Source organism: Thunnus albacares, chromosome 5 (genome assembly GCF_914725855.1).
Source record: "Thunnus albacares chromosome 5, fThuAlb1.1, whole genome shotgun sequence".
Taxonomy (NCBI): Eukaryota; Metazoa; Chordata; class Actinopteri; order Scombriformes; family Scombridae; genus Thunnus; species Thunnus albacares.
Window position 1 is genome coordinate 3,974,212 of NC_058110.1, and position 72,089 is coordinate 4,046,300.

Consider the following 72,089-nt stretch of genomic DNA (forward strand, 5'->3'; position numbering starts at 1 on the left):
ACATTGTTGGCTGCATGTTGTTTCAGGTGCCATCCAAGAGGATGAAATCTGATCCAGAAAGTTTTTACTTCTCTGATAACAATAGAATTACACTGTTGTTGAAGAATGGTTATTTAAGTAGCGATACTACAATATAAAAATGCTCCTCTACAAGTAGAAGCCCAAAGTGTTACTATTATTAGCTAAATGTACTCATATCAAAAGTAAAATAACTTGTTATGAAGGCAGAATGGCCTCTGTGTTTGAGCTTTTAAGGGAGCGCAGGTTGTGGGTGGGCAGGTGCTTTGAACTTTGCACCTTATTGTTCCACCTGCCTGCTCTTTACCATATACACAGTGTTGGGCAGAGTAAAGCAACTCTGAAAGTTGATTGAAATAAGTGATATTGATGTGTGCTAAATCCACCAGTACAAAAATGGATTCACAAAAAGATTTGTGTGTAAGAAGGACACATTTTTAATGGATCTGGTTTAATGTTCTTTCAATCTTAACAAGGAATAAGGAAAAGTGATACTGTACTACTGATACTACTTATCAACTGAGTCTGTCTCTCTCCTCTCATATATCTTTCCAGCACTGTACATGCTCGTTTTCTCAATATAATAACACAGGATAAAGGATAACAATTCACAGGTCAGAGGTTTTGTTTTCTTTTTACATATAGTGAACAAAATCCTTGTCACACTTGAACATATTTCCGTTCAATCCATGGAAACTAAACAACACTCGCAGTTATAATGTGATGGTGCTGTGACCGCCTCACACGCAGCTCTTGGCTGCTCTTTGATGTGTGGTAACTTTACTCATTTCATCACTCTCACTCTTATCGACACTTATCCAGACGTTTAGGCTCTCCTCTTTGACTCAAAGGAGGATGTGCGGAGGGTTTTCTGAGAAGAAAACAATTATTGTCCTCCTGGGAACAGTGCATTAAGTGTTGCATCCTCCTCTGCACACACGTGGAGAAAGAGAGAAAAACACTCCCCTCTTCTTAGAGCTGAGGTCATCCTGAATTAGTTAATTAAAGCAGGTTGTTGCCAAAACATTAGATCATCCCCCAGCTTGTTTTGTCATTAGCTGAATCCAAGCCCCTCCACTGGCCCCCTCTTTTAGAGAAGGAGAACATGAAGGAGACAGATCATGCCTTCACTTAGGAATAACTGCAGGAGATCTGTAACCTTTCCTGCCCATCATTCAGCTCTAGATTTTTTGTTTTGATTTGTTCTATTATAGGTTGAAACATGTTTTATTCCTGCATACCCTAATGAGTTTTCACTCATCAAGGCTTACAGTAATATTATAATAAGTCAGTGTGCTTCCCTATTGGTATATTATGGGTATTAAACATATTATCCCTACAGGTATAACAATATTATGGTAGAAATTATGTAAGAGTATACTAGTAGCATTGAAGATTACAAAGGACTAATAGGATGAACAGACTTCACACTTACCAGATTCAGTTGATTGACTATTTCAGACTACATCCATGTATTCACCATGTCTATATTGTGGTAAGATGTGTGTGTGGTGTGATAAGACTCACTTCATTTTCAACATTCAGATTACAAAAGCAGTTTTGTTGTCGTACAAAATTTCTAACAAGCAATTTCTAACAAAGTGATTCTAAGCATCAAATCTCAGCATGAAATATCATGTTCATAAAAAACAGATAAAGTAACAACTGTAAATAAAAACTACATTTCATTTACCACAATGTTGTATAAATTAAGTATAATGTAAATGTAAATAATAAATACATAAATACAAATAAAATAAATGAATAATTAAATAAATAAACAATATAAAGGGCTGTTTTGGGTTGTATTTAGTCAGTAAAGCACCCAGGTTTGAACTTGCGTTTAATGTTATTGGTCATATATTGATTATTTAGATGTGAAATACTTAACCAATATAATTATATTAGTATTAACGCATTAATCATTTCTTAGTCCTTCACAATAATCCCAATTGAATATTTTGAAATGTAAAATATTCCACAATTATAAATATATATTGCCACAGTTATTTACATATGTTAAATCTGTGTCTTAATATATTCCAATGAGGGATAGAATATATTTCATACACATTTTTTGTAGGAAGTATATTTCTTTGCATTTAGTCATAATGGGAAATTATAAATATTTGGTCTTTATATGATCTGTTATTGTATAAAGCCCATTGAATTAAAGACTCTTCTTCTTGGGCCTGGAATACAATCATTTCTTACCAATTATGGTCCACAAAATGAATTCCCCCAGTGTGCATGTGCTGTAATGTGGGTGACTGAGTTTTACTAATCCAATGACCTCTTAATAATCCAATGACCTCTTAATAAATTATTTAGTGCTTTTGAATGTTTTTATTACAATATTAGATTTTGTAAATTATCAATTCAGATTTATCTATCAATAAAATCCTTATACCTTAATATATTTCCATCATTGCCTAATAAATTAACTAATGAAATACCCTTTTTAGCAATTAATATGGATGTTATTTTCTTCCAAACTACTTTGAGTCCAGATTTTATTGAACAATCTGCACATATGATGCAATATTACAGATTTGTATTTTTCTTTTAATATTCCTCCATCATTTCCCCTTAGTCTCCCAACATTCCCCTCCCTGCTCATAAAAACAAAATACTAATAAGTAAATAAAATAGATAATAATAAAAATCATCATCATCATCATCATCATCATGATAGTTAAGTGAGTTATATGATATAAAAAAAGGAAATGTAAGGAATACACAACTGATGGTACATAAAGGCACATAACTGTATGCATATGCACACACACACAGACCCCCAAACAACACACAGTCATCTATGTCCAATCATATGATATGATTGGGGCTTTTTCATCTTAACATTTATTATTTTCTTTATGTTGTGTGTTCTATGTTATTAATACTGTAGCACTATGAATGAAAAGTGTGGTACAAGTGAAATGTATCACTATTATTATTATTATTATTATTATCATCATCATTATTATTATTATTATTATTATTATTATTATTATTATTATTGTTCAATAAAGAAACATTAGGGGGACTGAGATTGTATTGGTACAACTCCACACTTCCTTTTAGAACATTACAAGCCCTGCTACAGAGGTAAAGGTCAGGGCTTCAATCTGCAGCATAAGTGAAGGTCTGACAAAAGAAAGTCCTGAGACTATTCACGTTCAACTTTATGTATTGTCATTTTGTTCAACGTACCCTGCCTTTATTCTCGCGAGAAGTAATGGTTGCCAAGGAGCCGGGCACGCAGCGTCCTCCAAAACTGTAAATGGGCCACACTGACCAATGAGGCCAACCGCGACCGTACCAAAGTAGGGGATAATTTTAGGGGTGCGCCAAATTTCTTTCTTAAAGAAACTACGTAACGTAAACGAATTTTATCATTCCACAACCACTGAATCGACATTTACTCGAGAGTATTAATCTATTAACCATGCACGAGATTGTAACGCTTTTCATAAGTGTATGTTATAAAACCCTAATTGTTGCAGTGTTCTTGTAGTTCTTTTATGGTATCAACCGCGCCAACATTGAACGTTTATGTGAAAGTGAATCCTGCTCATGTCTTAACGTTTGCTTGTATTCAGAAATACTGGCTTCAACACATCTTATACGACATTTAAACACACCTTCTTCGATTGGCCGTGATAAAGAGCTGTGGTTACAGGTAAGTAATTTTTTAAAACGAAATTGGTATCCTAAAACAATAAATGAACTAAACTTTTATCACGACGTTAGCATAATAAAAATGTAACGTTAGCTGAACAAAAAAATGAAAAGAAACGGGTCTGAACTCGCCAAGTGATCGTTTGCAGTTGGTTAGCTAACTGTTAAATGTTTCTTTGAAAGTAACAGTTCAGAGAAACTAGCAAGAATATTTTGTTTCTTTTGACACATGGCACATGACAAACATGGCTTCTTAATATTCTTCCCATTCAGCAGCAAATAATTTGGTGTTTGCTTTATTGTTCCAAGGTGTGCAACATGGCTACTGTTTTGTAGGTTAGTGACTCAAAATTTAGGTGCTCTGTTCATTCATGTCCCATTCAGCCTGCAGTGAATCCATAATCTCTCTGAGATCATCTCAGTTCCTCTGTAATTCGCTGCAGATGATCCTACTGGGGAGGTGATGTTGGGAAATCAGGCCTGGCTTAGCTGGACTCACAGAGGAGTGTATAAAGGTGTGAGGTAACATTGTTATGCGTGTTGCACAAAATGAGGCAGACCACTTGAGTATCAGAGGATGTAAATCTAGTCTGGCTTAAAGGTCACATAAGGCTTCACCCTCTGTGGTTGTTGATATATTTACACTCAAGTTCTCGCCAGGGGGGGAGGAGAGCAGTTCCTTTCTCTCCATCGGAGGAGGAAGTTCAGGCCTGAAATGTACTGCTGTTGAACTGGAAGCCCCTTCCTGTATTGTTCAGGCTGCCTTGTCTTTGAATCAGCAGGTTGAGTCCATAGTCTGCTTAAAAATCAAGATCTTTGAGCATTTGACTGCACAGGTTGATGTATTTTTTTAAATAACAGAATTCTGTAGTAAAGGTCTATAGTTTTTTTTTTTTTGTTTGTTTTTTTTTACTACAGTTTTTTTTTTTACTACTTAGGCATTGATGCATCAGTATTATAAAATCTAATAATTGCAATCAATCACGAGTATTTCTTTTAGTGATTGTTCTGGGTATCTCAGCAGAATGAGTATTTTTACTTAAATACTTTAAGTACATTTTGGAAATAACACTTCCTTACTCTTACTTTAGTTGGATTTAAAATGTCTGGCTTTTACTTGTTATGTACTTGTGTTCTTACTTCTCTCACCGCTGAGTAAAGCATGAGAAAAAAGCAAACCAGCCACAATATATGGGTTTGATAATTGGCTCATACTCACTAAAGAGTGAACTTGATGTGTAAAAGCTGTTCACCTTGGGCAACAGCAACAAAAACACCACCTTGTAATTTCCATTCTTAATCATTCCCAGTCCAGGAATGTGCATCCTCCAGCTTAGAAATGTTCAGTTTGCTTGTATGTGCAGAGTTTTTTTTTTTTTTTAATGGGCCCCTCAGTGAGCAAGCGTTCATCTTGGGAAAAACAAGAACAACAGTAGGCTCACACTGACAGGAACTCTGACTCTATTTCTTATATCTTAATGGAAAAAGCATAGCACTTTTCAAACGTTAATAACAGCCTGTGTCAGATTGCATATAGCAGTGTTGCAGAACTGCCTACTGCTATTCACATCTGTCTTTTGAAGAATCTGCAGAGACTTAGTTTCCTTCATTTAGACAAGGGGATCCATCAAATGGGAGGAAGAGCATGGGTTGGTGATGTCTGGAAAGAAGCTTATGGGGGTTTTAACTAAAGACAGAGGCCCACCACAACCCACTAGTGTCCTGTCCAGGGGGTGTACTTTTACATCAGTGCTATCGATGCTGAACTAGGCTTCTGCTTATGTAATGTCGGCTGATTATACTCCAGTGGTAACACAGCCAGTGGAGCTTAAATTGGCTTGATCAGCAGCTTTGCAGTGCCAGTGGGCAAAATATTAAAGTTACGTTAACTACTTCTGATTAATCTTACAGTGATTTGCCTGAGGGAGAACTATAGTCGGTTGAAACGTCGCTAACAAATAAAGAAAAAGGGAGAGCGCTGATTCAGTGTGTGGGTACTTTTTGTATCTAGTTGAACTGTTCTTTGTATCCAGCACTTACCCCACTTAGGTCTTGTGGATGTGCACATGACTACTTTGTTTTAATCTCACAGTGAAACAGGAATTGTAAGAGACTGATTGCTCATAAAATGTAATCTCTTCATTTTGAATTGATTTAATTTCTTTGCAGTTGATTGAGTAGTCATTCGCTGATTGGCACATGGAAACATAGCAGTTTTTTTGCCTCCACATCTTGAGACATGTTGACTTGTCATTTACAGCACAGCAAACTAGCCAACACAGCTGAAACATAATGGATTATAATCTATCTGCAACTGTTTTGATCGATCAGTTGTTTAATCAATTTTTTCATGCAAATGCAAAATATTTTAATGTTGCATCTTCACTGGTGTGAGTGTTGCTGCTTTTCTCAGTTTTTATATCATTGTTGATTGAATATTTTTGGGTTTTGCACTGTTGATCTAACAAAACAATTTTAAAGGGGCCATATTATACCCATTTTCCACAAGTTAACACAGTTCCCTGTGGTCTTAATAAAATGTATCTGACATGCTTTGGTCAAAATACCACAAGGATCACAGCACATTTTTCACCCGCAGCTTTGGTTAGCCTAGCTTTGCCCCATGTGATGTAAGAAGGGGCATCAAATGTGAATGGCTTGTTGAATCACAAGAGTACAGAGCAAGCCAGCCCTCACCAAACTGACTGTGTGGTCTTATTTCACAGTTTGTGTGTTAGTAGGCACATCAGATATCCAAATACATACGCACAAGTTTTTCATAATATGGCCCATTTAAGATGGACTCTGTGAAATGGTGATAGGCGTTCTTTGACATTTTATAGAAAAAACTATTAATCAATGAAGTAAGAAGATAACTGGCAGATTAATTGATAATGAAAATAATAATTAGTTGCAGCCCTACATTGAACACATGTTTCTGACTTTACCTTGTGGAATTTCTCTGATAGTTGACTTCTTGGCAACAACCAGGGTGGTGAGAGGTGACATTTATTACATGTTTGCGCTCAAAAATAAAAGTCAGAGATGAACAATTTTGTTGCAAACACACACTTAGCATTATGATATGTGTGTGCTTGTGCAGTGTATTGTATCGTAGACTATTTTCCAGTGTGTCCCCATGTCTGAGGTTTGGTTCATGAGGTCTGCTGTCTCGGAGGCTCTCAGAGTGTTTTTTTTTTCCTATCCTGTTGTTTACTTTCTCAGTATTTTGGTCCTAGCGGTGGTGATGCCTCATTGTGAATTTAGCTGGCCTGGGAAAAAATGAGGGAATCCTTTCTAATTAAGGACTATGATAGATGTCAGCGGGGGTAATATTACAGTTGGTGCCTAACATAGCTGCCACACAGACAGACACACTGGAACATTTAATCTCGACTGTTACATCAGCCTGCTGAGATGGCGTGATGGCATGCTTAATAGAGTAACTAACCGCTGTGGCTAATGGTGGTGATGTTCTCCGTCTTCTCTGGGCTCATCCAAAATGGCTACATGACAGCAAGGCTGTGATTAGCTGGAAAATATCATATTTTTCCTACCAAACCTACATACCATCCATCACAATGAATAGCCAGCAAATGATAGTGTAGCCCATGCTAGATTATGCTCCACTGGCTGTGGCCTATAATATTGTAGTCATTGTCGCAGAACAACATAGGAAAATGTGTTTGTGTTTGTAAATGTATCCCTTTTAGTATAGAATACAATGAGTGCTATTTCAGTGTTTCCAGTAGAGTGGCTGGTGTGTTGTGTTTGTAGGTGCCACACTGCCCTTGTTGCAGAAATAAGTAGAGTATTATTCATCATGTTGCAGGGACTGAGTCAGAAGCTGCATTGCTTCAGTTCTCACACTTGCTGTCTGGCTGCTGTCCAAGTGTTGCATTGTTTTGCTGACCGTGCCAAGTCTCGCTGTTGTCTGTCTCTGTGTTTGTCTTCCTGTCTCCCTTTCTCTGTTTCCCTGTCTATCTGTCTCCGTGGCTGTCGTCAGTTCTCCAGTGCCACCTGTATTCGGCCTTTATTTCAGCTCTGAAGGAGCTTTTTCTGTGGGTTTATCGGCGCTGCCATGTGATGATGAAGTCATCTTATGTTGCCAATCCTTTTTCAGACCAGGCAAAGTAATCTGCTCCACTTGGCCAGAGTATGCAACACAACCACGCACACACACATACAGTCTGGCATTATGCAACCCTGTTCTAAGCACCCATTTCAGTGTAACAGATTCCTCATGTATTGATTAAAATATCACAAGCATTAAAAAGATACACATTTGAATGCACATGTACATACATGAACAGTGGTGAAAAAAGTATTGAGATCTTCTTGTTCCTTTTAGTTGGATGTTTTTTCAGTCTGCAGGATGATTTATGTGCAGAGATTGACACTAGAAGGCTGTTTTCACATTCATTTGCTGAAAGTGGAAAGTTTCTCTGTACTCATTGAAAATCCAGTTTTAAGGGGTGGGCCTATCAGCATGATTTGTGACATCACAACTGGTTTGGAGCCAATTGTGGTCCAGCATGCAACTTAAACAAGATGCGATTTTTAAGGATTTTAATGAGATAATTAAATACGTAGAGTATTTTAGTACTAATCCCACAATAAAAATATAGTTAAAAAAGGTTTACTTGTAATCACGTAAAAGCAGCAAAATGTACTTAAGTATCAAAAGTAAAAGTTGTAAAGTAAAAAGTAAAAAACTTGTTAAGTGGAGGAAGGGCCCCTGTTATTATTGGATCATTATTAATTATTACAGATGCATTAATGTGCAAGGATTATTTTAATATTGAAGCTGGTGGAGGTGGAGCTAACGTTTACTACAGTACATAGCTACTGGTGGATAGCCTCATATAAGTTTAAGGGGGACAAAATTAGCACCAGCCACCAAATTTGCTTCACTCACCAGCCAAAAAAACAATGTTAGTCTATTGAGTGGCCGGTAAAATTTGAACATTTAATAGCCATTTAGGCGGTGGACAAAAAAGTTAATGTTGCATCCTGGTTCTATATGTAAGAATTATGAAGCAAGTATCATTTTTGCACACTCCCAAGTGCCTTGTCTCTCTCCCGCTAACGTCAAGAAACGACCAGCATCTATCACGACGAAAACAGTGCTATCCAACTAGAAACACCCCTGCAAATATTAGCTCTCCAGCTAATGCGTCAGCTAGCTGCCTCCATCAACCACCACACATTTCACAACAAAACACCCCTGCAATGACAAGTCAGCCACTCCCGCAGCTAACATCATTTCCTCAGCAAAGGAGCAGAAAACAAGCCACAGCGTGTTTCTCCCCAGCCACAGGGGGCTGACTGACTGAGAGTAAGAGATGCTTTGCAGAAACACGGTGCAAAACACAATGTTAGAGATCTTTTATGTTATTATGAGAAGTGTAAGCAAGGAAAAAGACATCACCTGCTTCTGCTCGCTCCGCACACAAGCAACAGGACGCTGACTGCAGTTCATTTAATGGCCACCAGTGTCACTAATGAGAAGGAATTTCTAATTTCCTACATATAGCACCTTTAAATGATCATGTTTTCTATGTCAAATCTTGATATTCAAAGTTACTTGTAACTACAGCTGTTAAATAAAAGTAGTAAAAAGCACCATACTTGTACTCTGTAGTAGAGTATAGTAGAAATATAAAGTAGCATAAAAGTGAAATGTTCAACTATGGGACACCTGCTGTCCCATAGTCTTAGGAAATGGAACAACAGAGATTACTTTCATGGATAATTTCACTCGAGTGTTTTATTTTGGCTTCTGCATAACAGTTTCTCCAAGATGTGACGTCTCACTTTTAAAGAGAGCACTTTGTAGTGTTGCCAGCACAGTCAGGTTAAGCCCTCTGTGGCCCGAATATCCTAGACAGTAGGAGTCATGTGGCTGGAGTTCACAGCAGTCATTGGGTCTTCCCAGTTTGTGCTAGTCTCCCCCCTGAGGAATGAGGTCAGTATGCCTCCTTGTCCTGGCAAGCTGCGTCTCTCTCTTTCTGCTGAACTCTGGAGGTCAGCGGCTCAGGGCTCACATGCAGATTCCTCACATGCAAACAGCTCGTCTTGTGTGACTGAGCGAAGGTGTGAGCCGGAGAAAAAACTGACAGCGCTTTGCTCGATGAGAAGTGACACAGAGACGTAGAGAGGAGGACCTTGTGTGATGTTGCTCATTTTTTTTCAGTGCAGTTGACAGCTGAGCTGACCTCCTTGTGATGAAAACTGAAGTAGATAAGTCTTGCACTGATCTACTTAAACGGGGTGTTTTTTCCGCCAGGTGACGGCGCACAAGTGTTGTTTCTGTCTGCTGCTATTTTTATGCAAACAGCCCACACATAGAGTCATTAATCATAATTGGGACTGTGACTGGGAACCAGACACTTAAGGCTGAATCAACAATGACAACGCAAATAGAATTTCTGGTTTGATGAGCTTTTGTGTGTCTTTCATACATTGCTAGTGTGCTTATCAGTTTGTCTGTATGAATCCCTACACACCCTGTATGTTAGGAAGAGCATTAGTATGTTTATGTGAATACATGCGGGTGTGTTTGCTCATGTATTTTCAGAGGATCTCTCTTGTCGTTCTCTGCCTCACCCTTCCAAGACAAACGACGCTCTAGATGCCAGCCATCCTTTCATCATTCCCTCCTTTTTTTTCCCATTCCCAGAAGGCCATGTTTCCTCACAGCACGTGAGACAGACTCTGCCCTTTTGCCTGTTGTCAGCGCCTCTGGCTGTTTTGAGGTTGCTGTTTAGCAACATGCTTCTGGTTTAACCATTATTTGCCCTGCCCCCTCACTGACCTACTAACCAGAGAGCTCAAACAAACTGATTCTAACATGTCTGTGTGTTTATAGATCCCTGCTGCTGGGATCACGTCTACCATACTGTCTTTATGTAGCCACAGACCTTCTACAGAACGACACGTGAGGGTATCGCAGTTCAAATGAACCGAGAGGAAAAGGTCAAAGGTTTGGTTGGCAATTGTGTTGTCGCAAAATCAGTTTCCTTTTCTTTGATTTATAACTGAAGGATCCTTAGAAAGTGAAAACTAAAGAAAGCAGCATTTGTTTTAGTTAAAATGTAAAACATAACTGATGATGATGATTGGGTGGTAATGCAGGTTTCCAGTAACCTATTGTAGCAGAGAGAATAATGTCCACTGGCCAAGCCGGCTGACTTCCTGTTGGCTCCCTGCACGCAAGAATGAGATAAAATAATTTAAACACACACTTCCTCTAGACTTTCCAAATGTTATTGGACTGAAGAGATCAAATTCTGTCGATGAAAAAGAAAATTTTAGGGTGTTTGTGACACTCACAAAAAAGGCTTCCCAGCCCAGCGCTGTTCCTGGAGGCTTGGCTTAATGAGAGCAACATGTTGCAGAAAACCTGAGCTTTTACAAGCTGGGAAAAGTTGAAACAGTTAAATCAGTCAGGTGGGGATGTGTGACCCTGTGTGTTTGTGAATCCACATCACACATGAGAAATCTACAGTGTGTAATCTACAGTGTGTAAGCTCTACTGAATGGTAAATGGACTATACTTTTGTAGCGCCTTTCTAGTCTTCCGACCACTCAAAGCGCTTTTACACTACGAATCACATTCATCTATTCACACACATTCACAGCCATCAGGAGCAATTAGGGGTTAAGTATCTTGCCCAAGGACATATCGACATGTGGACTGGAGGAGCCGGGAATCGAACCACCCCACTCTACCTCCTGAAGTCTCCATCCAATCATTTTACAGCAACTCCAACCTCCATTACAGCTTCAGTGTTCTCAGGACCAGCTGTCCCGTCACAGGCAACAAGCGTACAAACCGTGTTCACCAGGCTGAAGAAGATCAGAAATTTGCTGTGGAGATTAGAGCTGCAAGGATGAATCAATTAGTTGCCAACTATTAAATTAATCGCCAACTATTTTGAGAATTGTTTATTTGTTTTAAACGTCCAAATTCTCTTATTTCAGCCTGTCAGATGTGAATATTAACTGCTTTCCCTTCGTGTTCTATGACAGTAAACTAAATATTATTGAGTTAAAGATGTCACCTTGTGCTCTGGGAAACAGTGACTGACATTTTTCACCATTTTATGACATCCTATGGACCAAACAACTAATCCATATATAATCATTTATCAATAATCATTTGTTGCAGCACTACTGGAAATTACTCTTCACCAAGAACGCCTGAGCATAAAACGATGTATGTTCAAGAGCATCTCTGAGTTGTTGTGGACTGTTACATTTGATGAAATAGAGACATATGGGTGATAGACACCAGAAAAAGCTGCTTGTGCGGATTGTTCTTGAGGAAAACCTAAAAGCTTGCTCACTAATGATTAGAACATGCTAGATATGATCATAATCAGCTGATCCTACAGGATGTGTTGCGGTTAAAGCAGTTGAAGGTACGATGTCCCTCGGAGCACTCAACAGTTCATCGAGAGGGTCAGCAGGGACATTAATATGCCTTATTTTCATTCAAAACAGAGTTTTCTGTGCTGCAGGGCTGTACGGTTTGTTTATCTACCATATTTGTTTGAAAAAGGGGTCACAGGCTTCGAAACAAGTCACATGTTGCCCTGAAGAACTCTTAATGTTTAAACAAGCCGAAAATATTTGCTGCCTGTTTGCAGCACGTTGGAGTATGTGACTGTCAACATGCATTGAATGTCAGCGCTCACAAGGCCTGAGAAGAAGACCCTCTAGAAATTTGAATTTCAACTGCCGTCTCTTATCATCTGTAATTTATATGGCCAAATTCAAGACATGAATTACAGATGTGAGCAGATAAGTATTTGGAGCACAAGCATGTAACGTCTTGTGCTTGTGACATTACAAGCGTGCTCTCTGAGAAGTTTACTTCATTTTCTCAAGAGGATTTATTGTAGTTTGGTGCAGTTTGGTATCTTCACCAAACAAGGATGCTGGGTGACAGAGTTGGGGCCTGCTTGGGCATGCCAGTGTGTAATGTGAGCAGTAATGCAAGACGTTAGACTGTTGAATTGCTGCATTTGTGGAATGTGTGTGTGTGTGTGTGCACTAGTCACGGAGCTCATGATTCTGGTATGAGAGGAAGGAGCTGCAGTAACTTTACTCTTGTAGCGGTCACTATAAAAAGACATTTCCAGCTGATGAGTCAAAAAAAGAGAATTGTGAATAGAGCGAATGGTGCGTGTTTAGTAAACATCCAGTGGTGCATCCGTAAAGACTCGTCATATTGTGGGTAAGTGAGTGTGTGTGTGTATCATGGATCACTGAGTATTTCACCAAATGAGAAGGCACCACACACTCACACTAATACTCTTAATCCACCTGCCTCCTCTATGTCTCACAGCAAAGGTGTGTGTTCTCATGGGGCTGCATTACTACTGCCACAGGGCCGGCTTGGATGCTCACAGGGTATTATGTTGAGATTATTTCCCCCTGGCACAAAGATTGTGTGGCTGAGAAAGAATGACAAGAGAGAAGGAGGAGGACCGAAGAGAGGAATGAGACAAAAGGGGGAAAGAAGAACATGAAAGGGGAACTTGGAAGACGGGATGGATGGGGAAGTAGAGGTTTGAGGGAAAACGGATAAAGAGAGAAGTGGACGTGTGGTGAAAGATGATAATGGATAAGAGAAGAGATGATGAATTTGTGATTATCAGCCAGGATCAGTGTACGGAAGGAAGGGAGGAGAATGTGATTGATGGTGTTAACAGAGGTAGAGAAAGTGTCAAGATTTGTTGACCCGGTATAAATATTTATTGTCCCATCCCGTCCACTCCCACTGTGTGTGTTTTTGACTCCAGAGCTGCCAGTAGCTTTCCTCTACAGTGACTGGAAGTCTGCTCCCTGCTGCTGCTGCTGCCGCTGCCTCTGGAGAGTCACTGACCACTGCGCGTGCGTGTGTGTGTGTGTGTGTTTGCCTTCAGACTGTGGGTGTGAGTGCCTGAACCTGTGTGTCGGTTTGTATACATGTGTTTTAGTGTGTGTGTGTACCACAGGGAGGTTCGTCTGGTGCACCCCGCCCTGCTGACTCCTTTAAATAAGCACCACTGTGTGTGTGTGTGTGTTTGGACTGTAAGGAGCGAGGGCAGCTCAGCCACTGTGCTGTGTGCTGGAAGTAAAATAAACTACTGATAGGAATGAAGACAAATACATTCACTGATTTTATTTTTTTTATTAACTTTTTTGTTATTAAATCTTTATATAGAAACTCAAGAGGTATTCCAGTAGTTATGGCTTCTCCTCAACCACCGTTTTGCCGGCCCTAATGACAGGATATCCTTGACCACACCTCCTTCATAATGATATTCTTTTTTCTCTCAATTGCCTCCCGTCTATGTTATCATACTTCCCTTCCCTGACTTTTCTCACTTACTAGAAAGCATTGTTTATTACCTCTATTGGAAAGGAAAAAGGCTAATGTTATCTGATATTACTGGTAGAACATTACCGGTGAACATTATTTGGATGCTGTCAGAGATGTAATAGATACTTTCTTATGGAGCTGTAAGTGTTTTATAAGGTAATATGTCTGGTCTTATTCATGGGAAGTGTCAAACTTGTGAAGTGTACAAAGAGGTTTTATGAGTACTCTTCTGATTTTAGTATTGCACTCCTATAACATTGTCAGACTCGTGATGGACAGTTTTAAAACAAAAATCCGAATTGATGCAGCAGAACCAGAGATATCGTCTTTTTTATTCCATGCAATCTTGTTCCTTGTTAAAACGTGGTGCCTACATCACCCGCAGTGTAGCTTGATTCCGCTAGCAGCGGCCAATATAGATGAGGACTGGGTAGTAGTAGTCTTCTGCCCCAACCGTTGTGACTCAAGTGACATCACTTGAGGCTTTATCACACACAAAAGGCTTTTTAAATTTTTTTTTACATATGCAGTAAAACTCTCCAACACCTGTAACACTCTGATGAGTGAAATTGATGGAGTTTCCCTTTAAAGTTGTGTCTATTCTGCTGCACCTGCTGCTGGGCCTTTCTCAGGAAAAATCTTCTTGAGAACAGGAAGGATGCATTGTATACTTTCAACAGTTTGTTTGGAATAAGCAGAAAAAGACAGTAGTTCTCATGAGAAGCGATTAAAATCATGGCTGTGAAATCATACAAAAGTGTGCAGTACAGAAACTGTTAAAAAAAAACCTTCACAATACTATTCACGCAGTGTACTTAACAGCTGATCTCTGATATGTGTTTCCACTCCTCTGCATCAAAAGGGTTAAAAAAGAAATCACTCCATTTGCAATACATCATTATTTGTTCCAGTCCCCTAGGTAGTGGAAATGACACTTCAAAAGAAAAGACCAGGTGACTGAGAAAGTGTTGGGAAAATCATGTGGCTGCGAGGAAAAGCTCCTGTTTCCTTCTCTCCCAAACTCTCTTCCTGCTTCTAGACACAGGGGGCGGAGTCTGTCTGAGCAGTGGGAGGAGAAGGAAGAGAGTGTATATATTAGCCTAAGGAGACGTTCAGGTTACTGTTCATTTGGCTCGCAACACGCAGGAACGCACTACACACACACATACCAGCACTTTGGCACTCGTAGCAGCTGAAGGCAGCTGTGTAGGTTCAGAGTTGCTACCTGCTTCTTTCACTGCAACTCGTGACTGTGGTGTTTTTAAAGTTGATGCAGTCTGGTTTTTTTCCTGTGTTGCAGGGACCAAAGATATAATGTAAGTAAACTTTACCTTCTGCCCTGTTTGAGCACATCGGAATGCTTGCAGTGTGTAGACGCAGGGTTGTGTGTATGTTAAAAGAGCCTGTTGCTCTGCCAGGTATAAACAGCAACACTTTGCTTGGGTTTTTTTTTTTCAACATAATTTAGTGATTTATACTTTTAGCTTGCTCATGAAAAGACATGTAATCATTTGTCGCTAATAGTATCTTAAACATAGGATATTAACAAGAGGATCTTTATTGTGTCAGTTTGTAAAAGTGTTGAGAACAAGTGAAAACCTCCGTTATAAGAGAAGCAGCTATTGTCTCTTTCTGTGTCCCTGCTTGTGCTTCCTTGTCCTTGAGATAGAATGCCAAATCTAAAAATACTGATCTTGATTATAACATTTGGCAGCTCTGCTCTGGGACTATTTTCATTCTCTCAGCCCTCTCGTCTGTAACAGGGTGAGAAGCTGTGCGACAGGCTGGCAGAGTGGATGTACTGTACCTCAAACTAGTTTGATGTTGACGTTTGATTTCAAGCAGAAAGGGAAAGTGTTTCCAGAGCGTTATCGCGCCAGAGGTGCTTCAGTTTATCTGTGTTGATAAAGATCAAAGATCAGAGTCTGATTAGCTCGTCTCTCTGAGATGTATGATTTGTAATTAAGGTCATATGTATTTGGTTGAGATAGAAGCACAGACAGCATGTCATAGTCAGGCTGTGAGCTAAAACAAACAGAAACTCACTTTTTCCTGAGCACCTCTCTCTGTCAGTGGAAAGCTTCTAAAGGGTTAACATTTGGAGAATGAGTCCTGTGTGCGAGTGTGTTTGTACATGTGAGTCCAACCAACGATGTGTGTCTGTGTGTGTGTGTGTAAAACACTCCCTGTAGCCAAGCCAACAGTGAGGCCTAGCCATCGAGGCGACTCCACAGTGACCACTCTCCCTCCCACCCTGCGTGGTGGCTCTATAGCTGACTGAGGACAGCAGTATGTTATTGCGTCCACGCCTGCGTGACTCTGGAATGTGTTCATCACCGTGCTGAAGGGGGATATATTTTTCTCTCTCTCGTATTTTTCATTTCTCCTCAGGCTTTACTGTTGCAGCATGGAGCTGTGTATGTGTGCATGTGACAGTTCAGTTGTATGTCTTTAAGTATGCAGTTGGTAGTTGTGTGTGCATGTGTATGTGCCCATATGTCCCTAGGTGTGTGTTACCTAACCGAGAAGCTGTAGCTGAGATGCCTCCAGCCGCCAATCCAAACACACACACTTATACTGATTTCTTCAGATCTGCAGATCAGTTTGGGCTGTTTAATAGTAGTTTTCATGATCAGCAGAAATGATTCGCTGTATCAGTTATTTCACCCTCTAGAGGATCAGCAGTGCCAGGATCTCTACAGGCATTGTAAATCTGAGGGGTTCTAATCTTGCATGCTAGTTATCCAGTGAAGGGAAAAAAATCAACCAACATTTTATCATTATTATATCTGGAATAGGATGGACCTTTTGTACCTCAAACACGACATAAAGTTGCCTGTCGTCATTCGAAATGTACAAGAATCGGTTGAATTTTGTGTTGTTAATCATTTTGTAAAAGTGTTGCTTTTACAGTGTTGATTTAATTTGGAAAAGAAACTTTCCATTAAACATCTTGAACTTGATAGATGTACATATTAGTATCATGATTGGGCAAAACAGTGCAATGGTGGTTGTAAACCTGGTCTTCAATCCTGCAATCGTTCCAGTTTCCAGTGTCAGAATTGGGAATTGGAGGAGCTGTGTCTGTCAATCTCAGTAACTTTCCAAAACTGACATAAATCTAACTCAACTTATTACTGAACCAACCTGTCTTTGGAAGATTAAAATCCCTGTCTTCCTCCAAGATACATAAGTGTGAGGCAGTGTAAAAACATAAATATTGATCATTTTATTGAAGATGTTACTGTAATAGATTGGGATAGGTTTCAGCTGATACCTTATGTTGAAGTCACATGGAATCTTCTTTTGAGTGAATTTATTAAAGTTGGTGATGAACATGTCTCATGGAAGACGATGAAAGTTAAAGGTAGAATATCACCATGTATTTACCATGGATTAGTTCTGATTTGATAAGGAAATTTCTGTAAGACTACTTGTCTATCTATTTGGTCACTCCCTTTCATAAAGGAGGAGACTAGATCTTAATAATTACTATTATAATAAATATTATTATTTCTATTATTTGCACTATAGCTAAAACATTTAAGAAGTTAATTTTTAATCAGTTATCACAGTATATCAATGATCTCAATATTTTATCCCCATTTCAGTCTGATGTTCATTCTAATGTTTCTACTACTCCTGCTCTTGTAAAATTTTCCGATGATGTGTTCTCATCCCGAGACAAAAGTCAATTTACAGGTGAAATTTGTATTGATTCAACCAAAGCTTTCTATCAGGTTGACTATTATCTTCTTGATAAACTTGATGCTATTGGTTTTGGTGTTAATTCTTACCTCCATAACTGTTGTGTGTGTGTGTGTTTCTTTTCATTACAATCAATCTGATTATTTAACTGTTGAAAAGGGTGTACCTCAAGGATCTTGTTTGGTACTACTTATATTCTTAATAATTCATCTGCTGAGTCGGCTGTTATTTTACTGATAGGTAATAGTTGATCAATTTAAATATATTGGACTTTGGATTGATTCTGAATTTTCTTTTAGGCCTCTTATTGATTTAAAATGCTGGTCTCAGAATACTATATCGGTCAATTTTCTTACTCTCCGAGTTGACTGTTGATTGTTTTGTGTGGTTGGATTGTTTAATCTACTATCATTATTATTATATATTTATTTTATGTTTAAATATTTGTTAACTGTCATGCTTTGTGCCTGAGAACTCAAGGGGTTTATCCTCTTATTAAATTTTGAAGAAAAAAATAAAATAAAATCATACAACAGGACATTCATGCACAATTCAGCAGCGTTTGTCCAGCTGTGTGTATGTGAGCATGTTGTCAGGATGAGCCCTCTTTTTTCTGTCTTTACGCAATTATATCTGTCACTTCTCATATTTACAGCCTAGTCCTCCTAAGTTCCTATGTTGTGGACACATTATTGAATCACTTTTTTTTCCCTACTTGGCTAATGTGGGCACATGGCAGCAGATGTTCTAATATGTTTGTCTTCGCTGCCAGGTTTAGTTTTCCTGAGGGAAGACTCAGCCACCTGCTCTCCACTGATTACCTACTCAGTCAAAACTCTCTCCCCGACACACTCACACAGAAAATGAGGATGCTGACATTCACGCATGCACATATACCCCTCCCCATCCCACCCTTGGGTGTAATCATGCATGGATGTGTGTGTTTCCTGGGGCCACAGACGCAGACAGTGATGGGGCAGAGGTGGAGGGTGGGGAGCAATGGATGGAGAGAGAGGGGAAGGGCCATACAAAGATGGGGCTAGATGCTATAATAACTGTCTGCTTATGGTTCAGTGGTTGTTTTTGCAGTTGACTAGACCCTAGTGCATATAACAGTTGCATAACCCTGTAGTCCAGACACTTCAGTCATGCATGCCAGTTGAGTTCTCGACCCAGCCGAGAGCTGTTTTCTGTAGGAAGTGAGCAGCGTGATCAGAGCTGATGGCTGCAGAGCTCTGTGTGGTGAAGGCAGGGCGTTGAGGGTCGAATCCTCTGAGCTCTGTCTTCATTATCTGTCTTAGGAGCTCCCTAAATCACTCCTGAGGGGGAGTGGCTGATAACCTTTTGAACTCTTCTTTAAAGCCTTTTATTGACTTAAAAACTGAAACTGAAGTGTCCCTCGGGCTAATGGGCTGAGCTTGTGTTGCACACTCACAACCTGATCGGTTTAAACCCAGGTTGTGCCCCATTTCTCATCAGGTTAGACTATCAATCAACCAGAAGACACTAGCAGGATGCTCAACTGAGTTCATTAAGCCTACAGTGTGTAAATGGTAGCCATGATAAGAGTTGGTCAAATTTTGGAAAGGTCTTTCAGTACTTCCTGTGTAGGTTAGTTCCTGTCCAACATCCTGTTCCACAGTTCCTCATTCTAGCAATAACACGTTTCAGTCCAGTTTCTGTGATTGTCTTTGCATTCTTGACATATTTACTTAATGATGTTTTCTGCCAGGGTAAAGTGGTAATGAAAGGTGACGCTACATTATTGTTGGTCAGGAGGTCAATTTGAGTGAAATGTCTCAACGACTGTTGGATGGATTGTAATGAAATTCGGCACAGACCTTATTGTTCCTCAGGATGAATTGTAATAACTTTGGTGATCCCTGACTGATCTAGTGCCATCATCAGGTCAGACTTTTCATTTTGTCCAACTGTGATGCAGTTGAAAGCTCTGGGAAAAATTTGTAAGTGGACCTTAAGTTGGGAATGTCTTTTCAAACAACTATTTCCAAGGTGAAGAATGACCTTTGATGCATGTCTCTTGTCTAGTAAAGACACAACTGATAATAATATAAACTCTCTGTACCCAGACAGTGGAGCAAGAGACTGAAAATTGTGCCTCCTATTCTATTTATTCAATTGAGAATCAATTCAGACATTGAAGAATCGGAATTGAATCAAATGGTGAGATTCCCAAAGATTCCCACTCCTCCTAGTTGATGCTGAGTGTATCCCTGCCAGCACTGGAGAGGCTTCAGTGAAGTCTATATATATATATATATATATATATATATATATATATATATATATATATATATATATATATATATATATATATATATATATATATATTTCACTATATATATATATATAGTCTATTGTTTGTGTTGATGGTCAGTGCTGCAGCTCACCTCATCGTGTGATTCCTCTACAGCGGTTACCAGTGCATTGTGTGCAGGCTTCATGGCAAAGTCCAAGTGTGCAGAAATACTATAGGACTAAGAGCACCGTATAACAGGCTCAACCTGCGGGTCACGCCGGACGCACACTCACTGACTCACACACACAGTCAGAAGCGCGTGTTTGTTTGTTTTTTCTGTCTTTCTCACACATTCCCTGTTGTGAAATGCGTCATTGTTTCCTGCTCGTCCCTCCAGTGGGCGACAAACCTGAGAAATCACTGCTGACTAGCTCACCCCCTTCTCTCTCTCTCTCTCTCTCTCTCTCTCGCTCTCTCTCTCTCTCGGGGTGAAGGTGACTCTTCCAAATGTATGATGAAGGTCGTTGTTTAGCGTCACCAGCTTCAACATTTCAGCGGCTTTCATCTCTTACTTCACAACTTCACTTAACTGACACTTGAATCGACACTTACATTTCTTTCTGCACTTCTATTTCAACACATACCTTTACAAGACTCATAAAAGATGAGTTTGCTCTCTTTTTCTGAGTTGGAAGAAAGGGGATTTTGGGTGACACCTCTTTAGATGAGGTCCCTGTTGTGTTATTTGTACAATCCGGGGTCAATGTCCGCTGGGACCAAGGCCACTGTGACATGACAAGCCAGCTGGCATCCCAGAACACACACACATGAACACGCCTTATTCCTGTCCAGCAATGTTTGGAGCCTGGGAGTGCTGCATCTTCCTGTGTTTTTGTCATGTTTCAGGACTTTTTCTAGGAAGAAAACGTATGAAAACTATCAGATATTGTTTCTCTTTCCCTTTCCTCTCTTCCTGAAAGCCATTTCCTCACGTGTTGCTGTTTGCTGTCGATTCAGTCACTCCGTAACTAAGTGTTTAAAAATATTGGTGAGGCAAATCGTTCCCAGTCACAGGCTTTCCCTATAATTAGTCTCATGCCAGCTGGTTGGTAGGTGACCATAGTCAGCTGTGGTAAAGTGCTGCTCATCTCTCCCTCCTCATGTTCATAGAGATCCCGACTTCTATCTTTCCTTTTTTTTCTGTCTGTCCAAACATATTCACCTGCACATAATGAAACACACACACACACACAGCAGACTTCATAAGCTGTACCATTACCTGCTAATAAGGTGGTTGGAAAGCCAAATGTAAAAGCAGTCAGATTCATAACAACATAGCAGTTAGCATAGTTTTATGATCATGGAACAGTTCAACAGTTTCCATTGTGAAACAGAAATCTCATTCCTGGGTCTGTCGCTGTGGTCGGTCGCCTGCGGTGCGCTTGTCTCTTTTGGAGACATCAGCTGTTTGTGTAACTGCAGAACAGAACATGAATGGAGAGCAAAAGACTGGGCCGAGGGATGTTTTTGTTTCCTTAGGAAGTTATTCCTAACTCACACTTTCTCTGTCGCTCTTTCTCACGCACACACACACACACAGATCCGTAGACTTGTGGTGGCGCTTGATTAATTCACACCTTGGTCAGTGGCAGGTAGAAGTACAAGCAGGGATTCAGGCCAGAATCAGCCCTGCATTAAAACGGCACAGGAGGCTGCGTTGGTGGGGGCGTGTTGTTTGACGTACAGCTGGGATGATGAAATCTGATCCTGGGAGTCCAGTTGGAGTAACAGATTTAGGGTTGCAACTAACTAGAGCTGTACCTGTCGAATCAGATTTGGCTGTTCAATATGAAAATTTGACTATTTGTTCCTTTTTTCTTTTTTTTCCATTTTTTTTTCATACAGACTGTCTGACAATCAGAAAATCCATTAGCATGAGTTTCAGTGAGTTAATTAAGAGCTATTTTGTCTCTCAATTGATTAGTGAGGATCATGTGAGGAAATGAGGATCACTTGTACATTATGTGTGTGGCAACAAGCAATGTTTTATTGAACTGCGAGGTTTTTGAAGTAGGTTTGGTGGGACGTTCAGGGTGACGTATAATAACAAGTTAGCCCTCGGAGTGAATGCGTGTTAACTACGCTAACGACGGATCACAAATGGGCAACAACATTTTTTGACAACACTACATATCAAACAAAAGCTAGAGACTATGTTGTATTAAGCTCTAAGCAGAAGGCAGAAGATAACATTATCTTGGAGCCTGACAAGCTCAGGCAAGACCTCTCTTCCTTCTGGTTGAGATGATGTCCATCATGACCTCCTGGAAGGTGACTGTCTCCTCGGCCCGCTGCTGGGTGTGCAGCACTGTCTTCTCACTAAACTCTCAGGTCCGCAGTCGCCCGTACCCATCGCAGACATCTTCCTTGATTTGACAGAACGACTTGACGTATTGCGATGATTTTCCTCCGGAGGGCAGCGTTGAAGCGAGGAGTGCTAACTCTGAAATGTCCCCAGAAGTACACTACACACAGACTGACAAAAAAACGGCCGCTCGGCTTGAAGAAGCTCAGTTGACTGAGGGGTCTCCACAGCTCAAATGTCCACATCAGTCCACAACCCAAAGACATTCAGTTTGCTGTCATAAAAGATTAAAGAAACCAGAAAATATTCAAATTTGAGAAGCTGGAATCAGGAAATCTGGACATTTCTTTACTTCATTTAATAGTTAGCAACTAATTGTTGCAGCTCTAAACAGATTAATGTGTTTAGAGGCTCATCAGAGGCCACAACAAATGTGTTTATAATATTCACAGATAGGATTTTGCAACTGCAAAGTTGGAAAGTTATCACCGTGACAACTACTTCATTCTTTTGTCACAAGGTAAACAGCAGAAACACAGTGTTCAAAAACAGCAAAAGTTCAGCCTGACGACCTTGTGTTGTCTTGTCTTTGCCTCTTTACCTGAGTCAACGGCCTCTCTCTATTCAAGTGAATGAGAGGCCTGAACGTGACCTAACGGCACTGTTTACACACACTTTTGTCCCATGATAGAGTGAAGAATACAGTGATATGACTGATAGAGTGAGGAAATGAATGACAATAGCTGCTGTCTTTAGGACTATGTAGAGAGAATATTTGCATGTAGACGACTGTTCTCAGTACCGAGCTTTAAAGAAGGAAGGTAACTGGCTTTACATTTACACACTTACACATCTGATGTTGTGGCATGAATTCATTTAACAGTTTTTATTTGGCCCTTTAAGTCCAGATTTCTGGAGCCCTGCATTGACAATAGTTACTGTTAGTAATTCAAAATCTTTCATTTCTACATCTCCAAACTGCATCCATGGCTAACTTTTAGGTCCAGAAAGGTAACAAAGGGAGTGAATGATGACTGGATCATGGGATTATCAGCTGAAATGGGTTTACGTGGGTGTGAGAGGGATCTTTGTGTGTGTGTGTGTGTGTGTGTGTTTGCAGGCACAGAGCTAGTGTGTGTGTGGTTGTTTAAAACCTTGTGTTTTGTGGTGTTGAACTAGGAGATATCCCATGATTCCCCGAAACAATTATTTCCCTTTGTGTTGGTGTGATTCGTCCACAATAGCGCTCATGTTTAAAGTGTGTGTCAGAGGCCTGTTGTACACCAGCGGGGATGAACCCTTTAAATGACATGATGGTATGTTTGGAGGGTGGTATGTGGACACTTTTTAGATCTTTTATAACCCATTTAGGATTCTGTCAAAGTATTTGTCATTTACTCAATGGAAAACTGCAGCCAAAGGTTGGCCGTTCCTAAAGAAATAAAGCTTTTGTGGACATGAAAAGGCTCCAAATCTGAAGTGAAAGGATGTTTCTTTCAGTCCAGGTCTATTTAAGAGTAATGAAAAGGCCTCAGCATACTAAACCTGAGCTGATTGAGCTTTCTGTGACCTGACGTTTGTCTTCACTGTAGCTGTGGACAGGTCTCTATGAATGGACATATATATAATTACCTATAGCTATTGGAGTGCAACTGTTGTTTTCAGTGTATAGATGGTGAGGCAGGAGGCTTTATGCTAGAGATCTAAGGAGATTTTCAGGAAAGCCTTTAAGTGTTTTGGAACAATAAATATTAGCCAAATGTACTTGTAACTGACATATACTGAGAGTCAGAACAGTCTTTAATGTCTTCTTCTGATGAATGTGTGTTTTGTGTATTCAGATACTCTCCACTGACCTTCAGGGCTGGATACTGTAAGCACAAAGTGTCAGTGTCAGGCTCCAGTTTCTACTGTGGTGTAAACATTTTCTCTGGCAGGTGGAGCACGGCTGTTGTGTCGTCTTGTGTTGTGTTGTGTGTGTGTACGGGCTTGTTGACAGACAGACATTCATTTTTTTGTGTTATCTAATCATTAAAAGTTCAAGAATCTGGAGACAGGTGTGTGTCTTTGATAGGCCAAAAATCCAAACCGGGGTGATGTCATCATCTCCTGTGCGTCTTCATCTAACTGGTTTCTGTCTCCTTCTAAGTGAAACTAGCTGAACAATCCCGCCTTTATTTGTTCATCATCATCCTCTGTGATGCAAATCTTTTTAATTTAAGCCCGACTATTTTGGTAAAACCCTCCTTTGGATTGTCAGAGGGTCAAGATGAAAGCAAAGCGTGTGACTGCGTGTGTGTGTTGAAGTACTCGCACCTGAAAACAAGTGTGTGTGTGTGTGTCCAAGTGTAAGCTGTCACAGTTGCTTTTGCTGTCTCCCTGACTAGTCTGCTGCTCAGGGATGAGAGAGGGAGACGGAGATGTGGGGGGAAAACAAGGTCACATGTTGAGGGAGAGAAGAAGGAAGATAGCTATAAAAAGACTAATTAAAAATATGCGGATGGATATGTTGGAGGTAGAGGTGAGGAGGAGGAGGAGGAGGAGGAGGAGGGGGAGAAACGATTGTGATGTAACCCGGGAGTGTACTGTTGTAAATGATAAGGAGGGGGGTTGGGGGATGGAGAGAATTGTTTTTCTGAGAAAGCTTGTGGAGAAAGAGGGCAAAGAAAGATGAACACTTTGTGTGTCATCAGTGCTTTAAACTCCTAAAACTAAGAAATAATACAGAAGTTAATTGGCTGTTATAGAAACACAGGGACAAACTTTCAGTCTGTTTTTGATCAGATGTCTTTGTCTCTGAACTAATGTTGCATTTATTAGACCAGATATAGTTTGTAGACACTGTAAACATTGAGCACATTGCGCTACAAGCTTCAAGCCAAATGGTTAAAACACAAATTGAAGCATAATTCGATTTTAAATCTGTTAATCCTCCATTGTTAGCCGTGTTGTTCACACACCATCCGCACTTTGTTTCTACTTGTGCGGTGATGAAGACAAAGAGCAAGAGGAACAGTTGTGTGGGCTTTCACAATGTTTTTTTCACAATGTTTTCATAGCGCCCTGCTGAGCTTGATGCAAGTCAATGTAAAAAATTGCAGCTGTTTTGCCCATTGCCCTCCTCTCTTTCTCCCCCCCCCCACTTTCTCCCTTTCAAAGAATTTTCATTTGAATGAAAACCCTGCCTCAGTGTTTTGTTGTGCTCCGAGGGGGGAGGGGTCCAATTGGTCAGAATCCCTTTCGAGGTGGACCAATGCGAGCTCGACTCCCGCCTCTCACCCCGCCCCCCGTGCCCCACTGAGGCTCCCGACCTGACATGCGATTGGCCGGCTGGGAGGAGCCAGACGCAGTATTAAAGCCTGTCCCGTCTGCTCCACTTCAGTGTTGAAGAGAATCCCGTCTGTCTGCCGGAGTGTGTGTGTGAGTGTGTGTGTGTGTATCAGTGTGTGTGGATGCTTTTTATTAATGAGAGACGGACAGAAGAAGAAGAGAGCGCTACTGTTATCTGACTTGGATTTTGTTTCCTTTTGCTTTAACCCTCTCCAGGACTGTGGGGCTCTCCAGCTGAGTTTTGTGAGGGATCACAGCTGGACAGACCAGGCGGGCAGAGATCGTGACGGGGATCATAAAGGCTGTTGTGTCGGCTGTATTGTTGCCGGCAGACCTACCAGACCTGCATTTTGGTTAAAGAGCTCCCATCAGCTGCACTGTGGCTGACCAGTGACCCCGATCCCCAGCCTAACCCCATCTGGGTCACCACTGAGCTAATAGAGGTGGGTCTGGCCGGGCCCGATGTGGAATTTGACCCCGACTGACCCTGTCCCACAAGAAGCCTTTCACTGAGCCCAGACTGGGAAAAGGAAGGATAAAAGAGCAAGAGGGGTGACAGAGAAGAAAGGAGGAAGAAAAGGAGAGGCGAGAGCAGCAGCACAGCGACCGGTAAGGAAGTTGAAGGAGCTCTGGGACCGAGGGTGTGAGGGAGGAGGGTGGAGGAGGAGGAGGAGGAGAGTGGGAAGAAAAGAGAGACTACAAAAGAGCTATTTTCTCAAGCTTAGAGAGGACATGTGAGAGCTCCAAAAGGATGTTCGCTGACCATTAAAGTCCCACTCTCACCCACCTCCCCTTCTGTCAGTCTCTCTGCTTGTCTCTACCCTGTTTAGCTTCATGTCCGTGACATTCCAGTTCTCACAATAACACTATAAATCTTTTTTATATTTATCACAATGAATACAGAAGTGAGTCATTCTCTTGTTCCCTCTCTCACCTCTTGCTCATTCGCTTTGTTTTTCATTTGTCATTAATTCTGTTTCAAAAACATTGTGACTGACAGAAAATCTTTCTCCCTCTCCGTCAGCTTCTTCAGCATGCCGGTGGAGACCCTGCGGCCCTCAGACGGCCGTCTGGCCGGGGTCCCCTTCACCTCTGCCATGCCCTTCAGGATACTTAACAAGGGTCCAGATTACTTCCGTCGCCAGGCAGAGCCCGGGGCCCGTAAATTGAGTGCTGTAGAACGTCTGGAGGCTGACAAGGCCAAGTACGTAAAGAGCCAGCAGGTGGCTCTCACTCGCCAGGCGCCTGTCAAGCCGCCAATCATCCGGAAGCCTCTTGTTCCACCAGGGATGATGCTCCAGTGCCAGATCAGCACTCCTCCAGCCCGAAAAGTTCCCCGCTGCCCAGCTGATGTGGAGAATGGAGGAGGGAGAGAGGGGCCAGGAGGGAGACGAGGACCTGCTCTTAACTTGGATATTCTGAATAACCTTATCAATGATGTATGTGATGGACCAATGCCCTGTTCCCAGTCCTCTTCCTCCACCTCCCCCTCATCCTCATCTCCTTCATCGGGGGCTAAGAGCATCGGCAGCAGTCTGTCAGCAGAACAGGAGAGGAGCAACCGACTTCTCAACAACCTCAAACCATTACATCATGGCACCAACAACTCCTCATCCACCTCTTCTTGCACTTCCTCTCCACTTAACAACAACCTCGGAACCCCCGCAGCTGAACCCACCCGTCGTCCACCCCCTATCCCTGCACGAGCACCCCGCATTGTGGTTCCGGCACCCTACAGCTCTCCTAACTCGGTGACAGTTCGCAGGGTGGATGTTCGGCCTCACGCTGAGATAAGGAAACCTCAGAGGCCTCAGCTGCAGCCCCAGCTCAGGCCCAGACAGACTGCCCAGGGCCAGGTAGCACACCCCCAGGTCCCACCACCGCCTCCTCCAGCCCCTCAGAACCAACCCCAACCTCACCCTCAGCTCACCACCCCCGCACAAAACCTGCCCTCCCCTCCAGCCTACCTGCCGCCCAGTCCAATGCTGATCCGAGCAGGTGTGATCCCACCAGCCTCCCCCGCTTTCACCCGTCTATCCAACGCCAGCTCCAAGGGCTCTGCCCGTAAGCACCCGTCCTTGCACCGCTCCAAGTCGGACCTGAGCGACCGCTACTCGCGCGCCACAGCCGACTTGGAACGCTTCTTCAACTACTGCGGGCTGGACCCGGAGGAGGTGGACGGGATGGGCGGAGTGGAGCGCTTCACGAGAGCCAACTCGGACATAGTTTCCATCTCCAAGCTCCGCAGCGTCAGCACGCCCAGCTCGGAGTGCGGGGACGAAGCCGAGCGGGCGATGGAGGACGGAGGCGACGAGGACGACGAGGACGGGCCCACCAGAGCCAACGAGCGGGTCCCCTACGGCATCTCTGTCATCGAGAGGAACGCTCGAGTCATCAAGTGGTTATACGGCATCCGTCAGGCGCGAGATGCCAACAGTGCTGTCTCTAACGTATAAGACTAATGACAGCAGAGGACTTGAAAGACAAAAACAGGGAAGCAGTACTTTTTGTATGTCTGAAGAAGGGAAGCCCATCTGTTCATGCTCTGCTGCCTTACATCACCTTTATGGATATTCCAGTAGTTTCTGTTTCCTGTGAAGACTCACTTGTTTTGGAAATTACTCATCAGTGATTTTTATCTGGGCCGCAAGTCAGAGCTGCTTCCCTTGGAGACGAAACGGACAATACATTTCCCTTTTGCTTCACTTGTATAATAATATTGGTATTTGAAAGCAATAATAGACTGGTATAAATGATGATGGTGAGGATGAAGGCAAGAGGATGCTTGTGATGTGGTTTCTCATGCTAAGGTACTCAGTGTGTGTGAGTGTGTGAGTGTGTGAGTGTGTGAGTGTGTGTGTGTGAGTTTGTGCGTGTGTGCGCGTGTGTGTGTACCAGAAAGCTACGCAGCACAAAGCCAGACTGGAACTTGGCTAGAGACTCTTACGCTACACAGTACAGTGACTGTCGAGCAAGCCAGGAAGAGAATCATGTCGATACTGTGAAACTTCACACACACACACACACACACACACACACACTCACACACACAAAAGCTTCCATTTGTATTTTCAAAAACCTTTTTCGGCTGCAAGACTGTTATACAAATCTCTGTCTGCATGTGAGTGAAACAGTTGTACACATTTCTTTTACAGTATGTCATCTCAACAAAGCACATGCATTAATCTCACAGATAATCACTTCACAGCACAGACGTACATTCAGGTCAGTTACAGTGAACACGGTAGCAGCTGCAGTTAGCGCCTGTCTGCGTATCCCACTGTAACATCGTTTATTGCGTTTGCATCTGAAACACGGTCTCATGTCTTGGATTATGCTGCACTGGTGCGGTGAAAGAAATCTGTTTACTATGTATGTCTTGGCACGGATGAGAGAGCAGGTCATATGATGAGGGATGATCTCATAAGTGGATGGTTGAAGTAAGTGTAGCATGACAAAGTTATTTGGTCTCCAGAGTAATGGAGAGAAAATGAAAGGATGGGTAAAATGAAAGGCTGAAGAGAGTATACTGGTGGATAATAAAAGATATCTATGGTATATAAATATGTCTGTGGATCTGAAAGTGTCTCAGGAAGATGGCATACTAATGAAAATGGACCAATATTTATTTGGAAAATGTAATTTAATGTATTTTTTAATATTGGACAACTTTGTGTACAGAATTCAATCTTTGCTCTGAAGTGCAATCTGATCATATCTACACATCTACATATCTACAGTATATGTAGGGGTCACGGTTAAATTCACACACATATGTACCAATAAATACAGGCACCAGTCACATGATCAGTGTGAATGTTGTAAACGGGGGAATGCTACGAGTGATCACTGCTCTGTGGGGAGCTTTAAAGAAAGCGATACTGTTGTGTATTTATTTGAGAGGAGATCTGTCTCCTCTGTACAAGTTCTCCACACTCTGCATCTACTTCCTTTAGCTCTTCAGGATATTCAGTATGAGCACCAGTCAGGTTTTTCCTCTTCGTGCCTATCCTGTCGCAGGTAGAAGAAGAGCAGCGTACAGTGGCAGTCAGATCAGAGGGCTGGAGAACACGACAGAACAAAGTGTGCTGTTGTATCCGGCGCTGGATGCCCAAAGAGTCTTCAAGTGAGAGATCCAAAATGCTTTACCATGGTGTATTCTGAACTAGTAATAAAAAAAAAATGTTAAAGTACGTCCCTGTTTACTGTTCTTTCTTATTTTTGTGGAAATTCTGACATTTGAGTTGACTGTAAATATGGGGATGGACCCACCTGGTACCAGCATATGGCTGCAAACAAGCACTCCTCTGATTTCTTCAGTGTTTTGGGAGTTTATGAAGCGCTGCTGCCAAGTCCTTGCTTTCTAATCTGAAATCTGGTGCGGGTCCAGTTCAGCAGAGGCAGGTGTTTGGCCCATCAAATCTCATTTTAGCATCAACAACTGACACACAGCACTTTCACTGAGCTCCCCTGGATGATTTTTGTTTTCTTTGATGGTCGTTCTTATGAGAGTCTGACTACTGCATTATTTCAGTCGCTCACACAACATTGCATGAGTTGTATTATGACGGTGTGCCCACTGACTGCAGTCTGGAAGTCCTGTTGTGATGACCTCTCCTCCCTCTTCTCCCCAGTACCACACCCAGACCCTCTTAAGACAGCAACTGCTCAATAAAACACTGTTGGAGGGCAGGGAGTGTAAAATGAACGGGTATGAAAGAGGTACTTTGGCTAGCTATTCCACTGAAACTGTCCACACTAAAGTGTATTTATAGCACTGTAAGTTTAGGTAAAAACAGAAAAAGGGATACTTTACTGAAAATCTGTGTTTTACAGACCTCCTGTAGTTTCCAATTTACAGATACAGATTAAAGCATACAAGAAGAAAAGGTTTGATGATGGAGAATTAAGTAGATTATGCTGCAGGAGTGGTTTTAGAGGTTTATTGGTTGTTCTGACACTTTTTTTTTGCCTTGACTGTGGATAACGAGTCACAAGGCACAAATTTTTCAAAGCCACTTGTTTTCAAACCTGTTTTCAGTGGAATATTCCTTTAAAGAGCTACTCTAGTAATTTTGGAGTCTGTCGTGTAAATAGTAGGATACTTATAAAACATCCTTATAACCTTTAGTCTCTATTATGGGCCAAGTTACGAAATCACTGGATCCTACATTTCCCATAATGCAACTGTGTAGTGTTTTGTTATATATTTTTGCTGTCCAATCTCAATCTCTCATCAGGGTTACTTTTTCAGACTTTGGAAAGAAGACATTATGTAACTTTCTTCACAGGCTGAGTAGTATTCTAAATGACATGTAAGCTGACTTCAGTGTGTAAAATTGGTGGAGTGCCCCTTTAAATTGAATTTAAACTGAACAGTACCCAACCACCCTGGGTCTCTGAACAGTCTGGGATCAGTGAGATAAAACTCACAGTAAAACCTTTCATCGTGTGCTTGATTTCCCTGCACCGACTAGCTCCCAGGGTCAAGTGCCACTTCTGATGAGCACTTTTCATATTTGACGTTTTCCACCTGAGTGTGAAATCACAGCGTTTTCAGACAGCTGGACTACGGTTCACTGCCTCCTTCAGAAATCACTGTCCCTTCGCATCATGACATCATCGCATGCATAATCCCCTCCAGAACGTGGCCTTGATTTGCTGCCCTCATAATTTACTGGTTTTGAGGATGTGGGTAGCTTGAGGATTGGAGAAGTGTGGTGGAGTGGAGCGCACTGTTTAAAATGATAAATATTACTGCCTGGAGCCTGGGGCTGGGCATCATGACAGCAGCCGCCTGATGTCCCAGGCAGCTCTGATTAACAGCCAGCAACACTGAGGGGAGAGGGAGAAGAGGAGATTTAAAAGCCAACAGATCTCTCCAGTTTAAATACTCACAAAAAGAAGATGAGAGGAGAAGTTGGTGGGAGGGAGGTGAAGATGGGAGAGAGAAGGAGAGGAGTGAAATGAGAGGGATGCTGGGAGAGTGAAAGGGCGTTTTTGCATATCGATAAGTAAGGTGTGTTTTTAATAGAGGCTCAAATAACCTCAGTGTTGGAGCAGCTGTGTATCTCTGTGGCTTTAATATCTAGTAAGTGAGATCAGCAGTGCATATGGCAGGATGGACCCGGTTCAATTAATTTGCATTAAAAATTAAATCAGGAGGTCATTTTTCCTCCGAGCAGAATCAGAGCCAGTGATGTAGTGTTAAATTCGGCGCCTGATTTTCATTCATAGTTTTTGTTGGTCATGAGTGGCTCATAAAATTGAAATTTCAACTGCCCGGCTTTAGCTTTGAGACAAGTAGCTAAAACATTACATAATACCTAAAACAACTAGAATTAGATTTAGATAGTTGACAGCATTCATGTAACCTGCACTCATTCCTATAAACATAAGTCTAACCTTAACGTTACCAGCACATCCACAGCCCTCCATAACCGGCAGAGACATCTGTGCAACAAGAGAAGCAGCTAAATTACCAGGATTCTGTTTTAACTGTCAAGAGCATTTCAAAATCGCCTTTCACGTTATTGTTTTGTTTTTAATCATTGATGAAAACTATGAAATAATTTGCGATGGCTTGTTTTCATAGGTTACAATTTCTTTCTTTAGTTTTAGTCTCTCTTTTTGCTGAGAAAACATCTACGGATATTTCTCAGCATAGTTTTTGCAGTAGCAAAAAGCTCATATTTTTAGCATTCCAAACAGAGATGGTCACATATCAATGACATTTCAGTATGTCCTTGGAAAAGAAAATGCTAAGGGGGGGGGGGGCACATTTTTCCTTTATTGCACAGTTGACAGTGTAGTTACAGACAGGAAACATGGGGTGAGAAAGAGGTAAAAGGTCCACAGACAGAGTTGAACCTGGTATGTTGCAGGTATGAGTCTAAACCACCAAGCCACTGGTGCCCTGAGAAGATGCTAACACTTTACCAGACTGGATTGTCCATCGTGCTGATTAACTGAAAACGAAACTTTGGATTTTGACACAGATATTAAAAAAAAAAGACAGAAATCACAGATTGACTATAGCTGCCAGGTTTTATTCCAAGCTGTCACCGTTTTTTATTTTGACCATCTCACCACATGACATACACATTTTGCATTGCTTCTTCTAACTGCTCTCTACAACTTACATAACTAACTAGTCAGTTTGGCACGACAATACCCTCGTTTTTCATCCCATAACAGTCATGATCGTTACATAACCAAGAGTGGACACCTCTGACCCGTTCCCCCGGGGTGATGTGAAGAGTCAAAAAGACTAAACAGTTCAGCTTTGGGAAAGGAACACATGTCCTGGGAGGATAAGATGTCTCTGCCTGCTGCGGTCTCCCTGTGGACAGATGAGTAAAACATGCCAAGAACCATCTCTGTGTCGTTCTCATACTCTCTCTCTCTGTCTCTCCCCACAGAGGCTGACCATATGTCCATATTTACTGAGAGATCAGCTGGGCTTTGGCATCCGGTCAGAATCCACACAGACACAGAGTTTCTGTTTGCCTGTGCATGTTCTGTTGCGTGGCTCCGTTTTGTGTTTTTTAAAATTTTTTAAGCAGTGAGTCTTCTCTGAGTGTGTGTGTGTGCGTTTTTAATGATTTTTATTGTGCTTACATGCAGAGGATGTTCCCAATCTTTTTGGGATGAAAGTGTATGTGTGTGTTTACATTGCATACATGCATACTTAAATCCAGATTTGTACATGTATTGTCAGCCTCAGGATGTTGGACATATGTGAGTGTGTGTGTGTGAGGGGTGGGGGGGGTGGGGTGCTCGGTTAGGAACTCTATATTCCTTGATCTCAGTAGTACCACTAATGTATGTCAAAGCTTGATATAGCCTTTCTGAACGGCCACAGTGCAGGCAGTGATAAGCTGATTAAGGCGCTGGGGCAGATGGGATCTCTGTTTTTGACTATATTTGTGTGTGTATGTGTGTGTGTGTGTGTGTGTGTGTGTGTGTGTGTGTGTGTGTGTGTGTGTGTGTGTGTCACTGGGACCTACTGTATATCCCGTGGGAAAACAAAACTGGGTTGTCTGTGTTAGTTTAACATGTTGTTGCAGAGCCCTGCATTGCTTTCCTTATCTCTCGACATCCATCTTTCTCTCTCTATCTGTTCATCTAATTCATATCAGCCTTGCTGTCTGCCTGCTGCCTAAACACACAGAGAACTCTGCTTTGTTCACACTCCTCTATACATTTGGACCCAGCGCAGCTTTAATCTTTCATCCAGCCAGCTTCAGACAGGATCAAACAGCAAATACCCTCAATCTTATTCCAAGCTTTTACATTTGACTGGTGAGAGTGAAAATAGTTACATAGTCTCATGTGTAAAAAAACAAAAATCCAGTGGTAGCCATTAAAAATGCATTGTGAAATGCCAAAAGTCATCACACCATTTAAAACTGACATAATGATAGGTTTGTCGTCCTGTAAAGATGACTCTTTGCAGATTTTTGAGCTGCAGTATTGGTCCAAATGTGTGGTGCAGTGAAATGAAGAGCTTATTGTCTTTGTCTTCAGTCTTCTAGCCAACTCTGCAGCCTGCAGCGAGACAGTATTTTGTCCTTTTCAAAGTAAACTGATGTATTTCTGTTGGAGTGAAAATGATACTCAAATTATTTTTTTCCATCTTCTCTCTAAAGCATGCTTTTGCTTATGCTAACAAGTTGCTGCTGTGGTTCAGATTATCCAGCATGCTGAACAGACAGCAGTGTGTTGGAAAAGAAGCAAACTGCCAAAACTCTGGTGGAACCAATGTTCAAATGTCATTTAGTTACTGCTTTTTTTTGACTCTGAACAAATCTACTGCTTGTTTTGTAGTTTCTGAACCAAACAGCAATGTGTGAATCCAGTTTTATCTTCACTTATTAAAAGTACAAATGAAACGTTCAGGTAGAGAACTTGTATTCCTGCAGGTGATTGACACAAGAACAATCACTGGCTCATCCACCAGCTGTGTGGTTATCAGCTGACAAGTAACGTCCAGTGATATTCATGCAATGGCACTACTTACTATTTGGTGCAGACACACCAAATCTGGCAACAATGCATCTGGACGCACCAGACCACTGAATGCTCCAGCCAATTAAGTTATGGGTGACATACTGCGAGTTGGGTGGCATGGCAGCCGCGTTAACTTTCTCATTTTTACTGCTAAACATAATAGTAATTATATAGGCAGTGCAGTAACAGAGTCTTGATTGATATTTGATCAGCACTGCCTAGTTTGACAGTTTGATCTGAGTTTTGCAAGCCAGTGTTGTGCTGGATGGTCCATCAACTCGCTGTGCCGTATCCATCATGCACCGTACGGCCGGACCTCCTGCTCTTCTTAGAAAATAAATGAGATCCATCGACTTGACATTCGTCAACAGATCCAGTGTGTCTGCACCATCACTCTGCTGCCAACACCGTTTGCTGCTGCAGGTTCTCCGCGACGCCAACCTCCTCCCCATGTGCTATATTTTTGGTATTTTCTCTTGTAAAACCAAAAACACTGCAAAACACCTCTGATAAAGCATAGTGTTTTCAAACTTGATGAAGTCTTGATGAAGACTAATTGGTTAATTTGGCAAATATTCTTCTAGGTTAACTTGCCCACCTAAAGATATTTCATACAGCTGCTTTTCTATGGGAACCAAACAGAGATAGTGTCTGACTCAACTTTAACTTTAACATTATGACACAACTCATAGCAAGAAAACCTTTCTTGTTGACAGTTGGTACCTTAAGGATGACTGGACGTCCTGCAAAACAAACCAAATTCCCATCAGTCTCACCTGCACTTTGTGTTTAGTGCTAATTAGCAAGTATGCTAACATTGTAAACTGAGATAGCATACACAGTAAACATATGTTAGCATCAGCATGTTAACTTGTCATGGTGAGAATGTTAGCATGATGACGTTAGCATTTAGGTCAACTTGAAAATAGAGAACATTAGTGTTAATCACATGTGTAAAATATATCTCCAGTGATTTATCATACACCTGATCCTTTCATAAAAGTGGACTGAGCAGGAGATACTAAGTGAAAACTGTGTCAACAAAGACAAACAACAGCAAACTATTTTCTCCAGTCGGAATATTATACTATTACCACAGCAGATGAAAGAAATAACTGCATTGTGCAAGGTGGCATTCCTAATGTTTGGTACACTGATTGTCTACCAACTGACAGATGAGAAGTCCTGTGTTTCCCAAGATGAGAAGATGTGGGATGATGAACAGGAAAGCATGAGATGTTGTTGTGATTAAGAGTCTTACATTTAGATGTGTGTGTGTGTGTGTGTGTGAGTTGGGTTTTAGTAAGCAGGATGTTTCAGCTTTCGCAACACAGAGGTACTCACAGACCACAGCAAAGAGTAACATTTCTGAACACACTCACACATCAAACACACAGGACAGCACCAAGCTGCTGAACTATAACACACACACTCTCTCAAACATACACACACACGTCCTCACAGGAACCACATTAAGACTCTTTAAGGAATGAACGCAAAGAGACACTATCAATAATTTATCTTGCTTATAAAGTGGTGTGTGAAAGCCACTCGGGAGACACTCAGCATCACAGAAGTTATGTGTAACCTTGCCAATGAAAATGAATTTTTACTATCAGGAACTTTACTATAACAAGTATTAAAGGAAAATTCCAGTATTCTTGAACCTTGGTCATGTTCTCATAATTGTGGCCATTTTCAATTTTACATCTAGCATACAAATGAGATGGAGAATTAGCCAATTTGCATTCTCATCCCTTGATATTTTCTTCCTCAGTCAGCTTTGCAGTGACTGCAGAAACACCACCAGTTTCTTAAGTTATGTTATGTTATGTTATGTTATGTTATGTTATGTTATGTTATGTTATGTTATGTTATGTTATGTTATGTTATCGTTCTCTTGCTGTCTTTCGGTATCTGCCTCCATTCTTCATATTTCTTCTTCCATGAGCTCCTTGTTGGTGTACTTTGGTTTGAATAATTTCGAAATGGAATGACTACTGTTTCTTTAGCACATGCTAAATCAACAGCGACATACAGTCCCACATATGTAAACTAACCAGTGTGGAGCTGGTCTGGTTAGCCAGCAAGTTGCTCTGGAAGTGCAGTTAGCTAATAGCTAATACAAGTCATTTCAGTTGGACTCAAAGACAAGTTTGAAGTAATTTATTTGCAGTGTATTTGGAGAGCTTGAAGAAGATTGCGCTACTGTCTCCAATATGTTGTTTTGCTGGAGTCTGTGTTTTCCGAATCTCTACAACAGAGGTGAAGTACAAAATTAGAATGGAAAAATACCAACATTCTCCTTTGTCAGTTCATGCCACTTAACTTGAGCAGTATGACCAAACTGTGTGCTCATGTAAATGCACTGTGTGTGTTCCTTTTTAAAAAAAATTACATATAATCTTTTTCTTTTGCAAATCTCATCCATTTGTCTGGACATTTTATGACTAAGTGATGACTCCCGAATTTATGTGAGGACTTTCCGACTGGGGGCGGACTGACCTGTGAGTTCAAAGACGTCAGACTCAGCCAAGTAATCTGGGAACAGATTTGCTGGACTTTGACACGTCAACAGTCCCACGTGCAAACACCACTATGAAATACCCTGCAGGCCATGTTTTGGATCTTGCACAATCCTTTCCTCTCATGTAAATTCCTTTTCATTCAGTAGCCAGTGCCTGTGAGGGAGCACCGGAGGTGGGATAAAGGGTCAAAACAACTGAGCTCTCTTGACAGGACAGGGCAATCAACAAGGGAAAAACGCAGAGTATAAGCAAGGAAAGTTTTATTCCATTATACGTCATCTCAGAGCTTAAAAGCAGCGTGAAGGATTTTTGTTTTCAATGTTTGGAAGGGAATTCACACCGTCCATCTGCAGCCAAAACAAAATCTCTTGCCAGCAGCTCCACAGCAGCAATCAACGGAAACATGGAGTTTACCCGCCTATGAAGGCTGCCAAACACACATAAAATGTGACTGGCAAATGTGTGGAGAGAAAGAGAGTTGGGTTCCAGAGCTTAGTGTTTACCTAACCTCTGCCTGAATGAAAAATCCCCATCTCTGTCTGACCGGCATCATAACCACGATATAGGAAGTTTCCCACCCTCCTGTTATTTCCAACTTCCAGGTGTCCTGCCGCTTCTTAACCAATCTGGACTTTGAACAGAATTTGGTGTTTGGTGGAAATTTGTTTGGTGTTTAAGTCAATAATATACTGATAGATACTAATTATTAAGGCATTCTGAGTGTATGAAAATGTGGTAATGACAGTAAACAGATGTGTAAATCCAATTTATAACCTCTAGTTTGTTATTATGGAAAGAAGAGAGTAATTGAAATGTTATTTTGACTTCAAACTGAACTTTTGAGGTTGTATTTTTGGTTTGGAAAGTTGAGTACATGCATATTCTTGATACCACATTTCATGAACTTATCAGAAGCTATCAGAAACTTTCCCCTTATGAAAATGTGAACATAACATCAGTGGGTCTCTCAAAACGACTCCTCTTTTGAACATAACGTTGTCATTTATCACAAGTTGTCATTTTCGTCATATTGATTTCGTCATATTGATTGGTTTCCCTCAAGATCTATCTATTTCTAATTTCTAATACAGTATGAACCTGTCAGAGGGGAGACGACAAAAAAGGTGAGAAAAGAGTGAGACGAGGAGGAAAGAGACACAAACTCAATAAATCTGGGTTGTTGCAGGTAGTGAGACTGTGATGGACAATGACTTTTAAAGTATTTTGGTTTAGTTTCTGTCTATGTTAATATGTTAACCCAGATGAACTGAAACCAGTACTGAGCCCAGTTTAACAACAGGCCTGGTCTCTACCATGCAGTCCAGTGAGTCAACACTGTGGTAGACAAGAGAAGCAGCTGTGGAAAGGATCACGTAGGCCCATGTCCTTTCTTGTTTGTTGGTAAGCAAAGCACTCAATATCTGTTGTGGCCTGTTCGTAACCGGTATAGCCGCAAAGCTTAGTGTTAATTAATTCCCCTAGATGTAGCAACAAATCATTTTCTAGTACTACCTGTGCCATGGCAGTGTGTTCAGCCTGATTACAGAGCGAATTTTAGAGGCAACACAATTGAATACCAAGTACCCAAGAATTAACCTTGGAGTGGTACAAACTGATCCGAAGAACGAGCGAAAAAAAGGCTTATTTTTGAACTTAGGAGTGAGCCAGACTATCTGTTTCCGACCGCTTCCGGTCTTTATGCTAAGCTAAGCTAAGCTAATTGCCTCCTCGATGTAGTTCATTAGTGTTCAGACTCGAGAGTGGCATCAATCATCTCATCTCACTGTAGGCAAGATAATGAATAAGCATATTTCCCAAAATGTCAAACTATTCCTTTAATATTTTTTGCTAACCATTTATATGTGTTGGCTATACAGTTTTATTTTTCCATCAGGTCTAGACAGCCATTAGTTTACATTCATTTTCTACTACATCACAGTGAAGTAAAGTAATGCATATTTGTCAAAGTTACTTTGTTGTTGTGAGCTAAGTTGAGTTGTGAGTTGAGTTAGTTATGGTGTAACTTGTAAGTGATTTGTAGTTAAAGGGCATGTTGACATCCTGTGTCCTTCAGCAGCTCTAATGAGGCAGAAGGCTGGAGGCCAGACCGGACACATCGATGGAGTTGATGCGACTGACAGTGGGGTCATTACAGCAGAACATATGACCTGTAAACTTATGACCCATTAACCAGCTCTCCAGTTCTCCAGTGTAAAAGCACCACAACACTGGCTCAGTGTTGACTGAAACTTCTCTGTTCATTTGGCAGCCTTTTGTTTTGGACTGGGCTTAATCAGAACAAAAATATCTCTTCATTTTCTGCCAGTCACCAAACCCTCAGTCACAATGTCCAAAACAGACACAAATCAAATCAAAAAACAAATCAATACACACAAATTGAATGGATTGTTGAGTCAGACGATAGAAAATAAAAGAAAAAAAAGAAAATTGGGATTAAAGTTGAGATAAAAATGCCTTTTTAACCCTTTTAGATCACATCCCTGGTCATATTGTACACCTATTTAACAATATATGCCCCCCCATCCCCCCCAAAAAATCACTTTCTTTATATTCTTATATCAAAATCCAATTATGTTTTCTTCCAGTAAAACAAAAAATGAAAATATGACGTGTGCTTATGTAGGCTTGAAGCAACCAGTTTCAACCAATAATATCATGACAGCCACCCATCATCGTCAACTTTTATTCATTATGACATGCCGCTTTTATATGTTCCAGTCAAAATCCCTCCAACGTTATGTCACGCCTGTCTTTCCTGTTTCACTCAGAAATACGTCACTATACAGAAGTTAGATACTCTGGAAATGGCGTTTCATCTGGACTTAAATGCACGTTTCCATACGGTACTGTTAGGTGAATATTTGAAATGAGGTTGTTGAGATGATGCTAATTTTCCAGTCGCCATTGATGAAGAAGCAGAAACGCCAGTCAAACCTCAAACAATGTGGAAAAACATGATGGAAATTTACTGTCATTCATGCATGTTTCAAGTATTAATTTGAGGAGTATTACAGTGTAATCATCAGTTCACACAGATCTGATGTTATCATCTGCCAATGTTCTTGGTCTCTTCTGTGGATGATTAAGTCACATGCTTCATGTGTGTCATGATTTCCATTGCACTTCCTTTTATTGATACGCCAACTTTTGTCTTCAGCAAACACAGTGTAAAAACGTTTGTCAATATTTCGTAATTTTTTTGAATTTTCTGCATTTCCACTCAGGTTTCTTTATGTGCAAATTGAACATTTGAATACAAACAGGCGGATGGAAACATACCTACATAGGCAGCACATTCCTCTCTCTCCCTGTCCTCTCCCGTCACAACATCCACCTCATGTGTATCTGATCACCTCTGACCTATTTTTGTGTGCTCATCAGGCAGGCATGACGTTTTTCTACAGATTAGTGTGTGTGTTTGATAAGATAGCAGGAGTTGTTGCCCTTTGTTACATAGTTGCAGCACTGAAACAGACATGCATCTTTACACTGAGAGAGATTTCTGAGTGCATGGAGGGTTTAAAGAGCAAAAAAAGTCACTACTCTGCAGATGTGATGATGAAGATCTCTTTCTAAAATGAGATTATCTACAGCCTAAACAACGTGACATCAAAACGTCTCCTAAAGTTAAAGGGAAACTCATTTTTGGAGGCACGTAGAGTTGTCAGCCCTTTTTAAAACCTTCTCATACTAGCTTTTCAAGGGATGTGGAGATTAATTGCATATTGTCGTATGTACAGGATTAGTCCTGAATGCTTGTCTAGCTGATCACCAGAAACAGCATAAAAGTCCATTTAAATGTTTTAGGGAGGTCAGCTGGTTAGTTACAGTCATCTTTCCAAGTACAGATTTGTGTAGTTGGATAAGCTATTTCAGGCATGTAAGTACCATCCTTCATTTGATTTTTCCCATAGAAAATATTACGTGACTCACAGTTCTTCAAAGTTTGGATGGGCAGGATATCCTCCTGGTTTAAGCATCTGTACAAAAGATGAACAACTGTGTTAGAAAATAGCTGGTTCTTAAAAATTCAAAGGTACGTCTGTGTACATTAGAGAAGTGAAGTACAACTCCCAAGGTGAATTTTGGCAATAAACATCCAATCACAGAGCTGAAACTTCTGTTATGTGCGCTGCTATTGGCAGGTGGAAGCTAAAGATTACGCTGTTGTGAAAAATAATAATACAATCTGCGGTTTAAATCAGTTCATTTTCAGATTATGGGTTCATTTTTGAGTAATTCAGTAATTCTATGGTGCTATGTTTTTCTCACAAAATCAGTTACAGTGTGTCTGGCTTCTTCTCCACACTAATGGTGGCGAGGCTCATGGGTATTGTAGTATTTAGAAGCGTCCACCATGCCAACATGATTTTGCTTGTGTCTCAAGTTGAAATGATTAAAACTGACGGTCAGAACATAAACCTATAGGACTGTTATATTATCTGAGTCTCATTTTCTATGTTAAGCAAAATTGAGGTCATCGTTAAAAGGAAAATTTGTGCAAAATTGTGCTTGGGAAATCTGTAGTGGTGATGTTTTCAACACGTGCCTCAATTGCGTCCTCATGTGCCACTAGGGTCATTATGCCAGTTGGTCATGGTGCCTCATGTGCAAAGAGAATGTATGTGTATGTGTGTGTGTGTGTGTGTGTGCACCAGTTGTCTCTCAGAGTGGACCGTTGGACCACAGCTGGTACTCAGCGATACAGTAAATCCGTCAGGAGCAGCTGTCATTCCAACTGAACTGTGGGAAAGTATCTGATAGAAAACAACCAGCCAAGTACAGTGTGTTTATGCCAGTTATGATGTAGCGGACAAGAAAACTATACTGGAAAAACATACATTACACATATACAGCATCTGCATATGTTTCATCTGACAACTTGATTTGTGTGAATGTGTGAATCCAATCTAAACCTTTAAAGCGTTTTAGTGAACAAAACAGCAGCACAGCTGGAAAAAAACTTGCTTGATGGCTTCATCTGTACTTTAAGTGTGGTCTTCTCAGTGGAGCATTTCCCAGAGGAAAAAGAGAAGCCTGATGCTTTCACAATTGAAGCCGAATTCAAGTTGATTCAGGCGCTGCTTCCCTGCTGACATGGTAAAGTGAATGAAAAGCTCCCAGGGCAGAACCTCGATTTCACAATTTGACCAGAATTTGTAATGAATTCAACCCAAATCTCTTCTGTCTGCAACAAAGACAGACACAAACAAATACACACAGAGACAGTTACACACTAAGGGTGCTCAGACCATGTAAATAATACACACAGTTGCAACAAAAACATTTTCACAATGACAACCCTTTATGTTTTTCTTTCAGCTCTTCTTTCATCCTCTGAGCTGGGGAGTAAAAATCCTGCTCTAATTACAAATGCACGATGTAGCCCACTTTTGGCTACAGCTAAAACTGCCTCCATAAGGCTGTAAAGCTTATACTCGACTGCACAATGAGGCTACACGTTGCTCAATCTCTTTTGTTTCAGTTAAACGTGCAATATGTCACACAGGCAGAAACACACAAAATATCCTCTCCTCTTGCATGCTGATATGTCGTGTCATGTTGGACGCACATAGATGCAGGTCTAATACCGTACCATATACCCTTCAGTGCCATAGTATGGTAAATAAACCTCGTCTCTGATGGTGCAGATAGTGAAAAACACACTCTGATGATGGCTGAGCTTTTGAAGAAGAAAAACACATCCAATACACAGAGAAGGAAAGATGCCCTGATGAATTTAACACTGCTTGAGCTGCATCCACATACAGACTATGTAAACGTTATGTCACATTCAATCTGTGCGCGACGAGATAGCGCTGCTGCTACACAGACTCAGATCATAAACAGATTCAGAGGGCTGTCGTGGCAGTTTGTCACACAGATTTATTCTATTTTAACACACTGCCTTCTTTTCATCTTCCATGCAGGGCTGCACAGCCAGAAGCCTGTTACAGAATTATAATTGTGCATTGCAAGACTGTAAAATAAGTGGAGCGATTTTAATGTGAAAAAACCTGGTGATCCAGCATGAAACCTTCTGAAATGTAGGTTACTGTTGGGTGTTGTGTCCCATCTCGCTGGCCCATCTCACCACTCAACTTGCTGAGGATGAGTCCGGCTGTGTGCCTGGATTAATATTTCACTATTGTTGTACAAGGGATTTTAGTGTGTATGTGTGTGTGTGTGTGTGTTTGCAGATTCATCAGTGCAGCATGGTTGCATCTACTGTACTGCATGTCTGCCTGATTGCTTCTGCGAATGCATTCGCATACTCATTTGAGTGTGTGTGCTCAAGTGTGTTTGCATGCACACTTATGTGTTATTTTACAAAGCCATCATTACTTTATCGGGTCAAAGATCACTGTCTTGTTCTTGATGCTGGATAATGGGCTCTGCAGACCTGCCTCGCTGCAACAGGACATAAACTGTACAAAACAAACAACAAACCACAAGGACAGTTATCTTCAAATCTTGTATTATACAGTGGCTTCCAGTAAAGGTATTCAGATCCCTTCACTTTTTGCACATATGTCCATAAATGGACTGAGTTAATTTTATTGGGAATTAATTCCCAGGAGCATAGTTGGCTCCATCACTGTGAAATGGAAGAAGTTTAGAACCAAAGGACTCTTCTTAGAGAAAGCTCAGTAACCAAGTTAGAGTGGCCTTAGTCAGGGAGTTGAAGAACCCAATGTCCACTGTGAGTCTGTGACAGTCAGTCCTCTGCAGAGATGGAAGAACCTGCTGGAAGTACAACCATCTCAGAAGCACTCTGTCAGTCAGACCTTTAGGGTAGAGGAAGCTACTGCTGACTAAAAGGCATATGACAGCATGCCTGGAGTTTGTCAAAAGGCACTAAAAGGACTCAGAGAGCTTGGCAAATAGGATTCTCTCATCTAACAAGATAAACATTTAACTGTTTGACCTGAACTCCAAGAGCTAATATCTGGTGAAAACCAGGTACAGCTCATCACCTGGGTAATACCATCCCTACAGTGAAGCATGGTGATGGCAGCATTGTGCTCATAGGGCTGCTTGGTAAAGAAGAATGCACTGAAATACCAAAAGGTTCTTAAAGAAAACCTGCACCAGAGTGCATACAACCTCAAACTGGGGCAAAGGTACACCTTTCAGCACTACAACAATCAGAAACACCAGCCACACAGCAATGGAGTGGATTTGGGGGTAAATCTCTGAATGTCCTCGAACAGCTGGACTTGAACCCCAGAGAACATCTGTGGAGAGACCTGGAGATGTTCACAGACGTTCCTCATCTAATCAGACTGAGCCTGAGAGGATCTGCCAGGAAGAATAGGAGAAACCGCCTAAATACTGGTTGCCAAACCAGCTGCCCAGTCACAACAATTCATTCTGATGGAATCACTGCAATAACACTGATTCCCTCATGGGGGCAAAATGAATCTGTGCAAAATGGTAAATTTTGACACGTGAATTTGCTCCTTGTACCAATAGCAACTGTCTTGACATACAGAACGGAGAGATGGACATTAGAAAATGGAGAAAAGTATTGTATTGTATTAGCTGTGTTGTACCATCCACTTCTCCTCTGCTGGAGTATTAACTTAAGCGAGAGAGAGACAGTTATGAGACAGGAGTCGATGGTATAAATACGTTTTTTGAGTTGACTGTGTGGGCTTATTTTCCCATTAGCAACTGAGCAAACTAGCTTGCCCAACTACAATACTGAGAGCAAAATGCAAGGGGGGATTACATGGCACAATGCAGAGAAAACAGAAAGAAGCTATTGTGAATGACTAGAACTAGCATGTTACTGGCTCGCTAGTATGTTAGCAGTTAGCTCTCCGGCTACAATAGTATACCAACTAGTCCCGGGAGTCATTCTCCAAGCATCTAGAATCACGTATTTCACAAAGACACATGGATGAATTTTACCATAACCCAAGAAGACTTGAGTCTGTATTTGCTGTCAACAGCTACGAAGTGCTGAATCAAGTCTGAATAATGGGAATAACGATTTGTTTTTGACGTCGTCATTTTGGGATTTAAAAGAATTAATTGCTAAAAGTCAAAGTCAAAAATCAAATCTACACAAATCTAACACAATAAATAATTTAAAATGTCTGAATACTTTTTCAATCCAATGTTTATGTGTTGACACTGACAGTTCACCATTACTTAATGCACAGTAGTCTGTGGTTTTCTCTGTCGCTCCTCTACTTACCGTGGGCCAGGAAACATTGTGTTAAGGTACAACAGTGTGTAGGAGTGTTTATGAGCACAGTGACATATGATCGCTGATACACAAATGTAATAAAAAGTAATTATTACAATTATGCTACCTTGCTCTGGCACAAGAAGCAACCATCTGTCTGTCACATGGTCATTCATGTCAACAAAACTAGATTACATATTAAAGAAAATATATCAATATAACTCTTACTCTTAGATTATTGTGTGAAATATAACAGTTGAGAATATTTATTACTGAGTCATAAAAAAAATGATATTGTTAAGTGAATAGTGCACGTTGCCTTTCCCTCAAGAATTGCCAGTTGGTAATTTAGCGATTTCTCCTCCTCCGGCTCTATAATGGGCTTGTCATGCTGTGCTGCTCAATGCATCTTCAAAAGGAACCAACTCTCTGTGGCTCAGAGGCGAGGGCTGTAAACTAGGTCGCCAGAATGAGCCAAGGAATTTTGCAAGACAGGAAAGAAAGTTTGTGTGTATGTGTATGTGTGTGTGTGTGTGTGCGTGTGTGCGGGGGGGGGAGGGGGGGTTAAAATAGTGCATTATTAAGGTGTAATCGCTCGGGCCTGAGTGAATGCTTCTGGTTGGATTTATTTGGGTCTGGGGAGACACTTCAAAATCTTGCTTTTTTGCTTTAAAAATGCCATAAAGGCATTAATTTATTTAAGAGGCACGTTTGTATTGTTTGTTTAGAGAGTTACTGTATGTAAAACTAAGGCAGAGTTGAAGGTAAGATGAGGGTGAAATCACGAGGGGTACGGCGAGAGAGGAGGACAGAATGTTCCTCTGCCAGCATTGTCGACAAATTCAGACAACAACTATCTCAGATAAGGGCATGTTTTAACCTCTGAGGCCTTGTGCATGAGCATTCAAATGCACCACTGCCTCCCGTGTGGAAGAGGTGGAAGATAATGATGATGGTATTCCCCCCGTCTCCATCCGTTTTTGTCTGATTGACATCGTCCCATCTGCAAGAGGTGTCACACCATTAAAGGTCCCCTCCCTTTCTCTTTCTGCCCTAATGCTGGTGGTTAGGAGGGGTATGAGTGTATGTGTGTGTGGCTAATGGTCTGAGATAGGGGGGTTCTTGCATGTGAGGATAATAGCCTAGTTGAGTGCCAGACCCAGGAAGCTTTTACATTTGACGAGGTGAGATCCCGTGGGCCTTTTCAACATCTTACTGTCAAACAGAGAACACAAACTGCAGCTGAGTGTGTGTGTGTGTGTGTGTGTGTGTGCATGTGAGAGAGAGAGAGAGATAGAGAGAGAGAGAGAGAGAGAGAGAGAGAGAGATAAAGATTCAAAAAGAAAGAGGGTAAAGAGGTATTGGTGTTGGTGTGAATGTGTGTGAGCAAGTGTGCCACAGTAGCATCTTTGTTAAGCTCGTGTATGCATGTGACCAGTAAAAAAAAAAAAGGCACCCTGGGGGCTTATAATTCAACTGCATTTCTCCTTTAAAACTCAGAGCTGCATGTCTAAGTCATGAAATATGTAAACAGAGACTCTGTAAACAATTTTGTCATAAGCCTAGCCCTTTGTGTGCGTGTGTGAGTGTGTGAGTTGACAGTTGTGGATGTGTGCCTGCAAGCATGCATGGGCGTGTATGTGTGTGTCTGCTGTACGAGTATGTAGAAAGGTTGTAGATGAATTATAGAGAGGCACTAGCTTTCTTAGATCAGGCTATCAGAGAAGGGTAGCAGCTGTAGTTGCAGCTGATGAACATGGTTCTGGTCCAGCATGCATATAATCTTTACATTCTTTGACCTGCCTTTGCACGCAGCCTGACACACTGATATAGTTAATAATACACTTAGCAGATCCTGCTAACTTGCTAGTGGTGCTACAGCTGACTGCCATGCCTCTTAGCTTTGAAAAGTTAGCAGTTTTGCTAAGTTTCTTTAAAGCCTAGAAAAAAATGTAAAATTCAAGACATCACTCATGACTAAAAAAACAAAAAGTAGCTTCTAGTGCAGATTTGGCTCATCTGCGATGTAAATGCATGTGGTTTTTATGTGTAATTTACTGGTGGAGGGACAAGTATGTACCCTATTAGCGTGGTTTTCCCACATAGCCCTGCCTGTGGTTGTGGGATCAAAAGAAGCAGAAAAAGGCAAATTCTGGTGGTTGTTCATGCGAGAATTCTCATGTGAGAAGTAGAAGCCTCAAATAAGGACTGGTTAATAAAATGGCCTGGAAGTGAGCAGACATTACAGCTCATATTTCAGCTGTATAGCTGATGCATGAAAGTGGTGGAAAATGAAGGCACTGCTTCTAAAAAAGGAGTGAATATAAGTGAGAATGAGTTAGTTGAAGTCAGTGACATATTTTATTTCTTTGCTTTTCACATTGGGTGGATGCAGCTTTTCTGGAGAGACTTCACACTAAATACATGCAGTAAAAGAACGAGCTAAGAGTCTACATCGATGCTAGCGGCTCTGTGAGGCTGTACTGAAGCTGCTGCTGTACTCCATCATAAACACATGTCAAATGGTCGAATGGCTACAGAAACCCCCTGCTCCCACACCTTTCTGACATTGGAATTGGGTGGCTGTGTCTGACAATTTCTGTTACTTTCCAAAATCAGCAATCCAACATTCACACCTGCGTCGTGCAGCAACTGGCCAGCTGTGTGGAGGTGAGAAAGGTGGTGGGCATGGTTTGAGCCTTTTTTCTCATTCTTTACACAAAATTTTTATTGCATTTACAACCAAGTTCCAGATAAGACTGTTGAATGAGGAATGTAAGCCGTTATCCCCATATTTAAATGTGATCATGTTTCCCTCTGCTCTATGACGGCTAGCTTTTCACCCCGCCTTTGAGTGTGACCCTTCAGAAAAGCTATAAACAAACATTTTCCTCGTGACGGGGTCGGACAACATCTTGTACAAACTAGTTCTTTGCTAGCCTAACTGAGCCCTTAAGGGGCCGGTATACTCCTTCGGCAGTTTTTTTTTACTCCACTACATTTATTTGACAGCTTTAGTTACTTTTCAGATGAAGATTTGACACAATGGATAATATAACAAGTTTAAAATTACAACACATTGTTAAAGATGAAACCAGAGGTTTCCAACCTTTTTGGCTTTTGATGTCTTTGATGTCGACTTCTCACATGGTTTAATTTCAATAAATGTTCAAATGATCCAATATTTGAGCAAAAATCACTGGTTTTTAGATTAGATTAGAGGATATGATTAGAGGAAAAGTCCAAAAAGAACTTTGTTTTTTCTTCTTTCCTTTCTCATTAATCATCTCACAACGCCTTAGATTTATCATTGTAAGAATCAGTTCTGCTTGACCATAATTTGACCTTTAGGCACAGCGGTGCTTTGCGTTAAATGCTAAAATAGGCATGCTAACATAATTACAAAGACAATGCTGATGTTTAGCAGGTATAATGTTTACCATGTTCACCATCTTAGTACAGCTGAGGCTGATGAAAATGTCAGTTGTTGACACAATTAAATTTTGACATGATTCAATTCATCCTGTGGGAAAATGAACGTGTGGACCAAATTCAATGGCCATCCATCTAATGACAGATTTTGCTCAAAACCACAAAAGTCATCTCATTATAGGGCTGGAGGAAAAGTCAGGGAATAAACAAATACATTGTGGATACATTGTGTGGTCACCATGAATGTCTGTAAATGATTTCAAGGCAAAACATCTAACACTTGTTGAGGTATTTCAGTCTGGACCAAAGTGGTGGACTAACCTACTGACATGATTTTGTAAAATGATGCAAAACATGAATAGAAAACATAACAGACATAGAAAATCAATTTTTAAATCTAAGGCTAGAGATAACAAGTGGAAGAAACAAAAAGATTGACATAATATGTGTGCACTGCCTGGTGATTGAACCAAGGTCACAAGAATGGGAATCTTGTATGATACCACTAGACTAGCAATGATAAGCAATGATGGAGCTCAAGCTGAGAGATGAGAAAACAGCAGTGGAGACAAAGATGAGGGTGAAAAGAAGGACATTAACATGGAAAAGAAATGGAGGGGAGGGGGTGGGGGGGGGGATCAGAGGCAAATAGGGTCAGGAAGAGAGGATTAGAGAGAGAAAATAAAGAATAGGAAAAAGACATGGTTCCCATATGGAAAGATTTTACAAGAATTCCGATTTGACTTGTCTTTGGAAATGGAAAGTCAAACCTTTGGTGAATTGTGGAGTGGTCATATCACGAAGGATTTAGCCAAAACACTTTTCCATACAGCAATGGTTGTGAAAATGAAAAGAGAAGCAGAAGAAATCTGTCTGCTCATGCAGAACATGTGAGGCAGGGGGGAGGGGGTAATGTAGTATGTACAGTATGTCTGATATGTGTGTGTGTGTGGGTGTAGCTCACATGAGCAGTGAAAGAAAGAGGCCAGGTAAATATAGAGTTGAAATCCTGAGTGTGAGGCCAGATGAAGAGCTGATTCAAAAGATCTGCAGCTTCTAATGTCAACACACACACACACACACACAGCTTCAGTCTGCAGGGAGAGCAGCATGGCTGTAACTGAAACACAACAATCATATATCTACATATCTTTTAACTTGAAATATTTTCCTCAGACTGACTTGTAGATGAGTGCTTTGCTTTGTGGGAGAGATGAGACCCACTCTGATCTACTGGCTGTCACTTCAAATGTTTATCTGCCAATTATAATATAATATTTTAAAAGGGCTGAATTGGAACAGCACATTTTATGTTAAAGGAATACATTTTGGGAAATACTCTTTGTTTTCTTGCAGAGAGTTACGTGATAAGATCAATACCACTCTCATTTCTGTGTGTTAAATATGAAACTGGAGCCTGGAGGCGATTAGCCTAGCTTAGCACAAAGACTGGACAACTATTCCTGTAAGTATACAGTTTACAATAAATAATGAAAAAATATTCATGAACCACAATCAAAAGCCCAGGCATATTATGTGTGTTACAATCAAGTCCTCAGGAACAGCGCCTAGTGGCCAAACCGTGTAATTACAACTTCCAGGTCCATCGCGTGATGCAAACCGGCCCAAAAAGCATTTTTCCCACACAAGGACCAGAAAAGGAGCAGCTGTAAAATGGTGAATACAGTTTTTGAACTTCTTAATCCCAGTGAAATGACTTGGTTTATTTCCAGAATTTGATTCATTCGTTCCAATGACATTTGTAAAGTCTAGAAGAGTCGTATGATTAAATAATTTTATCCCATTCAAATGAGCGGAGAGCTGACCAGAAGTTAGCTGACTTGGTCAGCCGAAGTCTTGGACGAACTTGAGAAGGACTCTTCTGAGTATGTTCCATGGGCCCAAAAAACACAGAGGTGTGAGGAACATTCACGTAATTACTCTCAGCTGGAAGCCGATTCTTTGGCGTCATGCTCCACTGAGCAACTTTCATAGGAATGAACGGGGTGCCATCTTTCAACCTGGTATCCACCTCTCCTTCACATTTTTTTTCACTTGTTTTAGTTATGATAGAATCATGCTCATGACTGCTGTTCATTTTTTTCATGATATATATTTTTATTATAATTTTATTTAAACATAGCTCTAACTGTTAATGTAATATCTCATAAAGTCAATAGTACCATTGACATGATATAATTAAATATGTAATAAAATAACATAAAAGCATAAAATAACAGGTTTTTAGTCCATTTTGAGGATTTGACAGATTATCCAGTGCAGTGAATTTCCCTTTTAAATTCCTCTTGGCATAAGGATGAAAACTATTGAATAAACAGAACAGACAGATATTCTGATCGTTACAGTTCGAGTCAAATGATGTAATATCTTCATTCTGAAACATCAGCAGTGTAATCTCTGTTATGGCTTTGACTGGGGTGCTTCTTTATGTGAACGTCTGTTTTGATTGGTTCAGCTCACAGAGGCCTCTGCCTGATGACCTACAATTTCCCTCATTATACGGAGAAGAAACAGGGGTACTCAGAGGGGAAAGGGTGATTAGAGTAATGATTATAGTAAACCTCTTTCATATTGTCTGCTGGGTACATACTGTAAATGAAAGGAGGGATAAAAAGAGGATGAGAAGAGGAGTCGCAAAGAGAGAGTAGGGGGTGATAACGGAGGCAGGAGATGAAAAAAGACTACAGAGGTTAGAGAGCAAATAAAAATGGATCATACAGTAAACAGTGAATACATGGGGACCTGTGAATGCATGAATAAGATTCATGCATTCACTTTTTTTGGGTTGAATTTAAGGAGAAGGTAGCATATAAAAAACGAGATAGATGGGGCCAGAAAGGAGATGAGGGCAGATTATGGTATATTGTAGTTGACTCCAGGCTTACAGCTGGTTGATTGTTCATCTGTCTGTTTTCCCCACAGACTATTGGATATACGACCAATCCTCTTACATATACCCCGACCTGCGGCCATCTAATCCTCAACCTCTTATTCCCAGTCAGCTCCACACAGTTACAGAGCACTGCAGTGTTTTACCCAACCTGCGTCAGTCATTGATTGGAAATCCTTTCATTGGAATCATTTGCTGTTGCCTGCAGTGACGCCAGGAGAGTTGTAAAAAAATGCTTTTGTACTTTTTAGCTCCTTTGGTTCCATTTTGCTTAAGTCTATTATCAATGCTAGAACAGAAACAGTCTTTTAACGTCTGGCCCTCAATCTGCTATAATACAATCCCACAAACACATGTCAAGGGTTTGATTTGCTAATTGGATCCGGAGACAACATTAAGTAAAACTGCCGTATGTGGGGTTATGAACTCTATCAGTCTTCTCATCTAACTCTCTGCAAGAAAGGGAATAAGCTTATTTCCCAAAATGTCAAACTACTTCTTGAAGGTGGGTGGACGTGAAGGTTTGGATGACTTCAGAATGGAAGTTGACTGAAGCTGGATTTACTGCCATTTATTGAAACCGTAAACACACCTTTGCCATATTAAGTTGATGTGGCAAACCTGTTAGCACATAATTCCTTATTTACACATCCTGTGGACACAGAGCAATGTTATCATTCATTTGGAGTCATTTTTGTGCCCACCTACTGAGTGTAAGTCCAATATTCACTCTCCGTTTTGCTCTGTTTTTGGTCTCCAGTAACTCCTGAAGAAAATATCTGGCTTTTTAGCTGCTAAATGTTCCACTGTTTTAGCTCCTTTCAGACATGCACCCTGTCACGTTCATCTGATGGCAATTTAATATATCGGTCTCATGTCTGAATAGACGCCCATGTCACTTTTATGTCATAGTCACACCAGCAATCTTATTAGGTTGGACCTAGTGACATTTTCCTAACACTTTGAACATGGCACAAGTCTGAACTGAATGCTGCCATTTTAATATATTTATTATCTCAATCAGCATTTATTATTCACAAATAAAATAAAATCAGTTAAATAAACTTTGAAAAAATATATATATATATGAAGGGAAATCACAACTTAACGTCCTGTCACTCAATGCATGTGCATGTTGGACTTTATAAAACAGGCAGCAAAATTTGATGTCTAATGATTTTAAATGATAAAATGTATCAGCGGGTTCACTGTGAGATGTGGGGGAGAGTGTCCCTCATGCTCACAGTAAAATAAGTTTTATAATCTATCAGTGATACAGCCTGAGAGAACAGAAAACACTCTTCCTCCGTTATATACTCTTCACTGCTCTCTCTCCATAGATGTCCTGTTATGTCTGAACCAGGTTGTAAGGAACATTCATTTATCAGATAGATGAAGCCAGCAATCTTATGTGCTCCATGGCTGAAAACGTATAGTTTTTTTTGCTGAAAACATCTGCCTGCTGCAGCTGAGTAGGAGTCAAGCTACCCAGATTTGGAGAACATTTTGTTATTATCTGTGCATCATCAGACTGTTGTTCCAGGCTTGCAAAGTGTAAACAAAGTGTTTTTTCAGGCAGCAGCCCTCATGGAAGGACTGAAGCTTGGCAAACAACATACATCACATGTCTGTTATTCACACATTGACTCCTTAACATTCTGGCTTTATGTTATGCAACACTGTCCATTGACTCATTGAGGCATTTCAGCATACAGTGAATCATCAATGGTACTTTTCCCACATTTTTCTCTCTCAGAGTTCTTTTTAACATGTCCAAGGTTATAGAAAGGACAGTAAAGATCAATAACCAAGGTGTGAGTATCAGTTTCTGTACAAACGATTTAACATCAGTGCCTTCATGAATAGTCTGCATTCTTATCCAGCTGACCTCATCTGGCAAAATACACTTCCACTTTCAAAATAGATTTTTGGTTCTAATGGTGTGTTGGAAAGTACAGCTGGTATTGTAAGCATGTAGAAGGAATGATAAAAACATAACTGAAAATAATTCAACACCCCTCATGAGTATAATGTTGTATTATCTGTAGTAAACAAATATGAAATGCTGTCACTTAGGAGAATTGGAAGAAATATTGATGGTATAGAAAAAAGCCCCACTAATTTAAATAAACCTATCTCCCTCTCAATACTCACTGATGCAATCTGTTACATCCCCACAATGCAGAAATGATTGGCTCAAGTGTTAATTATTGAGATCGGAAGCCTTCAGTGCTACAGTGCAAAGTCAGATCAGATTGGTAAGTGTGGGCTGAGAGAGGAACAACTGGTGTTCGTGGGTGTGTTGAAACATTTGAAATAGTTGAAATTGTGAGAGAATTTATAAATGGAAGTGCTGAAAGAAAGTTAGAGTGAGTGATGTTGAAGCGTTCATTTAGTGCCAAGTGAAGTTATCAGTTGAACTGAAAGTGCTGAAAAGAGTAGAAAATATAGGTTGTAGCCAGAAGAGTCAGTTGAAGTGTAAGTCCTGAAAGAAAGAAATACCAGTTGAAGTGTATAAAGCAAGTGTGAGTTGATAGTGTATGAGAGTGGAAGTTGTGGGACTTAGCTTAAGGCTTTTTTTTCCAGGTGAAGACCGGAGACTTGAAAGGGTGGTAGTGTAAACTGTGATAGTGTAAACTGTGAAAGGAGTTGATGTGTTAGTTTAAGTGTAATCACTGGAAGTAGATGAACTTACAGCTGAAGAATAAGAGATGAAATCAGTGGAGTTCTGAAAGCAGTTGAATTGTCATTTGAAGAGTAAGAGATGAAAGCAGATGAAATGTCAGTTTAAGAATAAGCAGGCATTCAGCCCTGTGTTAAAACAATGCAAGGTGCTTTGTTGGTGGGGGCGTGTTGAAAGATGAGGCTTTGTTTTTTCATGTGGGAGTCAAGTCAGTCTGAATGCCACCTAAGAGATAAAACAGTTCACGTCAGTTGACATGTCAGTGGTAAAAGCATTTAAAATTCCAATGCAAGTAATTGCAAAGTTGGAATAAAAGCAAAGATGTCCTAAATGAGCCCAACATTTTGAATGAAGTCAGTAGGAAAATGTATGAAGTGTCCAGAAAAATAAAACTAAAGCTATGAATCTGAGTTTAAAAGTGTGTTCAAACAGAGGGCGAAGCATATTTTCACTTCACGTGATATTGCACAAATTTAACCACTGGACCATTTGTGCAATCCCCATTAATTCACCCCAAACAACCACTTTACTGTCTGTGAAGACATTAGACGTAAACAAGCTAGAAATGGATGCATTGACAGTGTGTGTGGGAGTTTGTCTGTGTGTGTTGACACTGAAATTAGATTGCACCACCTCTACAATTTGCCTTGAGCTTTGTCTTAACACAGAAAGTTCGTGCCGTTCTGAAGGAAACACACAAATAGACTTCACCCTCCAATTAAAGCATTTGTCTTTTTCTCTTCTTGTCAAGAATTTCCCATTTGAAAAAGTTCTCAGTAGTATGCTCACTTGTTTTCTCTAATTCAGTCCTATCACTGGAGCTGCTGTTCGTACACCACAATGTAACCTGAGGCAGAACAGAGCAACGGTGTGGAATTTCACTGGAGAGAGTGTGTATGTCTGTATGTGCACGTGTGTGTGACTGACTGCTAGACAGTGTTTTCTGTATCTTTCTATCTCTGTGTTGGTGTATATGTGTATAAATATAAATAAATATATATAATATATTATATATATGTGTGTGTGTGTGTGTGTGTGTGTGTGGTGTGTGTGTGTGTGTGTGTGTGGAGACATGGTTGTACTTCTTTTATGGTCACCTTGAGGCGAAGGACAGCTAATACCACACTGTTGTTGATTTCTTTTCCTGATCCGGGCTTAATGCATGTTATTATAGCGTGCAATGTTGTCATCGTCTCCACACTGCAGGGTCTTGTCCTCTGTTGTATTCTCATGTCACTAAAACCAGGTAAGAGACCTGATCCAGCTGCTGATTGTGTCAGAGCCGCTCCGAGACACACACAACCCATTTTCCACTCTGTCGTTTTTCTAATTCCCTTTCAAGAATGATTCAATGTTTCTCTGCCACTGATCGACCACTAAATGTTTTTCTCATAGGAAAAAAGGTTTTATCATATCCCTCTCCACAGGGAGGTCATAGGTCAGGTTTAGCCTCAGAGGTCCTGGAGCTGGAAGGGATTCTTGTTCGATGATATATCAGCATTGCAGCAACATTAGGGATCAAACTCTTATCACACAGTCTGCAGTCTGTGTGTTTAGACGGCATACAAAGCAAATTTTAGAGTGTGCGATTGCATACAAAGTGAATGGGAAGACAAGACTGGACGCAAATTTACCCGGGACAGTGCAAACTGATGTGAAGATGTGTCCAGACAAGTTGAAAATATTTAAACTCGAGCAACAAATTTGTTTGTTTTCTGGGGCTTTCTGAATCTACTTCATACACATACAGAGACAAAAGTAAAAACAAACTCAAATTCCAGTAAATGCAAGAAAAAATTTCGCTTGCTTTCCGTCTGAACACACGTTTATGAGTGCTAAATGTACAGAGAAGAGAGGAAAAAGGAGAAAGACTGGAAGGAAATAACAGAAAGAACTGGATTTGGTGGTGACTTTTGAGATCCGTCCGAGGCTGAGCTGAGCACAAACACACACAGATGAACTGCCACACACATGGTCCGCGTGTGCATTGCTAGCTAGCTTACAGCTAACATCTGTACAGTTGGTGCATTGGCTGTTTGGGGCGACACCCTCACAGAAAAATCTTTGTTCATTCTTTCTGTCCCTCTTTCTATTATTTCTTCAAAGATCTTTTCTCTCTTAATGCAAATACGGAATATTTTTAATATTTTAAACCTAAAAATTTTCCCTGAAACAAGTGCACATGAGATTGAAATGAGATCATTTCACAACGCTGCACATTTGAGGATTTTTCTTCATTCATTTAACTTGACACCACTGGAATGATATGCCTAATTCTGTGTGTTCTCAATGCACAGCTAATGATTTAACAAGAATATTTCTGGTACAGTAATAAAAGAGAAACTGCCTCTGCAATGTATTCCTATATATAGTTCTTATACATAGAAACCCTCTTAAGATGCATTTTGGTCAGAAATTGTTCATACACTGAAAAAAGACTTCAGGTTTTGATTGCATGGCGTGACTTACGTATTACAAATAAGTGAGGTGGCAAAAAAATGAAAGTTTGCTACAGAATATATGGCTAAACAGGTTCTTGAGGTGGATGCTTTTGCAGTGGTTGTCTCCTTCATCTTTCACTTTTTATCTTGTCATCCTAACTGAGCTGTCAACTACTTTAAATCCTCTCCACTTCCAACTCTCCCCCTTTTAAAAGGTTATATCAAAATCACACATCACGCTCCAACACACACAAGCAAGCACACACACACACACACACTCCCACATGACTTACAGAGGCTGAATCACCTGTGGCCGTCACCGTGACGTCAGTCTAGTTGAGAGGAATTGACTCTGACCTAGACACACGCACACAAACATGCTCTTACATGCACACCACAGGAACACAAGCACACTCTCACATGCACCCGCGCACAAACAGTTCCCCCAGGTAACAGGGAGTGTTCCTGAGGCTGTGCGTGGTGTCTTATCAGCCCTAAATCATTTGCTGTCTGTACTCTCAGACAGGAAACACACAACAAACGCAACGCTTGTGCAACTTCTGAAAACAACTTCCTATTTTTCCATTTCTGTTTTAAGTTCCTCCCTATTCTTTTCTCTGTACTTGCTCTTTTACTTCTCATTTTCAAATGTCACCCAGTCCTGATTAACCTGCACAGATGTCATTGTGTCTGGCTGCTCTGTCTTCCTCTTTATGTTTCTGCTCATGCTAAATAGGCTTGTTAAAGTTTGTTGCACAATCAGTGTGAACTGTGGGCTGCATAGCTCACACAGTTGTGATGTTACAGTGTTTGAGTTTGAAGTATCTGTGTTTCAGAGTTAGTATTGAGTGGGAAATCATTGATTATGCTAACCTCACTGACACTATTTGGTCATTTAGTTGGTCTGGTATTATTAGCATAATGTTTTCTAAGTTGAGGTGTATTTTTGTCAATTATAATACAAAAACTTCTCAGTTTACATTGTTGTTGAATAGCATTTTAATCAGGTCAAAGTGTCACATCAGTTCTGTCAATCATAGAACCTTCTTTATTTGTCTCTTTAAACAGGACATAGCAAGCTAATATTAGCTTTGTTAGTCAGCTCTGTTAGTTTAGCTATGTATCAGTTACACCTGGCAGTTACTGTGTGTAGATATTTAGTAACAATATTTAACATCTATTTTATTTCAGTGATGCCTAAATCTCCACTTAATGAACACTTATGTTAAAACTATGCCAAGTCTGAACCGCAAACCAGCTGCTGTTGGCCTCACTGCATCTGCACTCCTGCATGTTTCATGTAATAATATTCTTCACCATCATTAAAAAGATGTTCCTACAAGCTGATGTGGAGCTGAATGCATTATGGCAGAAACATCTAATTTTGTATCCCAACGACAATGCTTGATGCAGCTGAAATGCATGATGTAATTACAACTGTTAATGCATGCACACGTAATTATAGCCATGCACACACAAATCAGATACACGGGAAACGGTAAAGGACGCCTCTTGAGGCCCTCAATTAAAAATTAATGTTATGCTCTGGTGAGCTCTTGGCTGTATCCGCTGAATATTTGATAAACAGTCTGAATTTACTTTTGGCACTGGCACCATTATGTTGCTTTGGGTATATGGGACAGGAAGCCACTCTCCATTACTTCCTGTCTGATAACGCCGATCTCTGGGAGACCGGGAGGAAACCCCACCAGGAGTAACAGAGATGAGGAGAAAGGGAGCTGAGGCATCAAGTTGACTGCCAGGTGATAAAACACAAACAGGAGAAAACTGGAGAAGAAGCTGTAACATGGATGCATTTACAAGAGAATATAGTGATGCACGTTATTCAGTTATTCTGGAAGATGCAGAGACAAAATGGGACCTTCCATGCAATTGTCTAATCAAATAAATAAGATAAAAGGCTGAGAAAGCATTTATGTATGAGACAAGATGGCAGAGAGAGAGGGGGATGATAGACAGTTTGAGAGAGCAGCAGTAAAAAGACCCAGACAGCAAGAAAAACATACAAAGACAGCATGGCAGCAACGGTGTCACAAGATCCAAGGACTTGTTTTGTCTTTGTGAGAATCAGAGAGAAGAGGAGGAGGGAGCCAGGAGCTACATGTGTATGTGTGAAAGAGAGAGAGAGAGTGAGTGAAAGACAGGATGAAGTGTATGTTGCTGTGTGTGTGTGTGTGTGTGTGTGATGGAGGGTGGAGGGACTCCAGGGAAAAAGAACCTCGACTCAGCCTTCAAAAATCCCTTTCATGTGTGATTGGGGTTGTGCCTCTGTCTCCTCGTTATCTCCCCACACAGGCCGGGTCGCTTTCTCCGCACTGGCTGGCTCTGTAACCGACACCAAGTCTCTGCAACACAACTTTGGCCTGCTTTCTTCAGTCTGCTTCCTCTGTCTAAACTAATTTGAATAAGGGTGAGAAGCAAATGGCTCAAATAATGCTCTATCTTACTCCTGTTTTTGACCTGACACACGTCTAAGCATTTGCATATCATTACCAAAGATGAAGGCCTGAACTTCACTGAATGGAAAGGAGGATTAGATGAAAAATGACTTTTTAGAGTTGCAGTGACAAGTGATATTATCTAATAACTTTCATTATTGGCTGAAGTGATAATCGATGGAATGAATGGGCTGCTGCCAGCCAGTGCACTATAAAAAACTCTCCATCTATTGTAGTGAAGTAATTTAGGGCTGAGAACATTATTTTTTGTAAATCATACTTGTCATAAAGAGTGATCCATCTTGTGATTCAAAATTTTTTCTCTTACATGTTTCAAGAAACGTCATGAATCAGTGAACTCATGAATCTAATGCAGCGGAAAATTTACTCTGAAACGTAATTTTCATGGTAATATCCTGATGGTTTACATCATTGTCTAGAAACATAAACATCTGATTGTCTAAGCTTAAATCTGAGCATGAAGATATGAATTGATGATGTCATGAGGTGACGTAAGCTGGTCCTCTGACAGTGAACTAGTGATGTGTCTGTGAGATAATACACATTTTTCAGGTATTCTGTGGTCACCTGACAAAGCCCCACGTCTAAAATTAATCGCTAAACTTTTAATGAATAAGTAATAAGAATTATTATTGTATTGAGCTTTTTTGCTCCGAAGATATTCCATTAAAATTAATTGAACACAAGGTTTTCAGCTGTGAATCAAATAACTCATATCACAGTAAAATCACCGCTAGTTGTGTCAGAGTGTTCGAGGGTTAGACAACACAATGTCATGTCTACTGTCTATTCGCTCACTGCTGTATAGCTCAGGGAGAGACTGACTAAAATTCAATATCACAGAGGACATGTGAATTATGTTTAAAGGTCCAGTTTGTAGAATTTAGTGGCATCTAGTAGTGAGGTTGCAGATTGCAACCGACTGAATATCCCTCCCCTTCCAAGTGTGTAGGAGAACCCAGGTTGGCCATGAAACTCACGAAAAACGTGAAAGGCCCTCTCTAGAGCCAGTGTTTGGTTTGTCTGCTCTGGTTACTGTAGAAACATGGCGGTGCAACATGGTGGCCTCCATGGAAGAGGACCCCCCCCCACCCTATATAAATATAAAGGGAAGATACCAGTTGTAGATGTCATTTTAAGGATTTTAACGTGGTAATTGGGGATGCACCAATCCAATACTGATATTGGATATCGGGTCCGATACTGACTCCAGTAGCTGGATCAGGTACCAGTGACAATGGGGCTGATCTCAGGGTTGCTGCTTTTGTTTCAGCATTGTGAAGCACAAGGCTTAATAGACAGTACAAAGTGTACCCTTATTTATAACACTATGTGAAGTTGTTTTGGATGCTATCTTTAGTAATAGCAGCAGTCCTGAGGAGCTGGTGTAGCCCCAATAAGACGTGTGGTCTAAAATGTAACGGCAAAACACCTCCACTAATTAAATCCAATGCAACATAGAACTTAACAAAATCCCCTGACTATCTATTTTCTAACCACTGTGGTTATGTCAAAGCAAGTTACGAATAAAAGTCGAGTGTTTGATTATTTAGCAATGGCTGGAAGTTAGCATTAGCTCTGCTCCTAAGGCTCACTTTGGGTGCTTTCCCCTCTGGGATTACTTTCCTCTCTCGGTCATGTTGCTGTCACTCTGGCACCTCTGAGCCCTCCAGTAAAAAATATAAGGTCTCAGCTTTACTGTCAGTTGCCTTAGAAAGTTGGATTTGTTCAGGTTTCTGTCCTCTTTTCAAAACAGTAACATTATGTGTGTGTGTGTGTGTGTGTGTGCACTGCGCACAGTAACGTTAAATGTTAGACTATGCATATAATATCAATCTCGATAATGTCATATATCTGGATTGCAGTCCAAGACCAATGTTGTTGCATCACTGCAGCTAAATATTAGCAACTCAAATCTATATGCTATCTTGAACACACCCCATTCCTCCTGTAAACAAATGACTTCACTCACTCAAGAATTCATGATTATATCATTTTAAACAAATAAACATATTCATCTTGTTTTACAATATTAAAAGCAAAGTCAAGTCTGATGTTGCCTTACCCATAAAAGAATGATCCCAGTCTCTTCCACACAGTGAGGCATACAGCTGATTAATTAAACACTGGTATCGGATTTGTACTTGGTACTGGCTGATACCCAAAGCCCAGGTATCAGTATCAGTATCAGTATCAGTATCGGTATTGGGACTGAAAAAGTCGGATCCCTAGTGGTAGCCTAATTATACTTTGTGAAAAGAGAATTTCAGACAGACATTATTGTTCTAAGCAGAGTATTTTATATGTCATAATACATGTCTGGATGGGATCTTTAAAAACTGTATAATAAGACTGGACTGTATCTATCTAGCCACCCAAAACTATTTATACCCACCCAGTAAGATAAAAAGTTGCCATTTGGATGGAAACATCAGCTCTGTCATCAGATGGTCTGCAAATTTGCATGTGAAAGTTTACCAAAGAACTGGACCTGAAAGATTTGCATGGATTTCTTTGTTGTTTTACATGCTGGTGTGACCAGGCTTTCAAGGATATTTTTAGGGATTTTGCATCTGACGGTAATGTGACTAAATGACTTAACAGGATCATTTGTGCATTGTGCTGCCAAAATGTTTGACACCCCCAACTTCTTATCATCTACAAAGAGATGCTGGTGGATGTTCAAGAGTTTTCTTAGGTGTTGATCAGCTGTCATAGAAAATGACAAAAGCTCTAGCGGGAGCAAAACATTGTTTCTGATCCACTGCAGAAGATCATCCTGAAGCTGCTAAGGTATTACTTGATTTAGTTAATAGGCTGACTTATTCATCAGTGAGGACAGTGATTTGTATGGCTTTTTCAGCAGTCATGCATCTGTATAATCCTGTTAATCGCTCTCAGTCTTTCCAACTCGGTGCTTTGTCTCAGTCCCTCGCTCTCTATCTTCCCTTTCTGCAACAATGCGATGTCAGTGGCTTACATAAGCACATGTGTAGCAAAAGAGAAACTAAGCCTTTTTAAAGTGTGATGACTGAACCAGAAATTCAAAGACCCAAAAAAAACTGGGAAGATGAAAAGACAGAAAAAGGAAAAGAGAATCTTTAATTCTGATGAAAAGAAGACACTTGAGAGTGTCTGTGTCATGTGTTTAAAAGGCCTAATTTGGATGAGGGAAATCAATATTTCACTCAGACCCTTAAACCCAGCCAGTCATTATATATAGCTGAAGATATGGCAAAAAGCTAACAAAATCAAAGCCAAAAACATACAGGAAATGGTGTCAGAACATGAAAGGCATTTGCCAGGAGCAAGCTATGATGCATCCAAATGGTCTCATTGGACTCAAGTCATAAAAAAGGAATATATTCATATTCACAGACCAGCCCCTCCCCCACCACAAACATATCTACTGTACACTAACACAGACACACAGACACTAAAGGCTGCCAAATGTCAACTGAGATTTGGGGCAATTTCCTCGCAGGCATGGCACAGACGCCTATATGCAGCCAGATGAGGTCCTGCATCCAGCCAGGCATGTGGTTACCACGGTGACCCTGGTCTCTCTCCATCACCACCAATAAAAATGCTGAAAAGCTGCAGAAGGGGGGATTGTCTGGGAGGCATTTAGTGGAATGTCATGTGGTATTACCCCAAACAGAGAGTGCACTGGTGTGTGTGTGTGTGTGTATCTGTGTGTGTGTGTGTGTTTGTGTGTGTACTTGTATGGCTATCATTGTGAGAACCAATTGGAGTTTTAGACCTGGGAAGTGAGGACATTTTGTCCAGTCCTCACTTTCTGACACACCTTCAAAGGACTGTTTGAGGGTTCAGACTTGGCTTTATTGGTTTTAGGTTCAGTTTAAGATTAGGGTTTAGGTTAGGCTTTTAGTTGTAATGGTTAAAGTTAGGGGTAAAGGGCTTCGGAATGCATTATGTCAGTGAATGTCCTCACTAAGATAGCCATACCTACGTGTGTGTGTGTGTGTGTGTGTGTGTGTGTGTGTGTGTGTGTGTGTGTGTGTGTGTGTACAGTGTCAGTGTTGGACATTTAAAGGGTTTGAAAAGGCCTTGGAGGTTGTCTGGATGCTCCGGTGTGCTAATAAAACACACACAAAGAGATGGGGTTGTTTAATGTTGGTTTATAGGCTGTTTTTATCTGCATTTTATTTAGGTTTAGTAGCCATTAACAGCAGTGCACAGTGCCTCGAGGCTTTATTACACTGATGATTACATGGGCTCATTGACTCTCTTTTAAGTTCCAGTGTGGCTCCATTGAGTGTTGTTAGGTGCTATTTAAATGGACACATGTGGCCCTTACTACATGTTTCGTTCCTAATGGTTATCACCGGTAATTACCTGCACCAGAACACAAGTACAAACATTAAAACATGATGTATTCAAATATTCCTTTCAAAAATGAAGAGGGGCAGCCAGAAAACATAGAGAGAAGACAGAAAATGTTGATCTGAAGTGAGGTATGTTGTATATACCCTTCATGGAATGTGTGGATGTATATATTGTATGTACATGTTTGTATTTATGTGCATATTCTGAATGCAGTGTAGTGCAGCCCTTATCTTGTAACCAAGAGAGGGATTTTGTCCTCTGTCTTTTTGTGCATCCCATAAATTCATGTCTCACATTGCTTGTTAAAAATATATATTTAAAAAATAATATTATTTTAAAACAAGCATTAAAACATGTTCTCTCACATGCTGAGTGTGAACTTGAATGTGTTATGTTGATGTTGAACCTAATGAAACCCTTATTGCACACAAGCCAATTAGATGAAAATAGTCTTTACTGGAGAGTCAAATGAATTGACTCTGCTCCATCTATGTGTGAGTGTGTTGCTGCTAATCTGTTTAAAATTAACAAAAAATGTAAACACTACATGATTTTCTGGATTGAGTCACATGAATCTACCAAGAAGTGGTGTTTACTGGCCGCAGCAAGTTCTCTAAATAAGCCAATTAAACACAAATTACACAGACTGACCTTTTATCCACATCACCTGAATTTAGACTTTAAAGCACACAAGACAGCAAATTCAATCTATTTTCTGTTTAATAAACCACATTGATTTTTGACTCTACATCACTCACTGCCTTCATTTGCAGCTGGTCTGTCAGTTGTAAATCATTGTGGGTTTAATTAAAACTTATTCACTGCTGTGTGAGTGTGTGCCCCTCAGTTACAATGAGGGAGTGGTGGGTGCTTGACCCTTGGTGACATCGGGATGTAGAGGGAGAAAATGAGGAAATATAGGACAGAAAAAGGGAGCAGGAAAGTAAGAAAGAGAAAGGAAGAGACAAAGGTGTGAAAATAGAGGAAGAGGATAGAAGGGAAGGGGGGAGGCAGCATACTGGTTGTAGTAAATCTCTCTATCTGGCAGAGGAGAGAAGGAGAGGGCCATGTCCAGATTTATGGCTGCCTGCTGGGGTAATAAGAGAATGGATTGGATCCTTTTCAATCGCCCTTTTCACAGTAGTGTAGTGCCTGCAGCCCATATCAGAGCAACCTCACTGCTGCTATATGATGATCTATATACTCTGTGATCTGCTACAATATGCAGACCGTTTAATCCAACATGATGTACAGTGTACTCTTGTCATATGTAGGTCAGTGGCTCCTGTCTGGTCCCTGCAGACCTGGTTCTGCCAACTGCATCAGGTGATTGTCTGCTGCCATGGAGATAAAAATGGAGCTGGCTCTGGTTTTGGTGTGGGAGGCGGACAGTTTTCATGTATGTGCACGTGCAGACAAGCACCTATTCAGATGCAGGCCAAACTAATGGCCTAGCTAAACAGTATAATGGCCACAGAGATAATGATCCCCTTCCTCTCTTCCTTCATCCTGTTGATACCAGGCTGTTTCTCTTCCTCATGCTGTATAGCCTCATGGGCTAAAGCAAAACATTGAGAAAACTAGAAATGATATTTGTCTGGATATCCGCCCTGCCCTGCATTACTCAAGGGAAAACTCAACAACATATCAAGATATCATTTGCCGACAGCAGTGCTGTGTTATTTCTCTTTGAGATTTTGACTGGTAGAAAGTACTAAGCACTGTTTTGTACACTTTTGAGGCACTTAACTTTGATTTTTATTTTTTCTTCTTTTACATGTCATATAGAAATATTGTACTTATTTTTGAAGATCCCCCTTTTGACTTGTTTCAAGACATATAAAATACTCTTTTCTGAATAAAAGTGTCATAGTCATAGTCATCTCATAGTCATCACAATAGTCATTTTTTTCCACCAAAAAAATAAAAGTATCTAGTTAAAAATGTCGTCTCCTCCTTCTCCCTCATTGAAACATCCAGTCCAATCCAATTCCAATCTATGAATATGTAAATATTGTTAATTTCAAAACTTGTCCTACTTCAAGAAGTGAAGTCCTACTTCACTGTAAAGTCCATTCTCAGTGTATCTGCACTGGAGGCTTCAACGTTCCACATCACACTTGTGTAAGTTGCATACTGGACCATGATTGGCTCCAAACTAGTTGTGATGTCACAAATCATGCTCTTAGGGTACAGGCTTTAAACTCAGATTTAAGGTGAGCACAGAGAAACTTTCCATTTCAGCAGATGAATGTTAAAACATACTGTACATCAGAAGAGAACAATTTCCAAATTTGGCCCTCCAGCAAATAGAATTTCATAGTTTACATCAAAACTTTAACATAATTTTTCACAAATCTACTGTGGATAACAAAGTACATACAAGGCTTGTGTAAATCCCAATGAAGATAATCTTGATCCATCTCATACAGCCTTGTTCTCGGAGCCCCTCAGTCACTAATACTCAATTACTTTCCACATGTTTAATACATTAAAGAATGATGTAAGATACATCCCAGTGGTATTATGTCAGCCGGAGTCCAAGAAATAGGTCTGACAGTATGTAATTATAGTTAGTCTGTTAATGGGTGGGAACAAAGCCTGATGTTGACAGCAACCCTCAGGGTAGCCATTGTTGGAGCTGACTTCACCTGAACTTCTGTGACGATGTCTGGTTGTTTAAAAAGTTCTCCTAAAGGGAAATACCGATGTAACATTGTGAATGCACTGGTGGCTTCAATTGACTAAACTGCCAGAGGTGATGACATTAATACAGGCAGAACAAGTATCATAGCATAGGCTCCAAAAATCCTCTAGCTCCTTGAGACAAAATGTAACAAAGAAATGGCAGCCCTTTGGCTACAAACTTGGTGGTAAACTGAAAGAATGAATACCATTATCTACTTTTGTGTGGGGGAGGGGGGGTAATAAAACTTATTAATAAATAATAATAAAACCGAAGACTACAAGTTATGATACACATGCATTTATAAGGCCACAAAGATAACCAATTGCATCAGAAGTTATAGTATATCCCAGCATCAGCCATGTCTCCTGTCCATACATCATGTGCAGTCTTGTTTTGGGATTCCTCTCTAAAGGACCAATTGTTTGTAACTCTGTTGATCCTTAACCAGGCTGTTAACTTAACATAAGGCCTTGACCACTCAGACAGCATTGTCACTATTAGCTGCTTTCTGGATCAATCAACACTCCTTTGCATCTTCACTTCCCTCTGCTTCCATCAAACATTATCACAAAGTGCCCTGTGGTCAAAAGGTTAGGTGCTTTCCTGAAACTGACAAGCTGTGATTGGGGTGGGGTGAGAAACCCACCCTTCACTAACTAACTGTCAGGAGTCATAAACGATGCAGTAGATTCTCTTTATGACATGGCGCCATTGCCTCAGGAAGGAAAGAAGAGCAAGATAAGTGTGCAAATTGTGTGTATGTGATTTAGAGGGGTGGTGGACAGGGAGGTGGGGGGAAGTTCAGGGTTTACGGGTGCTTGTCCTAATCAACCTCCTCCAACAGCTTCGCTTTTACAAGCTGTCATTTCACCTGACTTTCACGATGCTCTGCTGGATATTGACCTCCTGCAGGTTGCTCAACGACCGGACTACAGGAGTGTGTTTTTCTTCAGATGGCAAAGTGCAAGAGGTGTTGTTGGGGGTGCTGGCTCTCTAAAGTTTAAAAATACCTCCACCAACACCTATAAAGCTCACTAAATAAACCAAAAATTGAAGTCCCCCTCCGCTCAAAAATATGTTTTTCTTCTTTTTCCTACAGCTGGATGTTTGAGCTTCACTGTGTAGAATGATGTATGTGCAGAGTTTGAAGCTAGAAGGCTGTTTTCACCCCAGCTTGAGGAGGAAAGTTTCTTTGTGCTTGTCAAACATCTGAGTTTAAGGGGGTGGGCCTATCTGCATGATTTGTGACATCACAACTAGTTTGCAGCCAATCGTGTTCCAGTATTCAACTGTATGATGTTGAAACTTGAAACCTCCAGTGCACATATAGTACATTGAGAATACATTCAGTGAAGTTTGAGACATCTTGCATCCAGCAGTTCAACTTTTGAAATGAACCATTTTTACATATTCTTAGACTCTGGAATTTTTAATGAGGGAGAAGGAGGAGATACAATTTTAAAGTTGGAGTGCGAGACTTTTGTCTCCCCCTTCTGGCAGTGAGAGTAAAGGGGGGGCTCTGTGGTCGGCAGTGAGTGCCTGACACAGGCATGCAACACGCTCTCATGTGCACCCCGAATGACAGGCACATGAGAAGATTGGTAAAAACGGATATGTTCTGAGTGTACGTCGGCCCAAAAAAGTATTTTTTGACCGTCCACCAGCCCACTGGGTTCTGTCCCAGTATGCCTAATGGCCAGTACACCACCAGCTGTAACCTACTGTTGCGACGGGAAAAACAATGGTTAAATTGTTTTGAGCGTCACACAATCCCTGTGAAATGACTCGTTTCATAACTAGAATTTGATTCATTCGGTCCTTTAACATTTGGAAAGTCTAGAAGAGCTGCATGATTAATGGCCACACAACCAGTGCGGGAATTTCGTGCCCAACATGAGATTTAAGAACTCTGTATACTGTGAAATACAGAGAGATTTATCTGGTGGTGATAGGCTTAATTAGCATTGGCAGGGGCTTGAATGTGAACGTTCCGCACTGCAGGTTTAGGGATTCTAATGAGATAACTTTATTTGTGGAAAAATCATATCAGACACAAATTTTTATTCAAAGTAGAATCTTAAAACATGTCTGGAGGGGATCTGGATCTGACTGCTGGTCACTAAGACATACAGTAGTTACAACATGAAACTCAGTAAAACCAGAACTTGTTGCTTTTACTTTCTGTTTTTGTGCAACTTTTTTCTTTGTTTTGGTTGTGAGCTTTAGAGGTGCTGGTAGGCGTATTTTTGAACTTTAGTGTGAGCCAGACTAGCTATTTCCCTTGCTTCCGGTCTTTATTCTAAACTAAGCTGATCATCTCCATCCTTAACGCACTTATATGATGTCAATCCTCCCATCTAACTCTCAGCAAGAAAGCAGATAAGCATATTATCCAAAATGTCAAACAATTCCTTTTCTAGTACAGTAGCTTTATGTTTATCAGTCTCAACCAGCAAACTAAACTGAATTTTTTCTTGTCTGATAGCATATCTCTTTAATTCAACTAGTAAGTATACTTAATCACATTCATACACTTTCTCTTTCAGCCCATCGGGTTCATTGAATCAGTTTCTGGCTCTGTCTTTTCTGTCTGTGTAATGCTTTTTGACGTGTCTACGGGCTTCAGACACTTCTGGCGTTGGGATTAACGTCTGCTGACATGTCAGTGTCCACTGTCTGCTTCTAACCTTTTCTAACTGTGGACCGGTGATAACATTACACTATAACAACATCAGCCTCAAAAGTCATGGGAAGATAAATGCACAAACATATGTACACATACATCAGCACACACACAAGGCCTCAGGGTTTCCTGAGGTGACATTCACTGCTGTCAAACCATCATCTGAGTTATGACTAACTCTCACTGTGACTCTTGTGTTTGTCCGTTCTCCTTACTTACCGTACTGGTGTGTCAGGTGTTAGGTAGTGCACAATACTTATTTCTGGTTTGTTACAGTTGCCTTTAGTGCTTTATTTGTCATGTTTCTTTCCAGTTTTTCTCAGTACACACTTTGTCTTACTCTGAATGCACCAGTCTGTGGGTTTCAACGTCTTCTCCTTCTTCTGCTATTTGCTTCAACCCCTAATGCCATTATCTCCTGTGTCTCTTTCTCACTCTTGCCCTGTATCTGGGTGCTGTTGCCTCATCAAACGGACTCTGAAGCTAAAACATCCAAAAGGGGAAACAATATATGATCACTGCTATTTAAACCTCCTCAGTGTAATACACTGCGTTTTTTCTGTTTTAATTTTTGTTCTTTGTGTGCATCTGAGAAAAGATGGGGGTGGTGCTTCAAGTGGTGAGGTGACAACATGGTTTTCTCACTTTGCTACAGATTAATTAGCCTTGAAGATCAAACAACCAACAGTCAACACGTGAAAAAAAACCATCAACCCTTCTCCCCCCAGAAACAATTAAGATGCTCTCAATCTGTCTAGTACTTATTGCTTCATGCCATCTGACCACCATGCCATCAGGCACCTTATCGGGGGTACAAAGGTACCTCCCATGGGAATATTCTCTCCATCTGTTTATCATACTGAAATCAGAGTTACATGTTTACTGGAACAGTGCTGTCAGAGGTACGGCGTCTCACACTTCAATCAGCATCTGTTTCACGGTGGACTTGCACAAGGAGCCAAACTAGAGATAGAAGCTGGAGAGTGTGATAAAATGCAGATTAAGATCAGACTGCTGTGTTAGAAGCTCTGTGGTTTCACACGGAGGTGTCAAATCTTGATGACATGAGATAGGATCAGATTAATAAAACGAGATGAGATAAAAACCATAATAATGTCTATGAGCAGCATGAGACTCAAAGAGAAATAACCTATAAATCAAGAATCATTAGAGAAAACAGACTAGATAGTAAAGGGAGATAATACAACTATGAATAAAATGAATATATTTTTGATCAAAAGGATATGCAGCATAACTTGCTATCCAGAATTTTAAACAATATCAACCGTACATAGCTGAAGCAAAGGTGCTAAACAGTCTTATTGGTTATTACATAATTTGGTTGTGATAAAAAGCTGAAGAAAATGGCACTTTACCATCCCTTGTGTAAAACATATGAACAGAATAAAAAAGTATAAATATAAAACATCATGCACCTACAGGCAATTACAGTATTACTCTTGACTCCTGGCTCAAAACCTAAACCTTTGTTTCACACTGACAATGCTTGTGAGTGATTGTAGTTTTTGTAACCCGTGGATACATTACCATCTAGTGGTTCAAATAATGTTGGCAGCGAGGCAAATCGTGATTAACAACAAGAAACTGTCGACTATTAAATCGAAACAGAGTCCCGAATACTATTTCAAAAAACAATTCTCTGCATTATTAAACCATACTCGTGTCGTTTTAAGAAGTTTATTTTCGTCTCTGTTGCTGTGGTCCTTGACTCGTTTGGGACCAGATAGGAACCAACATCTGTTGCTTGTTTCCTCAGGTGGAGGCGGACGAGTCGTTGAAGGAGCAAAAATCAAAATGGCGAGCCAAGAGGAGTCTGTAAGGGAGTTTGTCGCTGTTACTGATGTGGACGAGGAGAGAGCCCGATTCTTCCTGGAGTCCGCCGGCTGGAATCTGCAGGTGCGTCTCGTCTGGGCTGAGCCGTACAGCCGCGGCGGGCAGTAGAAAAGAAACAGCGGTGATATGACAATGTGTCAGACGAATAGCTTCCCGGCTAACGTTAGCCCGTGTTGCCGGTAATTTGTGCAAGTCACCCTTTGACAATGGCGTAACCGCATTCTGTCACCAGCAACACGGCTGGTGTGCAGTTAGTTAGCTGGTACAGCCACAGTTACAAGAGGGTCAATATCTGTGTGTCTCATTACGAAGCAGGTCTGCCATGAGTCCATTGAGCGGTGCTAGTTAGTGTTAGCCTGTAACGATACCTGGCAAAGACATCAGTGGTAAGCTAATGCTGCAGTATCTGTTGAAGCATATGACGGAGCTAGACTGGTGGGACATAAAAGCACATTTTATCTTTCTTTATTTGTGGAGTCCTGCACAAATTAAATACGTAACATAAAATTGAACTGAATTCATCATTATGGAAAGAGTTTTGTCACTTGACTAGCACCTCCGTTATTACAAAAGATAAAGTAAATGTAACGTAAACCTACACTCTCTGGTCTGTGACACCAAAAGGGTCAGGGGCAGAAATATAACGTATAGAACAAAGTTGTATCGCTCGAGGCAGATCCGTTGACCGGTTAGCAGTACCTTCTAATAATAATAATAATAATAGCAATAATAATAATGCAGATAATAGTAATTATTACGGTGATAGACTGTCTGTCAGGGTCTTCTTGTGACATTGTCTGATAAAATTTAACTCTTCCCTAGCTTGCACTTGCCAGTTTCTTTGAGGATGGCGCTGATGACGACATAGTGACGCTTCCTCAACCTGAAGGAGGCTCCTCAGTGTCCCGGTCAGCAGGGCCAAGGTAATGTTTACAACCAGCCACTGCTTTTATTTACACCACACTTCATTCTGTACTTCTTCAGTACAGCAAACAATCAAGTGCCATATTTCTATAATTGTGCAACATGCAAATTGATCTGTCAACCTTATTTTTCCCTCTTCATCAGTTC

The 72,089-nt window shown here is 40.7% G+C and overlaps 2 protein-coding genes across 7 annotated transcripts in view; both read left to right on the forward strand.

Moving 5' to 3' along the window:
* The first annotated feature begins 3,505 nt into the window (after positions 1-3,505).
* Positions 3,506-29,931, forward strand: wu:fa11c10 (protein FAM110A). 6 transcript variants are annotated; one of them, XM_044352844.1, is made up of 4 exons: positions 3,506-3,700; positions 10,571-10,684; positions 25,954-26,346; positions 26,762-29,931. In XM_044352844.1, exon 4 carries the CDS (start codon positions 26,772-26,774, stop codon positions 28,191-28,193), a length of 1,422 nt encoding a protein of 473 aa, XP_044208779.1. In that variant the 5' UTR covers positions 3,506-3,700; positions 10,571-10,684; positions 25,954-26,346; positions 26,762-26,771; the 3' UTR covers positions 28,194-29,931. The 6 variants fall into 6 exon arrangements, with proteins under 6 accessions (XP_044208779.1, XP_044208781.1, XP_044208776.1 ...); XM_044352846.1 differs by having other exon boundaries at positions 10,571-10,677; XM_044352841.1 differs by lacking the exon at positions 10,571-10,684.
* A 40,991-nt stretch (positions 29,932-70,922) lies between these two features.
* The window catches only part of nsfl1c (NSFL1 (p97) cofactor (p47)), a 9,009-nt gene continuing 7,842 nt past the window's right edge, over positions 70,923-72,089 (forward strand). Inside the window, exons 1-3 of the mRNA XM_044352840.1 lie at positions 70,923-71,081; positions 71,841-71,941; positions 72,087-72,089. The exon at positions 72,087-72,089 is cut by the window's right edge and continues 75 nt beyond it. Coding sequence (XP_044208775.1) covers positions 70,980-71,081; positions 71,841-71,941; positions 72,087-72,089 — 206 coding nt within the window. The 5' untranslated portion in view covers positions 70,923-70,979. The remainder of the gene's footprint in view (positions 71,082-71,840; positions 71,942-72,086) is intronic.

Excerpts from the sequence above, each read along its gene's own strand:
- wu:fa11c10 (XM_044352844.1), top strand. The coding sequence starts at position 26,772 with ATGCCGGTGGAGACCCTGCGGCCCTCAGACGGCCGTCTGGCCGGGGTC.